The sequence below is a fragment of the Mesoplodon densirostris genome, chromosome 18 (assembly GCF_025265405.1).
Source record: "Mesoplodon densirostris isolate mMesDen1 chromosome 18, mMesDen1 primary haplotype, whole genome shotgun sequence".
In the NCBI taxonomy this organism is placed as follows: domain Eukaryota; kingdom Metazoa; phylum Chordata; class Mammalia; order Artiodactyla; family Ziphiidae; genus Mesoplodon; species Mesoplodon densirostris.
In genome coordinates this window covers 29,780,814-29,852,902 of record NC_082678.1, presented here as the reverse complement: position 1 = coordinate 29,852,902, position 72,089 = coordinate 29,780,814, and positions in this window count along the sequence as shown.

The window sequence follows — 72,089 nt, the reverse complement described above, 5'->3', positions numbered from 1 at the left end:
ATGTGGCATCTTCCTGAACCGGGGCATGAACCCGTGTCCCCTGCATTGGCAGGCAGACTCTGAACCACTGCGCCACCAGTGACGCCCAGCCTGTGTCTTTTTGATTCTCATCCCCTCAGGCGATAGGCCCAGCAGCGGGTATGCTTGATTGAATGGTAGCTCAGTATTTACCTTTCCAAGGCACCTCATTTTTGTTTTCATTACTGGCTCTTACAATGTCCCACGTTGAACCAAGAGTAGGCATTTCTCCAAAACCCCTTCAGCCTTTATTGTTTGCAGAATTTTTGCTGCTGGGCATTCTGACTGGTGTGAGCTGATAGGTTTTTGTCATTTGGATTTGCATATCTTTAATTATTCCTAATGTTCAGCCTTTTCCCATGCCTTTTTAAATTTCTTGTACAGAAAAACAGAAAAAAACAGAGAGTGCAATTAACCTCTTGAAATAGTCTTCTTGGATGGTTGCCCTCTTTTGAATTTTTTGGTCAATTTTCGACCCCAGGATTGTTTTTGAGGGCAGGTGTCATTCACAGGCCTGCAATGAGTGTGAATATTTAGTGACCATTAGCACTGGGTTTAAAGCTGCTGTTGTTGGAAATGGCCACAAGGTGGCGGTATTTCTCCATTCCCACATCTAGTTACTAGGGCAGCAGAGCCTTTCTGGGACCAATGGAATACAGAAGAAGGCATCATTGAAGTCTAATACAGAAAACCATGTCCTGGTGAATGGTAGAATGGCCAGCAGGGTGTAGGAATTAGGGACTACTGGATGTATATCCTCAGTGACTTCACTGACTGTCCTGATATCCTTTACCACGTCCCCAGCAGCCCACGGGGCTGACGTGGTCAGGGCAATGCCAGGTTATGGAGCTCACCTGCGCAACTACCCAGCAGCCCATGGGGCTCTCGTGGTCAGGCCCCTCCCAGGATATGGGGCTCACCTGGGCAGGTCCCCAGCAGACCACAGGGCTCTCATGGTCAGGCTACTCCCAGGTTATGGAGCTCACCTGTGCAACTACCCAGCAGCCCATGGGGCTCTCGTGATCAGGCCCCTCCCAGGATACGTAGCTCCCGTGGGCAGGTAGGACAGCAGGGCCGGGAACACAGGAATCGTGCACGTAGCCCTCATTTCAGAGCACCCCAGATGGCCTGTCTCTCAGAGCTGACACAGAGCACGTCAGAGCAGGACTTGAACTAACAAACAGCATCTCCGACAGGTCTGTGACCCTGGGCGTCCCTCTGTGCGGCCTCCCTCTGCCTGGTCTTCCAGAGACTTCCACTGCAGACGGGGACCAGGCCTCTGTCTCCACCCATCACCCCTCCTCTCCCTGACTCCTGGGTTCCTCTCATTAAGAGAGTGTCTTCTTGAAGTTGTCTCCCACTCATGGGCCCGATAAAATGATTAGAAAACAAGCCAGAGCTGCAGCCCCTTGTCTATCCTGACTCTTAGGAGCCCACACCTGTTCCTTGGACCTGGCCAGTTCAGCGAGGTCCGTTTTCTGCAGTGTGAGCCCCTGAGGTTTGAGGATTGGCTGAGCTGGGCAGCCTGACCCTGCCGGCCAGCCCTGCCCAGGTGTGCCTGTGTTGAGGTCAATATAAATACCACTCCAGGCAGCAAGAGGCACTGCAGGTATGCCTGACGCCATATTCTCTGCCCCGTCAGCAGTCTCGGGGCTGTGCTGGTGGGAGGGTGGGAGGGGCCACGGCTTTGTGGGTGGTCCGGTGTGAGTGGGGCTCTGCTGGAGATTCTGCAGGAGTTGCCAGGCTGCCACCTGCTAAAGAAGAGGATGTGTCACCCATACCTTCGGCTGGAATTTCTCCCCGGGCAGAGGTGAGGAAGGAAAAAAGCAGTGGGGGCCGGGACAGGAGGGGTATCTCAGGCAGGGAAATGGAAAGCTTCCAGAAGAGCGCCCGGGCTCAGGAGCATCCTGGCTGGCCTGCAGGCACCAAGTCGGCCTGCGTGCTGTCGCTGGTGTGGCTCCACGGCCCTTCCTCTAGGCTTTCAAGTCCTTGTACATATTCAGGTGTTTTACCTGGGAAGGGTGGGAACAGTTCAGCAGCAGCTGACCTGGGGCTCCCCTCACGTTTACGCTCAGACGCCTCGGCACGGTCCCCCAGGTTTGCAATGAGGTCGCTTCTTGCCGGGGGCCTGCTGGCTGCATGGGAGATGATTCCCCACCTCTGACCAACTTCAGAATTGTTTACCACTGGAGCAAGTGCCCTGATAGCGTTTTCCTCTGTATAACTGGTGGCTTCTGTTTTTTTTTTTTTTCTTTTTTGGTTCAAGGTAGATTTTATTTCTCTTTTATGTATTTATAGATATAAGCATGGAAATAATTAATTCCTATAAATACATCTGTGTGAAGGGAAGAACATTTTTCTGTTTTATTTTTCAATTTTATTTATTTTTGGAAATTTTGAAATTTTATTTATTTTTTTATACAGCAGGTTATTATTAGTTATCTATTTTATACATATACATGTATACAGGTCAATCCCAATCTCCCAACTCACCCCTCCACCACCACCCCATGGATTCCCCCCCTTGGTGTCCATAAGTTTGTTCTCTACCTCTGTGTCTCTATTTCTGCCCTGCAAACCGGTTCATCTGTATCATTTTTCTAGGTTCCACATATATGCATTAATAAACAATATTTGTTTTTCTCTTTCTGACTTACTTCACTCTGTAGGACAGTCTCTAGATCCATCGACGTCTCTACAAATGACCCAGTTTCATTCCTTTGTATGGCTGAGTAATATTCCATTTTATATATGTGCCACATCTTTATCCTTTCGTCTGTCTGTGGGCATTTAGGTTGCTTCCATTACGTGGTTATTGTAAATAGTGCTGCAGTGAACATTGTGGTGAATGTGTCTTTTGGATTTATGGTTTTCTCTGGGTATATGCCCAGAAGTGGGATTGCTGGATCATATGGTAATTCTATTTTTAGATTTTTAAGGAACCTCCATACTGTTCTCCATAGTGACTGTATCAATTTACATTCCCACCAATGGTGGAAGAGGGTACCTTTTGTCCACACCCTCCCCAGCATTTGTTGTTTGTAGATCTTCTGATGATGCCCATTCTAACAGGTGTGAGGTGATACCTCATGGTAGTTTTGATTTGCATTTCTCTAATAATTAGTGATGTCGAGCAGCTTTTCATGTGCGTCTTGTCCATCTCTGCATCTTCTTTGAAGAAATGTCTATTTAGATCTTCTACCCATTTTTCTATTGGGTTGTTTGTTTCTTTAATATTAAGCTGCATGAGCTCTTTATATATATTGGAGATTAAACCTTTGTCCATTGATTTCTTTGCAAATATTTTCTCCCATTCTGAGGGTTGTCTTTTTCCATTCCCGTATTTTAGCAAAAAAAAAATAAAGAAAGAAAAGGAAGCAGAACAGAGATGTGCGTAAAATATGCCTCTTGAAACTGTTGTTTTGAAATATGGACGTCTTTTAAAATTTTGGGTCGATATACGAACCCAGGATTTGTTTTCAGGGCAGGTGTCATTTACAGGCCTGCAATTATCTTGAATATCAACTGACCATTAGCGCTGGGCTTACAGCTGCTGTTGTGTGAAACGGCCACAAGGTGGCAGCAGTTCTCCTTTACCAAATCTGGTTACTAGGGCCACAGAGCCTCAGTGGAAGTCGTGTTCTAGGTTGTAATTTCGAATGGAATGTGCCAGGAAAAAGCCCCTTAAGTTTGTCTCACGACTTCTTGTTCGTTTTTTAAATTTAATTTTTATTTTTTATCACAGCAAGTTTGATTACAATGTTTGGCTTGTTGTAGGTGTGCAAGATGTGGTTCTTTTGCACATATACATATGTCTGTTCTTCCTGGGACCCTTTTCCCATGTACGTTATGACAGAATGTTGAGTAGTCTTCTCTTGGTATTCCGTAGGTGTTTGGTGATTCTATATTTCACCTGTGTTTGTATATGTCTGTTAACCCCAATATCCTAATATATCCAATCCTCACACCTTTCCAGTGGTGAACCATAAGTTTGTTTAATGAATCTGTGATTGCCCTTCTCTGTGGAAATATCTTCACTGGTATCAATTTTTAGGTAACACCTATAAGTGATATCATATGATATGTGTCTTTCTCTTTCTGACTTACTACAAGTCACGTGATTACCTCTAGACTCATCTACGGTGCTGCAAATGGCATTGTGTCCTTTTTTTCCTGGGCTAATATTCTGTCTGTACATGTACCAGTTCGTCTTTGTCCAGTCATCTGTTGAGGGACTTTTTGGTTGCTTCCATGTCATGGCTACTGCAATGCTGCGGCAATGCACATTTGCCTGCCTGTGTCTTTCCAATTCTGTCTTCTTAGGGTCTAGGCCCAGGAGTGGGCCTGCTGTATCATATGGTAGCAAAATGTTTACCTTCTAGAAGACCCTCCATTCTGTTCTCATTACTGGCTCTTACCAGGTTACGTCCCACTTAAAGTTGAGGTTATGGTCTTCTCCACGACACCTTCAGCGTTTATTGTTTGTAGTATTTTTGTTGATGTTTATTCTGACTAGTGTGAGCTGACACCACTTTGTGGTTGGATTTTCATGCGTCTCATAATCCCTTGAAATGGAGCTTTCTCACATGTCCTTATGTTCCTCAAACTGTGAGTACAGCTTACCTCTTCAAATTGTTTTCATGAAGTATGTGTGACATTTAGAAATATTTTGGCCATTACCTCCCTCAAGACATTTTGAGGTCAGGTTTCATTTACAGCCCTCCAGTACTGGTGCATATGAAGTGACCCTTAGCACAGGTTTTAAAGCTGCTGTTGCAGGTAACGGCCCGAGGGTGGCAGCATTTCTGCTTTTCACAATCTGGTAACTAGGGAAACAGACCATCCCGGCAGTGGTGTTCTTCGGTTATATATTAGAGTGGAATGTGCCCCCAAAAGCTGATGTCTCCTTACTTATGTTTGCTTTATGTATTGAATTTATAGTTTTCTGATTGGAGTCATATTCCACTGTGTACATGGACCACTTCTTCTTTGTGCATTCCTCTGTTGATGGACATTTTCGTAGCTTCCAAGTATTGGCTATGTTAAATATTGCTGTAGTGCAGGATTACCAGCCTGTGTCTTTTCTTTTTGGCTGTACGTGGGCCTCTCATTGCCGTGGACCCTCCCATTGCACAGCACAGGCTCCGGACATGCAGGCCCAGCAGCCATAGCTCACGGGACCGGCCGCTCCACGGCATGTGGCATCTTCCTGAACCGGGGCATGAACCCGTGTCCCCTGCATTGGCAGGCGGACTCTGAACCACTGCGCCACCAGTGACGCCCAGCCAGTGTCTTTTTGATTCTCATCCCCTCAGGCTATAGGCCCAGCAGCGGGTATGCTTGATTGAATGGTAGCTCAGTATTTACCTTTCCAAGGCACCTCATTTTTGTTTTCATTACTGGCTCTTACAATGTCCCACGTTGAACCAAGAGTAGGCATTTCTCCAAAACCCCTTCAGCCTTTATTGTTTGCAGAATTTTTGCTGCTGGGCATTCTGACTGGTGTGAGCTGATAGGTTTTTCTCATTTGGATTTGCATATCTTTAATTATTCCTAATGTTCAGCCTTTTCCCATGCCTTTTTAAATTTCTTGTACAGAAAAACAGAAAAAAACAGAGAGTGCAATTAACCTCTTGAAATAGTCTTCTTGGATGGTTGCCCTCTTTTGAATTTTTTGGTCAATTTTCGACCCCAGGATTGTTTTTGAGGGCAGGTGTCATTCACAGGCCTGCAATGAGTGTTAATATTTAGTGACCATTAGCACTGGGTTTAAAGCTGCTGTTGTTGGAAATGGCCACAAGGAGGCGGTATTTCTCCATTCCCACATCTAGTTACTAGGGCAGCAGAGCCTTTCTGGGACCAATGGAATACAGAAGAAGGCATCATTGAAGTCTAATACAGAAAACCATGTCCTGGTGAATGGTAGAATGGCCAGCAGGGTGTAGGAATTAGGGACTACTGGATGTATATCCTCAGTGACTTCACTGACTGTCCTGATATCCTTTACCATGTCCCCAGCAGCCCACGGGGCTGACGTGGTCAGGGCAATGCCAGGTTATGGAGCTCACCTGCGCAACTACCCAGCAGCCCATGGGGCTCTCGTGGTCAGGCCCCTCCCAGGATATGGGGCTCACCTGGGCAGGTCCCCAGCAGACCACAGGGCTCTCATGGTCAGGCTACTCCCAGGTTATGGAGCTCACCTGTGCAACTACCCAGCAGCCCATGGGGCTCTCATGATCAGGCCCCTCCCAGGATACGTAGCTCCCGTGGGCAGGTAGGACAGCAGGGCCGGGAACACAGGAATCGTGCACGTAGCCCTCATTTCAGAGCACCCCAGATGGCCTGTCTCTCAGAGCTGACACAGAGCACGTCAGAGCAGGACTTGAACTAACAAACAGCATCTCCGACAGGTCTGTGACCCTGGGCGTCACTCTGTGCGGCCTCCCTCTGCCTGGTCTTCCAGAGACTTCCACTGCAGACGGGGACCAGGCCTCTGTCTCCACCCATCACCCCTCCTCTCCCTGACTCCTGGGTTCCTCTCATTAAGAGAGTGTCTTCTTGAAGTTGTCTCCCACTCATGGGCCCGATAAAATGATTAGAAAACAAGCCAGAGCTGCAGCCCCTTGTCTATCCTGACTCTTAGGAGCCCACACCTGTTCCTTGGACCTGGCCAGTTCAGCGAGGTCCGTTTTCTGCAGTGTGAGCCCCTGAGGTTTGAGGATTGGCTGAGCTGGGCAGCCTGACCCTGCCGGCCAGCCCTGCCCAGGTGTGCCTGTGTTGAGGTCAATATAAACACCACTCCAGGCAGCAAGAGGCACTGCAGGTATGCCTGACGCCATATTCTCTGCCCCGTCAGCAGTCTCGGGGCTGTGCTGGTGGGAGGGTGGGAGGGGCCACGGCTTTGTGGGTGGTCCGGTGTGAGTGGGGCTCTGCTGGAGATTCTGCAGGAGTTGCCAGGCTGCCACCTGCTAAAGAAGAGGATGTGTCACCCATACCTTCGGCTGGAATTTCTCCCTGGGCAGAGGTGAGGAAGGAAAAAAGCAGTGGGGGCCGGGACAGGAGGGGTATCTCAGGCAGGAAAATGGAAAGCTTCCAGAAGAGCGCCCAGGCTCAGGAGCATCCTGGCTGGCCTGCAGGCACCAAGTCGGCCTGCGTGCTGTCGCTGGTGTGGCTCCACGGCCCTTCCTCTAGGCTTTCAAGTCCTTGTACATATTCAGGTGTTTTACCTGGGAAGGGTGGGAACAGTTCAGCAGCAGCTGACCTGGGGCTCCCCTCACGTTTACGCTCAGACGCCTCGGCACGGTCCCCCAGGTTTGCAATGAGGTCGCTTCTTGCGGGGGGCCTGCTGGCTGCATGGGAGATGATTCCCCACCTCTGACCAACTTCAGAATTATTTACCACTGGAGCAAGTGCCCTGATAGCGTTTTCCTCTGTATAACTGGTGGCTTCTGTTTTTTTTTTTTTCTTTTTTGGTTCAAGGTAGATTTTATTTCTCTTTTATGTATTTATAGATATAAGCATGGAAATAATTCATTCCTATAAATACATCTGTGTGAAGGGAAGAACATTTTTCTGTTTTATTTTTCAATTTTATTTATTTTTGGAAATTTTGAAATGTTATTTATTTTTTTATACAGCAGGTTATTATTAGTTATCTATTTTATACATATACATGTATACAGGTCAATCCCAATCTCCCAACTCACCCCACCACCACCACCCCATGGATTCCCCCCCTTGGTGTCCATACGTTTGTTCTCTACCTCTGTGTCTCTATTTCTGCCCTGCAAACCGGTTCATCTGTATCATTTTTCTAGGTTCCACATATATGCATTAATAAACAATATTTGTTTTTCTCTTTCTGACTTACTTCACTCTGTAGGACAGTCTCTAGATCCATCGACGTCTCTACAAATGACCCAGTTTCATTCCTTTGTATGGCTGAGTAATATTCCATTTTATCTATGTGCCACATCTTTATCCTTTCGTCTGTCTGTGGGCATTTAGGTTGCTTCCATTACGTGGTTATTGTAAATAGTGCTGCAGTGAACATTGTGGTGAATGTGTCTTTTGGATTTATGGTTTTCTCTGGGTATATGCCCAGAAGTGGGATTGCTGGATCATATGGTAATTCTATTTTTAGATTTTTAAGGAACCTCCATACTGTTCTCCATAGTGACTGTATCAATTTACATTCCCACCAATGGTGGAAGAGGGTACCTTTTGTCCACACCCTCCCCAGCATTTGTTGTTTGTAGATCTTCTGATGATGCTCATTCTAACAGGTGTGAGGTGATACCTCATGGTAGTTTTGATTTGCATTTCTCTAATAATTAGTGATGTCGAGAAGCTTTTCATGTGCGTCTTGTCCATCTCTGCATCTTCTTTGAAGAAATGTCTATTTAGATCTTCTACCCATTTTTCTATTGGGTTGTTTGTTTCTTTAATATTAAGCTGCATGAGCTCTTTATATATATTGGAGATTAAACCTTTGTCCATTGATTTCTTTGCAAATATTTTCTCCCATTCTGAGGGTTGCCTTTTTCCATTCCCGTATTTTAGCAAAAAAAAATAAAGAAAGAAAAGGAAGCAGAACAGAGATGTGCGTAAAATATGCCTCTTGAAACTGTTGTTTTGAAATATGGACGTCTTTTAAAATTTTGGGTCGATATGCGAACCCAGGATTTGTTTTCAGGGCAGGTGTCATTTACAGGCCTGCAATTATCTTGAATATCAACTGACCATTAGCGCTGGGCTTACAGCTGCTGTTGTGTGAAACGGCCACAAGGTGGCAGCAGTTCTCCTTTACCAAATCTGGTTACTAGGGCCACAGAGCCTCAGTGGAAGTCGTGTTCTAGGTTGTAATTTCGAATGGAATGTGCCAGGAAAAAGCCCCTTAAGTTTGTCTCACGACTTCTTGTTCGTTTTTTAAATTTAATTTTTATTTTTTATCACAGCAAGTTTGATTACAATGTTTGGCTTGTTGTAGGTGTGCAAGATGTGGTTCTTTTGCACATATACATATGTCTGTTCTTCCTGGGACCCTTTTCCCATGTACGTTATGACAGAATGTTGAGTAGTCTTCTCTTGGTATTCCGTAGGTGTTTGGTGATTCTATATTTCACCTGTGTTTGTATATGTCTGTTAACCCCAATATCCTAATATATCCAATCCTCACACCTTTCCAGTGGTGAACCATAAGTTTGTTTAATGAATCTGTGATTGCCCTTCTCTGTGGAAATATCTTCACTGGTATCAATTTTTAGGTAACACCTATAAGTGATATCATATGATATGTGTCTTTCTCTTTCTGACTTACTACAAGTCACGTGATTAGCTCTAGACTCATCTACGGTGCTGCAAATGGCATTGTGTCCTTTTTTTCCTGGGCTAATATTCTGTCTGTACATGTACCAGTTCGTCTTTGTCCAGTCATCTGTTGAGGGACTTTTTGGTTGCTTCCATGTCATGGCTACTGCAATGCTGCGGCAATGCACATTTGCCTGCCTGTGTCTTTCCAATTCTGTCTTCTTAGGGTCTAGGCCCAGGAGTGGGCCTGCTGTATCATATGGTAGCAAAATGTTTACCTTCTAGAAGACCCTCCATTCTGTTCTCATTACTGGCTCTTACCAGGTTACGTCCCACTTAAAGTTGAGGTTATGGTCTTCTCCACGACACCTTCAGCGTTTATTGTTTGTAGTATTTTTGCTGATGTTTATTCTGACTAGTGTGAGCTGACACCACTTTGTGGTTGGATTTTCATGCGTCTCATAATCCCTTGAAATGGAGCTTTCTCACATGTCCTTATGTTCCTCAAACTGTGAGTACAGCTTACCTCTTCAAATTGTTTTCATGAAGTATGTGTGACATTTAGAAATATTTTGGCCATTACCTCCCTCAAGACATTTTGAGGTCAGGTTTCATTTACAGCCCTCCAGTACTGGTGCATATGAAGTGACCCTTAGCACAGGTTTTAAAGCTGCTGTTGCAGGTAACGGCCCGAGGGTGGCAGCATTTCTGCTTTTCCCAATCTGGTAACTAGGGAAACAGACCATCCCGGCAGTGGTGTTCTTCGGTTATATATTAGAGTGGAATGTGCCCCCAAAAGCTGATGTCTCCTTACTTATGTTTGCTTTATGTATTGAATTTATAGTTTTCTGATTGGAGTCATATTCCACTGTGTACATGGACCACTTCTTCTTTGTGCATTCCTCTGTTGATGGACATTTTCGTAGCTTCCAATATTGGCTATGTTAAATATTGCTGTAGTGCAGGATTACCAGCCTGTGTCTTTTCTTTTTGGCTGTACATGGGCCTCTCATTGCCGTGGACCCTCCCATTGCACAGCACAGGCTCCGGACATGCAGGCCCAGCAGCCATAGCTCATGGGACCGGCCGCTCCACGGCATGTGGCATCTTCCTGAACCGGGGCATGAACCCGTGTCCCCTGCATTGGCAGGCGGACTCTGAACCACTGCGCCACCAGTGACGCCCAGCCAGTGTCTTTTTGATTCTCATCCCCTCAGGCGATAGGCCCAGCAGCGGGTATGCTTGATTGAATGGTAGCTCAGTATTTACCTTTCCAAGGCACCTCATTTTTGTTTTCATTACTGGCTCTTACAATGTCCCACGTTGAACCAAGGGTAGGCATTTCTCCAAAACCCCTTCAGCCTTTATTGTTTGCAGAATTTTTGCTGCTGGGCATTCTGACTGGTGTGAGCTGATAGGTTTTTGTCATTTGGATTTGCATATCTTTAATTATTCCTAATGTTCAGCCTTTTCCCATGCCTTTTTAAATTTCTTGTACAGAAAAACAGAAAAAAACAGAGAGTGCAATTAACCTCTTGAAATAGTCTTCTTGGATGGTTGCCCTCTTTTGAATTTTTTGGTCAATTTTCGACCCCAGGATTGTTTTTGAGGGCAGGTGTCATTCACAGGCCTGCAATGAGTGTGAATATTTAGTGACCATTAGCACTGGGTTTAAAGCTGCTGTTGTTGGAAATGGACACAAGGTGGCGATATTTCTCCATTCCCACATCTAGTTACTGGGCAGCAGAGCCTTTCTGGGACCAATGGAATACAGAAGAAGGCATCATTGAAGTCTAATACAGAAAACCATGTCCTGGTGGATGGTAGAATGGCCAGCAGGGTGTAGGAATTAGGGACTACTGGATGTATATCCTTGGTGACTTCACTGACTGTCCTGATATCCTTTACCACGTCCCCAGCAGCCCACGGGGCTGACGTGGTCAGGGCAATGCCAGGTTATGGAGCTCACCTGCGCAACTACCCAGCAGCCCATGGGGCTCTCGTGGTCAGGCCCCTCCCAGGATATGGGGCTCACCTGGGCAGGTCCCCAGCAGACCACAGGGCTCTCATGGTCAGGCTACTCCCAGGTTATGCAGCTCACCTGTGCAACTACCCAGCAGCCCATGGGGCTCTCATGATCAGGCCCCTCCCAGGATACGTAGCTCCCGTGGGCAGGTAGGACAGCAGGGCCGGGAACACAGGAATCGTGCACGTAGCCCTCATTTCAGAGCACCCCAGATGGCCTGTCTCTCAGAGCTGACACAGAGCACGTCAGAGCAGGACTTGAACTAACAAACAGCATCTCCGACAGGTCTGTGACCCTGGGCGTCCCTCTGTGCGGCCTCCCTCTGCCTGGTCTTCCAGAGACTTCCACTGCAGACGGGGACCAGGCCTCTGTGTCCACCCATCACCCCTCCTCTCCCTGACTCCTGGGTTCCTCTCATTAAGAGAGTGTCTTCTTGAAGTTGTCTCCCACTCATGGGCCCGATAAAATGATTAGAAAACAAGCCAGAGCTGCAGCCCCTTGTCTATCCTGACTCTTAGGAGCCCACACCTGTTCCTTGGACCTGGCCGGTTCAGCGAGGTCCATTTTCTGCAGTGTGAGCCCCTGAGGTTTGAGGATTGGCTGAGCTGGGCAGCCTGACCCTGCCGGCCAGCCCTGCCCAGGTGTGCCTGTGTTGAGGTCAATATAAACACCACTCCAGGCAGCAAGAGGCACTGCAGGTATGCCTGACGCCATATTCTCTGCCCCGTCAGCAGTCTCGGGGCTGTGCTGGTGGGAGGGTGGGAGGGGCCACGGCTTTGTGGGTGGTCCGGTGTGAGTGGGGCTCTGCTGGAGATTCTGCAGGAGTTGCCAGGCTGCCACCTGCTAAAGAAGAGGATGTGTCACCCATACCTTCGGCTGGAATTTCTCCCCGGGCAGAGGTGAGGAAGGAAAAAAGCAGTGGGGGCCGGGACAGGAGGGGTATCTCAGGCAGGGAAATGGAAAGCTTCCAGAAGAGCGCCCGGGCTCAGGAGCATCCTGGCTGGCCTGCAGGCACCAAGTCGGCCTGCGTGCTGTCGCTGGTGTGGCTCCACGGCCCTCCCTCTAGGCTTTCAAGTCCTTGTACATATTCAGGTGTTTTACCTGGGAAGGGTGGGAACAGTTCAGCAGCAGCTGACCTGGGGCTCCCCTCACGTTTACGCTCAGACGCCTCGGCACGGTCCCCCAGGTTTGCGGGGGGCCTGCTGGCTGCATGGGAGATGATTCCCCACCTCTGACCAACTTCAGAATTGTTTACCACTGGAGCAAGTGCCCTGATAGCGTTTTCCTCTGTATAACTGGTGGGTTCTGTTTTTTTTTTCTTTTTTGCTTCAAGGTAGATTTATTTCTCTTTTATGTATTTATAGATATAAGCATGGAAATAATTCATTCCTATAAATACATCTGTGTGAAGGGAAGAACATTTTTCTGTTTTATTTTTCAATTTTATTTATTTTTGGAAATTTTGAAATTTTATTTTATTTATTTTTTTATACAGCAGGTTATTATTAGTTATCTATTTTATACATATACATGTATACAGGTCAATCCCAATCTCCGAACTCACCCCACCACCACCACCCCATGGATTCCCCCCGTTGGTGTCCATACGTTTTTTCTCTACCTCTGTGTCTCTATTTCTGCCCTGCAAACCGGTTCATCTGTATCATTTTTCTAGGTTCCACATATATGCATTAATAAACAATATTTGTTTTTCTCTTTCTGACTTACTTCACTCTGTAGGACAGTCTCTAGATCCATCGACGTCTCTACAAATGACCCAGTTTCATTCCTTTGTATGGCTGAGTAATATTCCATTTTATATATGTGCCACATCTTTATCCTTTCGTCTGTCTGTGGGCATTTAGGTTGCTTCCATTACGTGGTTATTGTAAATAGTGCTGCAGTGAACATTGTGGTGAATGTGTCTTTTGGATTTATGGTTTTCTCTGGGTATATGCCCAGAAGTGGGATTGCTGGATCATATGGTAATTCTATTTTTAGATTTTTAAGGAACCTCCATACTGTTCTCCATAGTGACTGTATCAATTTACATTCCCACCAATGGTGGAAGAGGGTTCCTTTTGTCCACACCCTCCCCAGCATTTGTTGTTTGTAGATCTTCTGATGATGCCCATTCTAACAGGTGTGAGGTGATACCTCATTGTAGTTTTGATTTGCATTTCTCTAATAATTAGTGATGTCGAGAAGCTTTTCATGCGCGTCTTGTCCATCTCTGCATCTTCTTTGAAGAAATGTCTATTGAGATCTTCTACCCATTTTTCTATTGGGTTGCTTGTTTCTTTAATATTAAGCTGCATGAGCTCTTTATATATATTGGAGATTAAACCTTTGTCCATTGATTTCTTTGCAAATTTTTCCTCCCATTCTGAGGGTTGCCTTTTTCCATTCCCGTGTTTTAGCAAAAAAAAATAAAGAAAGAAAAGGAAGCAGAACAGAGATGTGCGTAAAATATGCCTCTTGAAACTGTTGTTTTGAAATATGGACGTCTTTTAAAATTTTGGGTCGATATACGAACCCAGGATTTGTTTTCAGGGCAGGTGTCATTTACAGGCCTGCAATTATCTTGAATATCAACTGACCATTAGCGCTGGGCTTACAGCTGCTGTTGTGTGAAACGGCCACAAGGTGGCAGCAGTTCTCCTTTACCAAATCTGGTTACTAGGGCCACAGAGCCTCAGTGGAAGTCGTGTTCTAGGTTGTAATTTCGAATGGAATGTGCCAGGAAAAAGCCCCTTAAGTTTGTCTCACGACTTCTTGTTCGTTTTTTCAATTTAATTTTTATTTTTTATCACAGCAAGTTTGATTACAATGTTTGGCTTGTTGTAGGTGTGCAAGATGTGGTTCTTTTGCACATATACATATGTCTGTTCTTCCTGGGACCCTTTTCCCATGTACGTTATGACAGAATGTTGAGTAGTCTTCTCTTGGTATTCCGTAGGTGTTTGGTGATTCTATATTTCACCTGTGTTTGTATATGTCTGTTAACCCCAATATCCTAATATATCCAATCCTCACACCTTTCCAGTGGTGAACCATAAGTTTGTTTAATGAATCTGTGATTGCCCTTCTCTGTGGAAATATCTTCACTGGTATCAATTTTTAGGTAACACCTATAAGTGATATCATATGATATGTGTCTTTCTCTTTCTGACTTACTACAAGTCACGTGATTAGCTCTAGACTCATCTACGGTGCTGCAAATGGCATTGTGTCCTTTTTTTCCTGGGCTAATATTCTGTCTGTACATGTACCAGTTCGTCTTTGTCCAGTCATCTGTTGAGGGACTTTTTGGTTGCTTCCATGTCATGGCTACTGCAATGCTGCGGCAATGCACATTTGCCTGCCTGTGTCTTTCCAATTCTGTCTTCTTAGGGTCTAGGCCCAGGAGTGGGCCTGCTGTATCATATGGTAGCAAAATGTTTACCTTCTAGAAGACCCTCCATTCTGTTCTCATTACTGGCTCTTACCAGGTTACGTCCCACTTAAAGTTGAGGTTATGGTCTTCTCCACGACACCTTCAGCGTTTATTGTTTGTAGTATTTTTGCTGATGTTTATTCTGACTAGTGTGAGCTGACACCACTTTGTGGTTGGATTTTCATGCGTCTCATAATCCCTTGAAATGGAGCTTTCTCACATGTCCTTATGTTCCTCAAACTGTGAGTACAGCTTACCTCTTCAAATTGTTTTCATGAAGTATGTGTGACATTTAGAAATATTTTGGCCATTACCTCCCTCAAGACATTTTGAGGTCAGGTTTCATTTACAGCCCTCCAGTACTGGTGCATATGAAGTGACCCTTAGCACAGGTTTTAAAGCTGCTGTTGCAGGTAACGGCCAGAGGGCGGCAGCATTTCTGCTTTTCCCAATCTGGTAACTAGGGAAACAGACCATCCCGGCATTGGTGTTCCTCGGTTATATATTAGAGTGGAATGTGCCCCCAAAAGCTGATGTCTCCTTACTTATGTTTGCTTTATGTATTGAATTTATAGTTTTCTGATTGGAGTCATATTCCACTGTGTACATGGACCACTTCTTCTTTGTGCATTCCTCTGTTGATGGACATTTTCGTAGCTTCCAAGTATTGGCTATGTTAAATATTGCTGTAGTGCAGGATTACCAGCCTGTGTCTTTTCTTTTTGGCTGTACGTGGGCCTCTCATTGCCGTGGACCCTCCCATTGCACAGCACAGGCTCCGGACATGCAGGCCCAGCAGCCATAGCTCATGGGACCGGCCGCTCCACGGCATGTGGCATCTTCCTGAACCAGGGCATGAACCCGTGTCCCCTGCATTGGCAGGCGGACTCTGAACCACTGCGCCACCAGTGACGCCCAGCCTGTGTCTTTTTGATTCTCATCCCCTCAGGCGATAGGCCCAGCAGTGGGTATGCTTGATTGAATGGTAGCTCAGTATTTACCTTTCCAAGGCACCTCATTTTTGTTTTCATTACTGGCTCTTACAATGTCCCACGTTGAACCAAGGGTAGGCATTTCTCCAAAACCCCTTCAGCCTTTATTGTTTGCAGAATTTTTGCTGCTGGGCATTCTGACTGGTGTGAGCTGATAGGTTTTTGTCATTTGGATTTGCATATCTTTAATTATTCCTAATGTTCAGCCTTTTCCCATGCCTTTTTAAATTTCTTGTACAGAGAAACAGAAAAAAACAGAGAGTGCAATTAACCTCTTGAAATAGTCTTCTTGGATGGTTGCCCTCTTTTGAATTTTTTGGTCAATTTTCGACCCCAGGATTGTTTTTGAGGGCAGGTGTCATTCACAGGCCTGCAATGAGTGTGAATATTTAGTGACCATTAGCACTGGGTTTAAAGCTGCTGTTGTTGGAAATGGACACAAGGTGGCGGTATTTCTCCATTCCCACATCTAGTTACTGGGCAGCAGAGCCTTTCTGGGACCAATGGAATACAGAAGAAGGCATCATTGAAGTCTAATACAGAAAACCATGTCCTGGTGGATGGTAGAATGGCCAGCAGGGTGTAGGAATTAGGGACTACTGGATGTATATCCTCGGTGACTTCACTGACTGTCCTGATATCCTTTACCACGTCCCCAGCAGCCCACGGGGCTGACGTGGTCAGGGCAATGCCAGGTTATGGAGCTCACCTGCGCAACTACCCAGCAGCCCATGGGGCTCTCGTGGTCAGGCCCCTCCCAGGATATGGGGCTCACCTGGGCAGGTCCCCAGCAGACCACAGGGCTCTCATGGTCAGGCTACTCCCAGGTTATGGAGCTCACCTGTGCAACTACCCAGCAGCCCATGGGGCTCTCGTGATCAGGCCCCTCCCAGGATACTTAGCTCCCGTGGGCAGGTAGGACAGCAGGGCCGGGAACACAGGAATCGTGCACATAGCCCTCATTTCAGAGCACCCCAGATGGCCTGTCTCTCAGAGCTGACACAGAGCACGTCAGAGCAGGACTTGAACTAACAAACAGCATCTCCGACAGGTCTGTGACCCTGGGCGTCACTCTGTGCGGCCTCCCTCTGCCTGGTCTTCCAGAGACTTCCACTGCAGACGGGGACCAGGCCTCTGTCTCCACCCATCACCCCTCCTCTCCCTGACTCCTGGGTTCCTCTCATTAAGAGAGTGTCTTCTTGAAGTTGTCTCCCACTCATGGGCCCGATAAAATGATTAGAAAACAAGCCAGAGCTGCAGCCCCTTGTCTATCCTGACTCTTAGGAGCCCACACCTGTTCCTTGGACCTGGCCGGTTCAGCGAGGTCCGTTTTCTGCAGTGTGAGCCCCTGAAGTTTGAGGATTGGCTGAGCTGGGCAGCCTGACCCTGCCGGCCAGCCCTGCCCAGGTGTGCCTGTGTTGAGGTCAATATAAACACCACTCCAGGCAGCAAGAGGCACTGCAGGTATGCCTGACGCCATATTCTCTGCCCCGTCAGCAGTCTCGGGGCTGTGCTGGTGGGAGGGTGGGAGGGGCCACGGCTTTGTGGGTGGTCCGGTGTGAGTGGGGCTCTGCTGGAGATTCTGCAGGAGTTGCCAGGCTGCCACCTGCTAAAGAAGAGGATGTGTCACCCATACCTTCGGCTGGAATTTCTCCCCGGGCAGAGGTGAGGAAGGAAAAAAGCAGTGGGGGCCGGGACAGGAGGGGTATCTCAGGCAGGGAAATGGAAAGCTTCCAGAAGAGCGCCCGGGCTCAGGAGCATCCTGGCTGGCCTGCAGGCACCAAGTCGGCCTGCGTGCTGTCGCTGGTGTGGCTCCACGGCCCTCCCTCTAGGCTTTCAAGTCCTTGTACATATTCAGGTGTTTTACCTGGGAAGGGTGGGAACAGTTCAGCAGCAGCTGACCTGGGGCTCCCCTCACGTTTACGCTCAGACGCCTCGGCACGGTCCCCCAGGTTTGCGGGGGGCCTGCTGGCTGCATGGGAGATGATTCCCCACCTCTGACCAACTTCAGAATTGTTTACCACTGGAGCAAGTGCCCTGATAGCGTTTTCCTCTGTATAACTGGTGGGTTCTGTTTTTTTTTTCTTTTTTGCTTCAAGGTAGATTTATTTCTCTTTTATGTATTTATAGATATAAGCATGGAAATAATTCATTCCTATAAATACATCTGTGTGAAGGGAAGAACATTTTTCTGTTTTATTTTTCAATTTTATTTATTTTTGGAAATTTTGAAATTTTATTTTATTTATTTTTTTATACAGCAGGTTATTATTAGTTATCTATTTTATACATATACATGTATACAGGTCAATCCCAATCTCCGAACTCACCCCACCACCACCACCCCATGGATTCCCCCCGTTGGTGTCCATACGTTTTTTCTCTACCTCTGTGTCTCTATTTCTGCCCTGCAAACCGGTTCATCTGTATCATTTTTCTAGGTTCCACATATATGCATTAATAAACAATATTTGTTTTTCTCTTTCTGACTTACTTCACTCTGTAGGACAGTCTCTAGATCCATCGACGTCTCTACAAATGACCCAGTTTCATTCCTTTGTATGGCTGAGTAATATTCCATTTTATCTATGTGCCACATCTTTATCCTTTCGTCTGTCTGTGGGCATTTAGGTTGCTTCCATTACGTGGTTATTGTAAATAGTGCTGCAGTGAACATTGTGGTGAATGTGTCTTTTGGATTTATGGTTTTCTCTGGGTATATGCCCAGAAGTGGGATTGCTGGATCATATGGTAATTCTATTTTTAGATTTTTAAGGAACCTCCATACTGTTCTCCATAGTGACTGTATCAATTTACATTCCCACCAATGGTGGAAGAGGGTTCCTTTTGTCCACACCCTCCCCAGCATTTGTTGTTTGTAGATCTTCTGATGATGCCCATTCTAACAGGTGTGAGGTGATACCTCATTGTAGTTTTGATTTGCATTTCTCTAATAATTAGTGATGTCGAGAAGCTTTTCATGTGCGTCTTGTCCATCTCTGCATCTTCTTTGAAGAAATGTCTATTGAGATCTTCTACCCATTTTTCTATTGGGTTGCTTGTTTCTTTAATATTAAGCTGCATGAGCTCTTTATATATATTGGAGATTAAACCTTTGTCCATTGATTTCTTTGCAAATTTTTCCTCCCATTCTGAGGGTTGCCTTTTTCCATTCCCGTGTTTTAGCAAAAAAAAATAAAGAAAGAAAAGGAAGCAGAACAGAGATGTGCGTAAAATATGCCTCTTGAAACTGTTGTTTTGAAATATGGACGTCTTTTAAAATTTTGGGTCGATATACGAACCCAGGATTTGTTTTCAGGGCAGGTGTCATTTACAGGCCTGCAATTATCTTGAATATCAACTGACCATTAGCGCTGGGCTTACAGCTGCTCTTGTGTGAAACGGCCACAAGGTGGCAGCAGTTCTCCTTTACCAAATCTGGTTACTAGGGCCACAGAGCCTCAGTGGAAGTCGTGTTCTAGGTTGTAATTTCGAATGGAATGTGCCAGGAAAAAGCCCCTTAAGTTTGTCTCACGACTTCTTGTTCGTTTTTTCAATTTAATTTTTATTTTTTATCACAGCAAGTTTGATTACAATGTTTGGCTTGTTGTAGGTGTGCAAGATGTGGTTCTTTTGCACATATACATATGTCTGTTCTTCCTGGGACCCTTTTCCCATGTACGTTATGACAGAATGTTGAGTAGTCTTCTCTTGGTATTCCGTAGGTGTTTGGTGATTCTATATTTCACCTGTGTTTGTATATGTCTGTTAACCCCAATATCCTAATATATCCAATCCTCACACCTTTCCAGTGGTGAACCATAAGTTTGTTTAATGAATCTGTGATTGCCCTTCTCTGTGGAAATATCTTCACTGGTATCAATTTTTAGGTAACACCTATAAGTGATATCATATGATATGTGTCTTTCTCTTTCTGACTTACTACAAGTCACGTGATTAGCTCTAGACTCATCTACGGTGCTGCAAATGGCATTGTGTCCTTTTTTTCCTGGGCTAATATTCTGTCTGTACATGTACCAGTTCGTCTTTGTCCAGTCATCTGTTGAGGGACTTTTTGGTTGCTTCCATGTCATGGCTACTGCAATGCTGCGGCAATGCACATTTGCCTGCCTGTGTCTTTCCAATTCTGTCTTCTTAGGGTCTAGGCCCAGGAGTGGGCCTGCTGTATCATATGGTAGCAAAATGTTTACCTTCTAGAAGACCCTCCATTCTGTTCTCATTACTGGCTCTTACCAGGTTACGTCCCACTTAAAGTTGAGGTTATGGTCTTCTCCACGACACCTTCAGCGTTTATTGTTTGTAGTATTTTTGCTGATGTTTATTCTGACTAGTGTGAGCTGACACCACTTTGTGGTTGGATTTTCATGCGTCTCATAATCCCTTGAAATGGAGCTTTCTCACATGTCCTTATGTTCCTCAAACTGTGAGTACAGCTTACCTCTTCAAATTGTTTTCATGAAGTATGTGTGACATTTAGAAATATTTTGGCCATTACCTCCCTCAAGACATTTTGAGGTCAGGTTTCATTTACAGCCCTCCAGTACTGGTGCATATGAAGTGACCCTTAGCACAGGTTTTAAAGCTGCTGTTGCAGGTAACGGCCAGAGGGCGGCAGCATTTCTGCTTTTCCCAATCTGGTAACTAGGGAAACAGACCATCCCGGCATTGGTGTTCCTCGGTTATATATTAGAGTGGAATGTGCCCCCAAAAGCTGATGTCTCCTTACTTATGTTTGCTTTATGTATTGAATTTATAGTTTTCTGATTGGAGTCATATTCCACTGTGTACATGGACCACTTCTTCTTTGTGCATTCCTCTGTTGATGGACATTTTCGTAGCTTCCAAGTATTGGCTATGTTAAATATTGCTGTAGTGCAGGATTACCAGCCTGTGTCTTTTCTTTTTGGCTGTACGTGGGCCTCTCATTGCCGTGGACCCTCCCATTGCACAGCACAGGCTCCGGACATGCAGGCCCAGCAGCCATAGCTCATGGGACCGGCCGCTCCACGGCATGTGGCATCTTCCTGAACCAGGGCATGAACCCGTGTCCCCTGCATTGGCAGGCGGACTCTGAACCACTGCGCCACCAGTGACGCCCAGCCTGTGTCTTTTTGATTCTCATCCCCTCAGGCGATAGGCCCAGCAGTGGGTATGCTTGATTGAATGGTAGCTCAGTATTTACCTTTCCAAGGCACCTCATTTTTGTTTTCATTACTGGCTCTTACAATGTCCCACGTTGAACCAAGGGTAGGCATTTCTCCAAAACCCCTTCAGCCTTTATTGTTTGCAGAATTTTTGCTGCTGGGCATTCTGACTGGTGTGAGCTGATAGGTTTTTGTCATTTGGATTTGCATATCTTTAATTATTCCTAATGTTCAGCCTTTTCCCATGCCTTTTTAAATTTCTTGTACAGAGAAACAGAAAAAAACAGAGAGTGCAATTAACCTCTTGAAATAGTCTTCTTGGATGGTTGCCCTCTTTTGAATTTTTTGGTCAATTTTCGACCCCAGGATTGTTTTTGAGGGCAGGTGTCATTCACAGGCCTGCAATGAGTGTGAATATTTAGTGACCATTAGCACTGGGTTTAAAGCTGCTGTTGTTGGAAATGGACACAAGGTGGCGGTATTTCTCCATTCCCACATCTAGTTACTGGGCAGCAGAGCCTTTCTGGGACCAATGGAATACAGAAGAAGGCATCATTGAAGTCTAATACAGAAAACCATGTCCTGGTGGATGGTAGAATGGCCAGCAGGGTGTAGGAATTAGGGACTACTGGATGTATATCCTCGGTGACTTCACTGACTGTCCTGATATCCTTTACCACGTCCCCAGCAGCCCACGGGGCTGACGTGGTCAGGGCAATGCCAGGTTATGGAGCTCACCTGCGCAACTACCCAGCAGCCCATGGGGCTCTCGTGGTCAGGCCCCTCCCAGGATATGGGGCTCACCTGGGCAGGTCCCCAGCAGACCACAGGGCTCTCATGGTCAGGCTACTCCCAGGTTATGGAGCTCACCTGTGCAACTACCCAGCAGCCCATGGGGCTCTCGTGATCAGGCCCCTCCCAGGATACTTAGCTCCCGTGGGCAGGTAGGACAGCAGGGCCGGGAACACAGGAATCGTGCACGTAGCCCTCATTTCAGAGCACCCCAGATGGCCTGTCTCTCAGAGCTGACACAGAGCACGTCAGAGCAGGACTTGAACTAACAAACAGCATCTCCGACAGGTCTGTGACCCTGGGCGTCACTCTGTGCGGCCTCCCTCTGCCTGGTCTTCCAGAGACTTCCACTGCAGACGGGGACCAGGCCTCTGTCTCCACCCATCACCCCTCCTCTCCCTGACTCCTGGGTTCCTCTCATTAAGAGAGTGTCTTCTTGAAGTTGTCTCCCACTCATGGGCCCGATAAAATGATTAGAAAACAAGCCAGAGCTGCAGCCCCTTGTCTATCCTGACTCTTAGGAGCCCACACCTGTTCCTTGGACCTGGCCGGTTCAGCGAGGTCCGTTTTCTGCAGTGTGAGCCCCTAAAGTTTGAAGATTGGCTGAGCTGGGCAGCCTGACCCTGCCGGCCAGCCCTGCCCAGGTGTGCCTGTGTTGAGGTCAATATAAACACCACTCCAGGCAGCAAGAGGCACTGCAGGTATGCCTGACGCCATATTCTCTGCCCCGTCAGCAGTCTCGGGGCTGTGCTGGTGGGAGGGTGGGAGGGGCCACGGCTTTGTGGGTGGTCCGGTGTGAGTGGGGCTCTGCTGGAGATTCTGCAGGAGTTGCCAGGCTGCCACCTGCTAAAGAAGAGGATGTGTCACCCATACCTTCGGCTGGAATTTCTCCCCGGGCAGAGGTGAGGAAGGAAAAAAGCAGTGGGGGCCGGGACAGGAGGGGTATCTCAGGCAGGGAAATGGAAAGCTTCCAGAAGAGCGCCCGGGCTCAGGAGCATCCTGGCTGGCCTGCAGGCACCAAGTCGGCCTGCGTGCTGTCGCTGGTGTGGCTCCACGGCCCTTCCTCTAGGCTTTCAAGTCCTTGTACATATTCAGGTGTTTTACCTGGGAAGGGTGGGAACAGTTCAGCAGCAGCTGACCTGGGGCTCCCCTCACGTTTACGCTCAGACGCCTCGGCACGGTCCCCCAGGTTTGCAATGAGGTCGCTTCTTGCGGGGGGCCTGCTGGCTGCATGGGAGATGATTCCCCACCTCTGACCAACTTCAGAATTGTTTACCACTGGAGCAAGTGCCCTGATAGCGTTTTCCTCTGTATAACTGGTGGCTTCTGTTTTTTTTTTTCTTTTTCTTTTTTGGTTCAAGGTAGATTTTATTTCTCTTTTATGTATTTATAGATATAAGCATGGAAATAATTCATTCCTATAAATACATCTGTGTGAAGGGAAGAACATTTTTCTGTTTTATTTTTCAATTTTATTTATTTTTGGAAATTTTGAAATTTTATTTATTTTTTTATACAGCAGGTTATTATTAGTTATCTATTTTATACATATACATGTATACAGGTCAATCCCAATCTCCCAACTCACCCCACCACCACCACCCCATGGATTCCCCCCCTTGGTGTCCATACGTTTGTTCTCTACCTCTGTGTCTCTATTTCTGCCCTGCAAACCGGTTCATCTGTATCATTTTTCTAGGTTCCACATATATGCATTAATAAACAATATTTGTTTTTCTCTTTCTGACTTACTTCACTCTGTAGGACAGTCTCTAGATCCATCGACGTCTCTACAAATGACCCAGTTTCATTCCTTTTTATGGCTGAGTAATATTCCATTTTATCTATGTGCCACATCTTTATCCTTTCGTCTGTCTGTGGGCATTTAGGTTGCTTCCATTACGTGGTTATTGTAAATAGTGCTGCAGTGAACATTGTGGTGAATGTGTCTTTTGGATTTATGGTTTTCTCTGGGTATATGCCCAGAAGTGGGATTGCTGGATCATATGGTAATTCTATTTTTAGATTTTTAAGGAACCTCCATACTGTTCTCCATAGTGACTGTATCAATTTACATTCCCACCAATGGTGGAAGAGGGTACCTTTTGTCCACACCCTCCCCAGCATTTGTTGTTTGTAGATCTTCTGATGATGCCCATTCTAACAGGTGTGAGGTGATACCTCATGGTAGTTTTGATTTGCATTTCTCTAATAATTAGTGATGTCGAGAAGCTTTTCATGTGCGTCTTGTCCATCTCTGCATCTTCTTTGAAGAAATGTCTATTTAGATCTTCTACCCATTTTTCTATTGGGTTGTTTGTTTCTTTAATATTAAGCTGCATGAGCTCTTTATATATATTGGAGATTAAACCTTTGTCCATTGATTTCTTTGCAAATATTTTCTCCCATTCTGAGGGTTGCCTTTTTCCATTCCCGTATTTTAGCAAAAAAAAATAAAGAAAGAAAAGGAAGCAGAACAGAGATGTGCGTAAAATATGCCTCTTGAAACTGTTGTTTTGAAATATGGACGTCTTTTAAAATTTTGGGTCGATATGCGAACCCAGGATTTGTTTTCAGGGCAGGTGTCATTTACAGGCCAGCAATTATCTTGAATATCAACTGACCATTAGCGCTGGGCTTACAGCTGCTGTTGTGTGAAACGGCCACAAGGTGGCAGCAGTTCTCCTTTACCAAATCTGGTTACTAGGGCCACAGAGCCTCAGTGGAAGTCGTGTTCTAGGTTGTAATTTCGAATGGAATGTGCCAGGAAAAAGCCCCTTAAGTTTGTCTCACGACTTCTTGTTCGTTTTTTAAATTTAATTTTTATTTTTTATCACAGCAAGTTTGATTACAATGTTTGGCTTGTTGTAGGTGTGCAAGATGTGGTTCTTTTGCACATATACATATGTCTGTTCTTCCTGGGACCCTTTTCCCATGTACGTTATGACAGAATGTTGAGTAGTCTTCTCTTGGTATTCCGTAGGTGTTTGGTGATTCTATATTTCACCTGTGTTTGTATATGTCTGTTAACCCCAATATCCTAATATATCCAATCCTCACACCTTTCCAGTGGTGAACCATAAGTTTGTTTAATGAATCTGTGATTGCCCTTCTCTGTGGAAATATCTTCACTGGTATCAATTTTTAGGTAACACCTATAAGTGATATCATATGATATGTGTCTTTCTCTTTCTGACTTACTACAAGTCACGTGATTACCTCTAGACTCATCTACGGTGCTGCAAATGGCATTGTGTCCTTTTTTTCCTGGGCTAATATTCTGTCTGTACATGTACCAGTTCGTCTTTGTCCAGTCATCTGTTGAGGGACTTTTTGGTTGCTTCCATGTCATGGCTACTGCAATGCTGCGGCAATGCACATTTGCCTGCCTGTGTCTTTCCAATTCTGTCTTCTTAGGGTCTAGGCCCAGGAGTGGGCCTGCTGTATCATATGGTAGCAAAATGTTTACCTTCTAGAAGACCCTCCATTCTGTTCTCATTACTGGCTCTTACCAGGTTACGTCCCACTTAAAGTTGAGGTTATGGTCTTCTCCACGACACCTTCAGCGTTTATTGTTTGTAGTATTTTTGCTGATGTTTATTCTGACTAGTGTGAGCTGACACCACTTTGTGGTTGGATTTTCATGCGTCTCATAATCCCTTGAAATGGAGCTTTCTCACATGTCCTTATGTTCCTCAAACTGTGAGTACAGCTTACCTCTTCAAATTGTTTTCATGAAGTATGTGTGACATTTAGAAATATTTTGGCCATTACCTCCCTCAAGACATTTTGAGGTCAGGTTTCATTTACAGCCCTCCAGTACTGGTGCATATGAAGTGACCCTTAGCACAGGTTTTAAAGCTGCTGTTGCAGGTAACGGCCCGAGGGTGGCAGCATTTCTGCTTTTCCCAATCTGGTAACTAGGGAAACAGACCATCCCGGCAGTGGTGTTCTTCGGTTATATATTAGAGTGGAATGTGCCCCCAAAAGCTGATGTCTCCTTACTTATGTTTGCTTTATGTATTGAATTTATAGTTTTCTGATTGGAGTCATATTCCACTGTGTACATGGACCACTTCTTCTTTGTGCATTCCTCTGTTGATGGACATTTTCGTAGCTTCCAATATTGGCTATGTTAAATATTGCTGTAGTGCAGGATTACCAGCCTGTGTCTTTTCTTTTTGGCTGTACATGGGCCTCTCATTGCCGTGGACCCTCCCATTGCACAGCACAGGCTCCGGACATGCAGGCCCAGCAGCCATAGCTCACGGGACCGGCCGCTCCACGGCATGTGGCATCTTCCTGAACCGGGGCATGAACCCGTGTCCCCTGCATTGGCAGGCGGACTCTGAACCACTGCGCCACCAGTGACGCCCAGCCAGTGTCTTTTTGATTCTCATCCCCTCAGGCGATAGGCCCAGCAGCGGGTATGCTTGATTGAATGGTAGCTCAGTATTTACCTTTCCAAGGCACCTCATTTTTGTTTTCATTACTGGCTCTTACAATGTCCCACGTTGAACCAAGAGTAGGCATTTCTCCAAAACCCCTTCAGCCTTTATTGTTTGCAGAATTTTTGCTGCTGGGCATTCTGACTGGTGTGAGCTGATAGGTTTTTGTCATTTGGATTTGCATATCTTTAATTATTCCTAATGTTCAGCCTTTTCCCATGCCTTTTTAAATTTCTTGTACAGAGAAACAGAAAAAAACAGAGAGTGCAATTAACCTCTTGAAATAGTCTTCTTGGATGGTTGCCCTCTTTTGAATTTTTTGGTCAATTTTCGACCCCAGGATTGTTTTTGAGGGCAGGTGTCATTCACAGGCCTGCAATGAGTGTGAATATTTAGTGACCATTAGCACTGGGTTTAAAGCTGCTGTTGTTGGAAATGGCCACAAGGAGGCGGTATTTCTCCATTCCCACATCTAGTTACTAGGGCAGCAGAGCCTTTCTGGGACGAATGGAATACAGAAGAAGGCATCATTGAAGTCTAATACAGAAAACCATGTCCTGGTGAATGGTAGAATGGCCAGCAGGGTGTAGGAATTAGGGACTACTGGATGTATATCCTCGGTGACTTCACTGACTGTCCTGATATCCTTTACCACGTCCCCAGCAGCCCACGGGGCTGACGTGGTCAGGGCAATGCCAGTTTATGGAGCTCACCTGCGCAACTACCCAGCAGCCCATGGGGCTCTCGTAGTCAGGCCCCTCCCAGGATATGGGGCTCACCTGGGCAGGTCCCCAGCAGACCACAGGGCTCTCATGGTCAGGCTACTCCCAGGTTATGGAGCTCACCTGTGCAACTACCCAGCAGCCCATGGGGCTCTCATGATCAGGCCCCTCCCAGGATACGTAGCTCCCGTGGGCAGGTAGGACAGCAGGGCCGGGAACACAGGAATCGTGCACGTAGCCCTCATTTCAGAGCACCCCAGATGGCCTGTCTCTCAGAGCTGACACAGAGCACGTCAGAGCAGGACTTGAACTAACAAACAGCATCTCCGACAGGTCTGTGACCCTGGGCGTCCCTCTGTGCGGCCTCCCTCTGCCTGGTCTTCCAGAGACTTCCACTGCAGACGGGGACCAGGCCTCTGTCTCCACCCATCACCCCTCCTCTCCCTGACTCCTGGGTTCCTCTCATTAAGAGAGTGTCTTCTTGAAGTTGTCTCCCACTCATGGGCCCGATAAAATGATTAGAAAACAAGCCAGAGCTGCAGCCCCTTGTCTATCCTGACTCTTAGGAGCCCACACCTGTTCCTTGGACCTGGCCAGTTCAGCGAGGTCCGTTTTCTGCAGTGTGAGCCCCTGAGGTTTGAGGATTGGCTGAGCTGGGCAGCCTGACCCTGCCGGCCAGCCCTGCCCAGGTGTGCCTGTGTTGAGGTCAATATAAACACCACTCCAGGCAGCAAGAGGCACTGCAGGTATGCCTGACGCCATATTCTCTGCCCCGTCAGCAGTCTCGGGGCTGTGCTGGTGGGAGGGTGGGAGGGGCCACGGCTTTGTGGGTGGTCCGGTGTGAGTGGGGCTCTGCTGGAGATTCTGCAGGAGTTGCCAGGCTGCCACCTGCTAAAGAAGAGGATGTGTCACCCATACCTTCGGCTGGAATTTCTCCCCGGGCAGAGGTGAGGAAGGAAAAAAGCAGTGGGGGCCGGGACAGGAGGGGTATCTCAGGCAGGGAAATGGAAAGCTTCCAGAAGAGCGCCCGGGCTCAGGAGCATCCTGGCTGGCCTGCAGGCACCAAGTCGGCCTGCGTGCTGTCGCTGGTGTGGCTCCACGGCCCTTCCTCTAGGCTTTCAAGTCCTTGTACATATTCAGGTGTTTTACCTGGGAAGGGTGGGAACAGTTCAGCAGCAGCTGACCTGGGGCTCCCCTCACGTTTACGCTCAGACGCCTCGGCACGGTCCCCCAGGTTTGCAATGAGGTCGCTTCTTGCGGGGGGCCTGCTGGCTGCATGGGAGATGATTCCCCACCTCTGACCAACTTCAGAATTGTTTACCACTGGAGCAAGTGCCCTGATAGCGTTTTCCTCTGTATAACTGGTGGCTTCTGTTTTTTTTTTTTTTCTTTTTTGGTTCAAGGTAGATTTTATTTCTCTTTTATGTATTTATAGATATAAGCATGGAAATAATTCATTCCTATAAATACATCTGTGTGAAGGGAAGAACATTTTTCTGTTTTATTTTTCAATTTTATTTATTTTTGGAAATTTTGAAATTTTATTTATTTTTTTATACAGCAGGTTATTATTAGTTATCTATTTTATACATATACATGTATACAGGTCAATCCCAATCTCCCAACTCACCCCACCACCACCACCCCATGGATTCCCCCCCTTGGTGTCCATACGTTTGTTCTCTACCTCTGTGTCTCTATTTCTGCCCTGCAAACCGGTTCATCTGTATCATTTTTCTAGGTTCCACATATATGCATTAATAAACAATATTTGTTTTTCTCTTTCTGACTTACTTCACTCTGTAGGACAGTCTCTAGATCCATCGACGTCTCTACAAATGACCCAGTTTCATTCCTTTTTATGGCTGAGTAATATTCCATTTTATCTATGTGCCACATCTTTATCCTTTCGTCTGTCTGTGGGCATTTAGGTTGCTTCCATTACGTGGTTATTGTAAATAGTGCTGCAGTGAACATTGTGGTGAATGTGTCTTTTGGATTTATGGTTTTCTCTGGGTATATGCCCAGAAGTGGGATTGCTGGATCATATGGTAATTCTATTTTTAGATTTTTAAGGAACCTCCATACTGTTCTCCATAGTGACTGTATCAATTTACATTCCCACCAATGGTGGAAGAGGGTACCTTTTGTCCACACCCTCCCCAGCATTTGTTGTTTGTAGATCTTCTGATGATGCCCATTCTAACAGGTGTGAGGTGATACCTCATGGTAGTTTTGATTTGCATTTCTCTAATAATTAGTGATGTCGAGAAGCTTTTCATGTGCGTCTTGTCCATCTCTGCATCTTCTTTGAAGAAATGTCTATTTAGATCTTCTACCCATTTTTCTATTGGGTTGTTTGTTTCTTTAATATTAAGCTGCATGAGCTCTTTATATATATTGGAGATTAAACCTTTGTCCATTGATTTCTTTGCAAATATTTTCTCCCATTCTGAGGGTTGCCTTTTTCCATTCCCGTATTTTAGCAAAAAAAAATAAAGAAAGAAAAGGAAGCAGAACAGAGATGTGCGTAAAATATGCCTCTTGAAACTGTTGTTTTGAAATATGGACGTCTTTTAAAATTTTGGGTCGATATGCGAACCCAGGATTTGTTTTCAGGGCAGGTGTCATTTACAGGCCTGCAATTATCTTGAATATCAACTGACCATTAGCGCTGGGCTTACAGCTGCTGTTGTGTGAAACGGCCACAAGGTGGCAGCAGTTCTCCTTTACCAAATCTGGTTACTAGGGCCACAGAGCCTCAGTGGAAGTCGTGTTCTAGGTTGTAATTTCGAATGGAATGTGCCAGGAAAAAGCCCCTTAAGTTTGTCTCACGACTTCTTGTTCGTTTTTTAAATTTAATTTTTATTTTTTATCACAGCAAGTTTGATTACAATGTTTGGCTTGTTGTAGGTGTGCAAGATGTGGTTCTTTTGCACATATACATATGTCTGTTCTTCCTGGGACCCTTTTCACATGTACGTTATGACAGAATGTTGAGTAGTCTTCTCTTGGTATTCCGTAGGTGTTTGGTGATTCTATATTTCACCTGTGTTTGTATATGTCTGTTAACCCCAATATCCTAATATATCCAATCCTCACACCTTTCCAGTGGTGAACCATAAGTTTGTTTAATGAATCTGTGATTGCCCTTCTCTGTGGAAATATCTTCACTGGTATCAATTTTTAGGTAACACCTATAAGTGATATCATATGATATGTGTCTTTCTCTTTCTGACTTACTACAAGTCACGTGATTAGCTCTAGACTCATCTACGGTGCTGCAAATGGCATTGTGTCCTTTTTTTCCTGGGCTAATATTCTGTCTGTACATGTACCAGTTCGTCTTTGTCCAGTCATCTGTTGAGGGACTTTTTGGTTGCTTCCATGTCATGGCTACTGCAATGCTGCGGCAATGCACATTTGCCTGCCTGTGTCTTTCCAATTCTGTCTTCTTAGGGTCTAGGCCCAGGAGTGGGCCTGCTGTATCATATGGTAGCAAAATGTTTACCTTCTAGAAGACCCTCCATTCTGTTCTCATTACTGGCTCTTACCAGGTTACGTCCCACTTAAAGTTGAGGTTATGGTCTTCTCCACGACACCTTCAGCGTTTATTGTTTGTAGTATTTTTGCTGATGTTTATTCTGACTAGTGTGAGCTGACACCACTTTGTGGTTGGATTTTCATGCGTCTCATAATCCCTTGAAATGGAGCTTTCTCACATGTCCTTATGTTCCTCAAACTGTGAGTACAGCTTACCTCTTCAAATTGTTTTCATGAAGTATGTGTGACATTTAGAAATATTTTGGCCATTACCTCCCTCAAGACATTTTGAGGTCAGGTTTCATTTACAGCCCTCCAGTACTGGTGCATATGAAGTGACCCTTAGCACAGGTTTTAAAGCTGCTGTTGCAGGTAACGGCCAGAGGGCGGCAGCATTTCTGCTTTTCCCAATCTGGTAACTAGGGAAACAGACCATCCCGGCATTGGTGTTCCTCGGTTATATATTAGAGTGGAATGTGCCCCCAAAAGCTGATGTCTCCTTACTTATGTTTGCTTTATGTATTGAATTTATAGTTTTCTGATTGGAGTCATATTCCACTGTGTACATGGACCACTTCTTCTTTGTGCATTCCTCTGTTGATGGACATTTTCGTAGCTTCCAAGTATTGGCTATGTTAAATATTGCTGTAGTGCAGGATTACCAGTCTGTGTCTTTTCTTTTTGGCTGTACGTGGGCCTCTCATTGCCGTGGACCCTCCCATTGCACAGCACAGGCTCCGGACATGCAGGCCCAGCAGCCATAGCTCACGGGACCAGCCGCTCCACGGCATGTGGCATCTTCCTGAACCAGGGCATGAACCCGTGTCCCCTGCATTGGCAGGCGGACTCTGAACCACTGCGCCACCAGTGACGCCCAGCCTGTGTCTTTTTGATTCTCATCCCCTCAGGCGATAGGCCCAGCAGTGGGTATGCTTGATTAAATGGTAGCTCAGTATTTACCTTTCCAAGGCACCTCATTTTTGTTTTCATTACTGGCTCTTACAATGTCCCACATTGAACCAAGGGTAGGCATTTCACCAAAACCCCTTCAGCCTTTATTGTTTGCAGAATTTTTGCTGCTGGGCATTCTGACTGGTGTGAGCTGATAGGTTTTTGTCATTTGGATTTGCATATCTTTAATTATTCCTAATGTTCAGCCTTTTCCCATGCCTTTTTAAATTTCTTGTACAGAGAAACAGAAAAAAACAGAGAGTGCAATTAACCTCTTGAAATAGTCTTCTTGGATGGTTGCCCTCTTTTGAATTTTTTGGTCAATTTTCGACCCCAGGATTGTTTTTGAGGGCAGGTGTCATTCACAGGCCTGCAATGAGTGTGAATATTTAGTGACCATTAGCACTGGGTTTAAAGCTGCTGTTGTTGGAAATGGACACAAGGTGGCGGTATTTCTCCATTCCCACATCTAGTTACTGGGCAGCAGAGCCTTTCTGGGACCAATGGAATACAGAAGAAGGCATCATTGAAGTCTAATACAGAAAACCATGTCCTGGTGGATGGTAGAATGGCCAGCAGGGTGTAGGAATTAGGGACTACTGGATGTATATCCTCGGTGACTTCACTGACTGTCCTGATATCCTTTACCACGTCCCCAGCAGCCCACGGGGCTGACGTGGTCAGGGCAATGCCAGGTTATGGAGCTCACCTGCGCAACTACCCAGCAGCCCATGGGGCTCTCGTGGTCAGGCCCCTCCCAGGATATGGGGCTCACCTGGGCAGGTCCCCAGCAGACCACAGGGCTCTCATGGTCAGGCTACTCCCAGGTTATGGAGCTCACCTGTGCAACTACCCAGCAGCCCATGGGGCTCTCGTGATCAGGCCCCTCCCAGGATACGTAGCTCCCGTGGGCAGGTAGGACAGCAGGGCCGGGAACACAGGAATCGTGCACGTAGCCCTCATTTCAGAGCACCCCAGATGGCCTGTCTCTCAGAGCTGACACAGAGCACGTCAGAGCAGGACTTGAACTAACAAACAGCATCTCCGACAGGTCTGTGACCCTGGGCGTCACTCTGTGCGGTCTCCCTCTGCCTGGTCTTCCAGAGACTTCCACTGCAGACGGGGACCAGGCCTCTGTCTCCACCCATCACCCCTCCTCTCCCTGACTCCTGGGTTCCTCTCATTAAGAGAGTGTCTTCTTGAAGTTGTCTCCCACTCATGGGCCCGATAAAATGATTAGAAAACAAGCCAGAGCTGCAGCCCCTTGTCTATCCTGACTCTTAGGAGCCCACACCTGTTCCTTGGACCTGGCCCGTTCAGCGAGGTCCGTTTTCTGCAGTGTGAGCCCCTGAGGTTTGAGGATTGGCTGAGCTGGGCAGCCTGACCCTGCCGGCCAGCCCTGCCCAGGTGTGCCTGTGTTGAGGTCAATATAAACACCACTCCAGGCAGCAAGAGGCACTGCAGGTATGCCTGACGCCATATTCTCTGCCCCGTCAGCAGTCTCGGGGCTGTGCTGGTGGGAGGGTGGGAGGGGCCACGGCTTTGTGGGTGGTCCGGTGTGAGTGGGGCTCTGCTGGAGATTCTGCAGGAGTTGCCAGGCTGCCACCTGCTAAAGAAGAGGATGTGTCACCCATACCTTCGGCTGGAATTTCTCCCCGGGCAGAGGTGAGGAAGGAAAAAAGCAGTGGGGGCCGGGACAGGAGGGGTATCTCAGGCAGGGAAATGGAAAGCTTCCAGAAGAGCACCCGGGCTCAGGAGCATCCTGGCTGGCCTGCAGGCACCAAGTCGGCCTGCGTGCTGTCGCTGGTGTGGCTCCACGGCCCTTCCTCTAGGCTTTCAAGTCCTTGTACATATTCAGGTGTTTTACCTGGGAAGGGTGGGAACAGTTCAGCAGCAGCTGACCTGGGGCTCCACTCACGTTTACGCTCAGACGCCTCGGCACGGTCCCCCAGGTTTGCAATGAGGTCGCTTCTTGCGGGGGGCCTGCTGGCTGCATGGGAGATGATTCCCCACCTCTGACCAACTTCAGAATTGTTTACCACTGGAGCAAGTGCCCTGATAGCGTTTTCCTCTGTATAACTGGTGGCTTCTGTTTTTTTTTTTCTTTTTTGGTTTAAGGTAGATTTATTTCTCTTTTATGTATTTATAGATATAAGCATGGAAATAATTCATTCCTATAAATACATCTGTGTGAAGGGAAGAACATTTTTCTGTTTTATTTTTCAATTTTATTTATTTTTGGAAATTTTGAAATTTTATTTTATTTATTTTTTTATACAGCAGGTTATTATTAGTTATCTATTTTATACATATACATGTATACAGGTCAATCCCAATCTCCCAACTCACCCCACCACCACCACCCCATGGATTCCCCCCCTTGGTGTCCATACGTTTGTTCTCTACCTCTGTGTCTCTATTTCTGCCCTGCAAACCGGTTCATCTGTATCATTTTTCTAGGTTCCACATATATGCATTAATAAACAATATTTGTTTTTCTCTTTCTGACTTACTTCACTCTGTAGGACAGTCTCTAGATCCATCGACGTCTCTACAAATGACCCAGTTTCATTCCTTTGTATGGCTGAGTAATATTCCATTTTATATATGTACCACATCTTAATCCTTTCTTCTGTCTGTGGGCATTTAGGTTGCTTCCATTACGTGGTTATTGTAAATAGTGCTGCAGTGAACATTGTGGTGAATGTGTCTTTTGGATTTATGGTTTTCTCTGGGTATATGCCCAGAAGTGGGATTGCTGGATCATATGGTAATTCTATTTTTAGATTTTTAAGGAACCTCCATACTGTTCTCCATAGTGACTGTATCAATTTACATTCCCACCAATGGTGGAAGAGGGTTCCTTTTGTCCACACCCTCCCCAGCATTTGTTGTTTGTAGATCTTCTGATGATGCCCATTCTAACAGGTGTGAGGTGATACCTCATTGTAGTTTTGATTTGCATTTCTCTAATAATTAGTGATGTCGAGCAGCTTTTCATGTGCGTCTTGTCCATCTCTGCATCTTCTTTGAAGAAATGTCTATTTAGATCTTCTACCCATTTTTCTATTGGGTTGTTTGTTTCTTTAATATTAAGCTGCATGAGCTCTTTATATATATTGGAGATTAAACCTTTGTCCATTGATTTCTTTGCAAATATTTTCTCCCATTCTGAGGGTTGCCTTTTTCCATTCCCGTATTTTAGCAAAAAAAAATAAAGAAAGAAAAGGAAGCAGAACAGAGATGTGCGTAAAATATGCCTCTTGAAACTGTTGTTTTGAAATATGGACGTCTTTTAAAATTTTGGGTCGATATACGAACCCAGGATTTGTTTTCAGGGCAGGTGTCATTTACAGGCCTGCAATTATCTTGAATATCAACTGACCATTAGCGCTGGGCTTACAGCTGCTGTTGTGTGAAACGGCCACAAGGTGGCAGCAGTTCTCCTTTACCAAATCTGGTTACTAGGGCCACAGAGCCTCAGTGGAAGTCGTGTTCTAGGTTGTAATTTCGAATGGAATGTGCCAGGAAAAAGCCCCTTAAGTTTGTCTCACGACTTCTTGTTCGTTTTTTAAATTTAATTTTTATTTTTTATCACAGCAAGTTTGATTACAATGTTTGGCTTGTTGTAGGTGTGCAAGATGTGGTTCTTTTGCACATATACATATGTCTGTTCTTCCTGGGACCCTTTTCCCATGTACGTTATGACAGAATGTTGAGTAGTCTTCTCTTGGTATTCCGTAGGTGTTTGGTGATTCTATATTTCACCTGTGTTTGTATATGTCTGTTAACCCCAATATCCTAATATATCCAATCCTCACACCTTTCCAGTGGTGAACCATAAGTTTGTTTAATGAATCTGTGATTGCCCTTCTCTGTGGAAATATCTTCACTCGTATCAATTTTTAGGTAACACCTATAAGTGATATCATATGATATGTGTCTTTCTCTTTCTGACTTACTACAAGTCACGTGATTACCTCTAGACTCATCTACGGTGCTGCAAATGGCATTGTGTCCTTTTTTTCCTGGGCTAATATTCTGTCTGTACATGTACCAGTTCGTCTTTGTCCAGTCATCTGTTGAGGGACTTTTTGGTTGCTTCCATGTCATGGCTACTGCAATGCTGCGGCAATGCACATTTGCCTGCCTGTGTCTTTCCAATTCTGTCTTCTTAGGGTCTAGGCCCAGGAGTGGGCCTGCTGTATCATATGGTAGCAAAATGTTTACCTTCTGGAAGACCCTCCATTCTGTTCTCATTACTGGCTCTTACCAGGTTACGTCCCACTTAAAGTTGAGGTTATGGTCTTCTCCACGACACCTTCAGCGTTTATTGTTTGTAGTATTTTTGCTGATGTTTATTCTGACTAGTGTGAGCTGACACCACTTTGTGGTTGGATTTTCATGCGTCTCATAATCCCTTGAAATGGAGCTTTCTCACATGTCCTTATGTTCCTCAAACTGTGAGTACAGCTTACCTCTTCAAATTGTTTTCATGAAGTATGTGTGACATTTAGAAATATTTTGGCCATTACCTCCCTCAAGACATTTTGAGGTCAGGTTTCATTTACAGCCCTCCAGTACTGGTGCATATGAAGTGACCCTTAGCACAGGTTTTAAAGCTGCTGTTGCAGGTAACGGCCAGAGGGCGGCAGCATTTCTGCTTTTCCCAATCTGGTAACTAGGGAAACAGACCATCCCGGCATTGGTGTTCCTCGGTTATATATTAGAGTGGAATGTGCCCCCAAAAGCTGATGTCTCCTTACTTATGTTTGCTTTATGTATTGAATTTATAGTTTTCTGATTGGAGTCATATTCCACTGTGTACATGGACCACTTCTTCTTTGTGCATTCCTCTGTTGATGGACATTTTCGTAGCTTCCAAGTATTGGCTATGTTAAATATTGCTGTAGTGCAGGATTACCAGCCTGTGTCTTTTCTTTTTGGCTGTACGTGGGCCTCTCATTGCCGTGGACCCTCCCATTGCACAGCACAGGCTCCGGACATGCAGGCCCAGCAGCCATAGCTCACGGGACCAGCCGCTCCACGGCATGTGGCATCTTCCTGAACCAGGGCATGAACCCGTGTCCCCTGCATTGGCAGGCGGACTCTGAACCACTGCGCCACCAGTGACGCCCAGCCTGTGTCTTTTTGATTCTCATCCCCTCAGGCGATAGGCCCAGCAGTGGGTATGCTTGATTAAATGGTAGCTCAGTATTTACCTTTCCAAGGCACCTCATTTTTGTTTTCATTACTGGCTCTTACAATGTCCCACATTGAACCAAGGGTAGGCATTTCACCAAAACCCCTTCAGCCTTTATTGTTTGCAGAATTTTTGCTGCTGGGCATTCTGACTGGTGTGAGCTGATAGGTTTTTGTCATTTGGATTTGCATATCTTTAATTATTCCTAATGTTCAGCCTTTTCCCATGCCTTTTTAAATTTCTTGTACAGAGAAACAGAAAAAAACAGAGAGTGCAATTAACCTCTTGAAATAGTCTTCTTGGATGGTTGCCCTCTTTTGAATTTTTTGGTCAATTTTCGACCCCAGGATTGTTTTTGAGGGCAGGTGTCATTCACAGGCCTGCAATGAGTGTGAATATTTAGTGACCATTAGCACTGGGTTTAAAGCTGCTGTTGTTGGAAATGGACACAAGGTGGCGGTATTTCTCCATTCCCACATCTAGTTACTGGGCAGCAGAGCCTTTCTGGGACCAATGGAATACAGAAGAAGGCATCATTGAAGTCTAATACAGAAAACCATGTCCTGGTGGATGGTAGAATGGCCAGCAGGGTGTAGGAATTAGGGACTACTGGATGTATATCCTCGGTGACTTCACTGACTGTCCTGATATCCTTTACCACGTCCCCAGCAGCCCACGGGGCTGACGTGGTCAGGGCAATGCCAGGTTATGGAGCTCACCTGCGCAACTACCCAGCAGCCCATGGGGCTCTCGTGGTCAGGCCCCTCCCAGGATATGGGGCTCACCTGGGCAGGTCCCCAGCAGACCACAGGGCTCTCATGGTCAGGCTACTCCCAGGTTATGGAGCTCACCTGTGCAACTACCCAGCAGCCCATGGGGCTCTCGTGATCAGGCCCCTCCCAGGATACGTAGCTCCCGTGGGCAGGTAGGACAGCAGGGCCGGGAACACAGGAATCGTGCACGTAGCCCTCATTTCAGAGCACCCCAGATGGCCTGTCTCTCAGAGCTGACACAGAGCACGTCAGAGCAGGACTTGAACTAACAAACAGCATCTCCGACAGGTCTGTGACCCTGGGCGTCACTCTGTGCGGTCTCCCTCTGCCTGGTCTTCCAGAGACTTCCACTGCAGACGGGGACCAGGCCTCTGTCTCCACCCATCACCCCTCCTCTCCCTGACTCCTGGGTTCCTCTCATTAAGAGAGTGTCTTCTTGAAGTTGTCTCCCACTCATGGGCCCGATAAAATGATTAGAAAACAAGCCAGAGCTGCAGCCCCTTGTCTATCCTGACTCTTAGGAGCCCACACCTGTTCCTTGGACCTGGCCCGTTCAGCGAGGTCCGTTTTCTGCAGTGTGAGCCCCTGAGGTTTGAGGATTGGCTGAGCTGGGCAGCCTGACCCTGCCGGCCAGCCCTGCCCAGGTGTGCCTGTGTTGAGGTCAATATAAACACCACTCCAGGCAGCAAGAGGCACTGCAGGTATGCCTGACGCCATATTCTCTGCCCCGTCAGCAGTCTCGGGGCTGTGCTGGTGGGAGGGTGGGAGGGGCCACGGCTTTGTGGGTGGTCCGGTGTGAGTGGGGCTCTGCTGGAGATTCTGCAGGAGTTGCCAGGCTGCCACCTGCTAAAGAAGAGGATGTGTCACCCATACCTTCGGCTGGAATTTCTCCCCGGGCAGAGGTGAGGAAGGAAAAAAGCAGTGGGGGCCGGGACAGGAGGGGTATCTCAGGCAGGGAAATGGAAAGCTTCCAGAAGAGCACCCGGGCTCAGGAGCATCCTGGCTGGCCTGCAGGCACCAAGTCGGCCTGCGTGCTGTCGCTGGTGTGGCTCCACGGCCCTTCCTCTAGGCTTTCAAGTCCTTGTACATATTCAGGTGTTTTACCTGGGAAGGGTGGGAACAGTTCAGCAGCAGCTGACCTGGGGCTCCACTCACGTTTACGCTCAGACGCCTCGGCACGGTCCCCCAGGTTTGCAATGAGGTCGCTTCTTGCGGGGGGCCTGCTGGCTGCATGGGAGATGATTCCCCACCTCTGACCAACTTCAGAATTGTTTACCACTGGAGCAAGTGCCCTGATAGCGTTTTCCTCTGTATAACTGGTGGCTTCTGTTTTTTTTTTTCTTTTTTGGTTTAAGGTAGATTTATTTCTCTTTTATGTATTTATAGATATAAGCATGGAAATAATTCATTCCTATAAATACATCTGTGTGAAGGGAAGAACATTTTTCTGTTTTATTTTTCAATTTTATTTATTTTTGGAAATTTTGAAATTTTATTTTATTTATTTTTTTATACAGCAGGTTATTATTAGTTATCTATTTTATACATATACATGTATACAGGTCAATCCCAATCTCCCAACTCACCCCACCACCACCACCCCATGGATTCCCCCCCTTGGTGTCCATACGTTTGTTCTCTACCTCTGTGTCTCTATTTCTGCCCTGCAAACCGGTTCATCTGTATCATTTTTCTAGGTTCCACATATATGCATTAATAAACAATATTTGTTTTTCTCTTTCTGACTTACTTCACTCTGTAGGACAGTCTCTAGATCCATCGACGTCTCTACAAATGACCCAGTTTCATTCCTTTGTATGGCTGAGTAATATTCCATTTTATATATGTACCACATCTTAATCCTTTCTTCTGTCTGTGGGCATTTAGGTTGCTTCCATTACGTGGTTATTGTAAATAGTGCTGCAGTGAACATTGTGGTGAATGTGTCTTTTGGATTTATGGTTTTCTCTGGGTATATGCCCAGAAGTGGGATTGCTGGATCATATGGTAATTCTATTTTTAGATTTTTAAGGAACCTCCATACTGTTCTCCATAGTGACTGTATCAATTTACATTCCCACCAATGGTGGAAGAGGGTTCCTTTTGTCCACACCCTCCCCAGCATTTGTTGTTTGTAGATCTTCTGATGATGCCCATTCTAACAGGTGTGAGGTGATACCTCATTGTAGTTTTGATTTGCATTTCTCTAATAATTAGTGATGTCGAGCAGCTTTTCATGTGCGTCTTGTCCATCTCTGCATCTTCTTTGAAGAAATGTCTATTTAGATCTTCTACCCATTTTTCTATTGGGTTGTTTGTTTCTTTAATATTAAGCTGCATGAGCTCTTTATATATATTGGAGATTAAACCTTTGTCCATTGATTTCTTTGCAAATATTTTCTCCCATTCTGAGGGTTGCCTTTTTCCATTCCCGTATTTTAGCAAAAAAAAATAAAGAAAGAAAAGGAAGCAGAACAGAGATGTGCGTAAAATATGCCTCTTGAAACTGTTGTTTTGAAATATGGACGTCTTTTAAAATTTTGGGTCGATATACGAACCCAGGATTTGTTTTCAGGGCAGGTGTCATTTACAGGCCTGCAATTATCTTGAATATCAACTGACCATTAGCGCTGGGCTTACAGCTGCTGTTGTGTGAAACGGCCACAAGGTGGCAGCAGTTCTCCTTTACCAAATCTGGTTACTAGGGCCACAGAGCCTCAGTGGAAGTCGTGTTCTAGGTTGTAATTTCGAATGGAATGTGCCAGGAAAAAGCCCCTTAAGTTTGTCTCACGACTTCTTGTTCGTTTTTTAAATTTAATTTTTATTTTTTATCACAGCAAGTTTGATTACAATGTTTGGCTTGTTGTAGGTGTGCAAGATGTGGTTCTTTTGCACATATACATATGTCTGTTCTTCCTGGGACCCTTTTCCCATGTACGTTATGACAGAATGTTGAGTAGTCTTCTCTTGGTATTCCGTAGGTGTTTGGTGATTCTATATTTCACCTGTGTTTGTATATGTCTGTTAACCCCAATATCCTAATATATCCAATCCTCACACCTTTCCAGTGGTGAACCATAAGTTTGTTTAATGAATCTGTGATTGCCCTTCTCTGTGGAAATATCTTCACTCGTATCAATTTTTAGGTAACACCTATAAGTGATATCATATGATATGTGTCTTTCTCTTTCTGACTTACTACAAGTCACGTGATTACCTCTAGACTCATCTACGGTGCTGCAAATGGCATTGTGTCCTTTTTTTCCTGGGCTAATATTCTGTCTGTACATGTACCAGTTCGTCTTTGTCCAGTCATCTGTTGAGGGACTTTTTGGTTGCTTCCATGTCATGGCTACTGCAATGCTGCGGCAATGCACATTTGCCTGCCTGTGTCTTTCCAATTCTGTCTTCTTAGGGTCTAGGCCCAGGAGTGGGCCTGCTGTATCATATGGTAGCAAAATGTTTACCTTCTGGAAGACCCTCCATTCTGTTCTCATTACTGGCTCTTACCAGGTTACGTCCCACTTAAAGTTGAGGTTATGGTCTTCTCCACGACACCTTCAGCGTTTATTGTTTGTAGTATTTTTGCTGATGTTTATTCTGACTAGTGTGAGCTGACACCACTTTGTGGTTGGATTTTCATGCGTCTCATAATCCCTTGAAATGGAGCTTTCTCACATGTCCTTATGTTCCTCAAACTGTGAGTACAGCTTACCTCTTCAAATTGTTTTCATGAAGTATGTGTGACATTTAGAAATATTTTGGCCATTACCTCCCTCAAGACATTTTGAGGTCAGGTTTCATTTACAGCCCTCCAGTACTGGTGCATATGAAGTGACCCTTAGCACAGGTTTTAAAGCTGCTGTTGCAGGTAACGGCCAGAGGGCGGCAGCATTTCTGCTTTTCCCAATCTGGTAACTAGGGAAACAGACCATCCCGGCATTGGTGTTCCTCGGTTATATATTAGAGTGGAATGTGCCCCCAAAAGCTGATGTCTCCTTACTTATGTTTGCTTTATGTATTGAATTTATAGTTTTCTGATTGGAGTCATATTCCACTGTGTACATGGACCACTTCTTCTTTGTGCATTCCTCTGTTGATGGACATTTTCGTAGCTTCCAAGTATTGGCTATGTTAAATATTGCTGTAGTGCAGGATTACCAGCCTGTGTCTTTTCTTTTTGGCTGTACGTGGGCCTCTCATTGCCGTGGACCCTCCCATTGCACAGCACAGGCTCCGGACATGCAGGCCCAGCAGCCATAGCTCATGGGACCGGCCGCTCCACGGCATGTGGCATCTTCCTGAACCAGGGCATGAACCCGTGTCCCCTGCATTGGCAGGCGGACTCTGAACCACTGCGCCACCAGTGACGCCCAGCCTGTGTCTTTTTGATTCTCATCCCCTCAGGCGATAGGCCCAGCAGTGGGTATGCTTGATTGAATGGTAGCTCAGTATTTACCTTTCCAAGGCACCTCATTTTTGTTTTCATTACTGGCTCTTACAATGTCCCACGTTGAACCAAGGGTAGGCATTTCTCCAAAACCCCTTCAGCCTTTATTGTTTGCAGAATTTTTGCTGCTGGGCATTCTGACTGGTGTGAGCTGATAGGTTTTTGTCATTTGGATTTGCATATCTTTAATTATTCCTAATGTTCAGCCTTTTCCCATGCCTTTTTAAATTTCTTGTACAGAAAAACAGAAAAAAACAGAGAGTGCAATTAACCTCTTGAAATAGTCTTCTTGGATGGTTGCCCTCTTTTGAATTTTTTGGTCAATTTTCGACCCCAGGATTGTTTTTGAGGGCAGGTGTCATTCACAGGCCTGCAATGAGTGTGAATATTTAGTGACCATTAGCACTGGGTTTAAAGCTGCTGTTGTTGGAATTGGACACAAGGTGGCGGTATTTCTCCATTCCCACATCTAGTTACTGGGCAGCAGAGCCTTTCTGGGACCAATGGAATACAGAAGAAGGCATCATTGAAGTCTAATACAGAAAACCATGTCCTGGTGGATGGTAGAATGGCCAGCAGGGTGTAGGAATTAGGGACTACTGGATGTATATCCTCGGTGACTTCACTGACTGTCCTGATATCCTTTACCACGTCCCCAGCAGCCCACAGGGCTGACGTGGTCAGGGCAATGCCAGGTTATGGAGCTCACCTGCGCAACTACCCAGCAGCCCATGGGGCTCTCGTGGTCAGGCCCCTCCCAGGATATGGGGCTCACCTGGGCAGGTCCCCAGCAGACCACAGGGCTCTCATGGTCAGGCTACTCCCAGGTTATGGAGCTCACCTGTGCAACTACCCAGCAGCCCATGGGGCTCTCGTGATCAGGCCCCTCCCAGGATACTTAGCTCCCGTGGGCAGGTAGGACAGCAGGGCCGGGAACACAGGAATCGTGCACGTAGCCCTCATTTCAGAGCACCCCAGATGGCCTGTCTCTCAGAGCTGACACAGAGCACGTCAGAGCAGGACTTGAACTAACAAACAGCATCTCCGACAGGTCTGTGACCCTGGGCGTCACTCTGTGCGGTCTCCCTCTGCCTGGTCTTCCAGAGACTTCCACTGCAGACGGGGACCAGGCCTCTGTCTCCACCCATCACCCCTCCTCTCCCTGACTCCTGGGTTCCTCTCATTAAGAGAGTGTCTTCTTGAAGTTGTCTCCCACTCATGGGCCCGATAAAATGATTAGAAAACAAGCCAGAGCTGCAGCCCCTTGTCTATCCTGACTCTTAGGAGCCCACACCTGTTCCTTGGACCTGGCCGGTTCAGCGAGGTCCGTTTTCTGCAGTGTGAGCCCCTGAGGTTTGAGGATTGGCTGAGCTGGACAGCCTGACCTTGCCGGCCAGCCCTGCCCAGGTGTGCCTGTGTTGAGGTCAATATAAACACCACTCCAGGCAGCAAGAGGCACTGCAGGTATGCCTGACGCCATATTCTCTGCCCCGTCAGCAGTCTCGGGGCTGTGCTGGTGGGAGGGTGGGAGGGGCCACGGCTTTGTGGGTGGTCCGGTGTGAGTGGGGCTCTGCTGGAGATTCTGCAGGAGTTGCCAGGCTGCCACCTGCTAAAGAAGAGGATGCGTCACCCATACCTTCGGCTGGAATTTCTCCCCGGGCAGAGGTGAGGAAGGAAAAAAGCAGTGGGGGCCGGGACAGGAGGGGTATCTCAGGCAGGGAAATGGAAAGCTTCCAGAAGAGCGCCCGGGCTCAGGAGCATCCTGGCTGGCCTGCAGGCACCAAGTCGGCCTGCGTGCTGTCGCTGGTGTGGCTCCACGGCCCTTCCTCTAGGCTTTCAAGTCCTTGTACATATTCAGGTGTTTTACCTGGGAAGGGTGGGAACAGTTCAGCAGCAGCTGACCTGGGGCTCCCCTCACGTTTACGCTCAGACGCCTCGGCACGGTCCCCCAGGTTTGCAATGAGGTCGCTTCTTGCGGGGGGCCTGCTGGCTGCATGGGAGATGATTCCCCACCTCTGACCAACTTCAGAATTGTTTACCACTGGAGCAAGTGCCCTGATAGCGTTTTCCTCTGTATAACTGGAGGGTTCTGTTTTTTTTTTTTTTCTTTTTTGCTTCAAGGTAGATTTATTTCTCTTTTATGTATTTATAGATATAAGCATGGAAATAATTCATTCCTATAAATACATCTGTGTGAAGGGAAGAACATTTTTCTGTTTTATTTTTCAATTTTATTTATTTTTGGAAATTTTGAAATTTTATTTTATTTATTTTTTTATACAGCAGGTTATTATTAGTTATCTATTTTATACATATACATGTATACAGGTCAATCCCAATCTCCCAACTCACCCCACCACCAACACCCCATGGATTCCCCCCCTTGGTGTCCATACGTTTGTTCTCTACCTCTGTGTCTCTATTTCTGCCCTGCAAACCGGTTCATCTGTATCATTTTTCTAGGTTCCACATATATGCATTAATAAACAATATTTGTTTTTCTCTTTCTGACTTACTTCACTCTGTAGGACAGTCTCTAGATCCATCGACGTCTCTACAAATGACCCAGTTTCATTCCTTTGTATGGCTGAGTAATATTCCATTTTATATATGTGCCACATCTTTATCCTTTCGTCTGTCTGTGGGCATTTAGGTTGCTTCCATTACGTGGTTATTGTAAATAGTGCTGCAGTGAACATTGTGGTGAATGTGTCTTTTGGATTTATGGTTTTCTCTGGGTATATGCCCAGAAGTGGGATTGCTGGATCATATGGTAATTCTATTTTTAGATTTTTAAGGAACCTCCATACTGTTCTCCATAGTGACTGTATCAATTTACATTCCCACCAATGGTGGAAGAGGGTTCCTTTTGTCCACACCCTCCCCAGCATTTGTTGTTTGTAGATCTTCTGATGATGCCCATTCTAACAGGTGTGAGGTGATACCTCATTGTAGTTTTGATTTGCATTTCTCTAATAATTAGTGATGTCGAGCAGCTTTTCATGTGCGTCTTGTCCATCTCTGCATCTTCTTTGAAGAAATGTCTATTTAGATCTTCTACCCATTTTTCTATTGGGTTGTTTGTTTCTTTAATATTAAGCTGCATGAGCTCTTTATATATATTGGAGATTAAACCTTTGTCCATTGATTTCTTTGCAAATATTTTCTCCCATTCTGAGGGTTGCCTTTTTCCATTCCCGTGTTTTAGCAAAAAAAAATAAAGAAAGAAAAGGAAGCAGAACAGAGATGTGCGTAAAATATGCCTCTTGAAACTGTTGTTTTGAAATATGGACGTCTTTTAAAATTTTGGGTCGATATACGAACCCAGGATTTGTTTTCAGGGCAGGTGTCATTTACAGGCCTGCAATTATCTTGAATATCAACTGACCATTAGCGCTGGGCTTACAGCTGCTGTTGTGTGAAACGGCCACAAGGTGGCAGCAGTTCTCCTTTACCAAATCTGGTTACTAGGGCCACAGAGCCTCAGTGGAAGTCGTGTTCTAGGTTGTAATTTCGAATGGAATGTGCCAGGAAAAAGCCCCTTAAGTTTGTCTCACGACTTCTTGTTCGTTTTTTAAATTTAATTTTTATTTTTTATCACAGCAAGTTTGATTACAATGTTTGGCTTGTTGTAGGTGTGCAAGATGTGGTTCTTTTGCACATATACATATGTCTGTTCTTCCTGGGACCCTTTTCCCATGTACGTTATGACAGAATGTTGAGTAGTCTTCTCTTGGTATTCCGTAGGTGTTTGGTGATTCTATATTTCACCTGTGTTTGTATATGTCTGTTAACCCCAATATCCTAATATATCCAATCCTCACACCTTTCCAGTGGTGAACCATAAGTTTGTTTAATGAATCTGTGATTGCCCTTCTCTGTGGAAATATCTTCACTGGTATCAATTTTTAGGTAACACCTATAAGTGATATCATATGATATGTGTCTTTCTCTTTCTGACTTACTACAAGTCACGTGATTACCTCTAGACTCATCTATGGTGCTGCAAATGGCATTGTGTCCTTTTTTTCCTGGGCTAATATTCTGTCTGTACATGTACCAGTTCGTCTTTGTCCAGTCATCTGTTGAGGGACTTTTTGGTTGCTTCCATGTCATGGCTACTGCAATGCTGCGGCAATGCACATTTGCCTGCCTGTGTCTTTCCAATTCTGTCTTCTTAGGGTCTAGGACCAGGAGTGGGCCTGCTGTATCATATGGTAGCAAAATGTTTACCTTCTGGAAGACCCTCCATTCTGTTCTCATTACTGGCTCTTACCAGGTTACGTCCCACTTAAAGTTGAGGTTATGGTCTTCTCCACGACACCTTCAGCGTTTATTGTTTGTAGTATTTTTGCTGATGTTTATTCTGACTAGTGTGAGCTGACACCACTTTGTGGTTGGATTTTCATGCGTCTCATAATCCCTTGAAATGGAGCTTTCTCACATGTCCTTATGTTCCTCAAACTGTGAGTACAGCTTACCTCTTCAAATTGTTTTCATGAAGTATGTGTGACATTTAGAAATATTTTGGCCATTACCTCCCTCAAGACATTTTGAGGTCAGGTTTCATTTACAGCCCTCCAGTACTGGTGCATATGAAGTGACACTTAGCACAGGTTTTAAAGCTGCTGTTGCAGGTAACGGCCAGAGGGCGGCAGTATTTCTGCTTTTAACAATCTGGTAACTAGGGAAACAGACCATCCCGGCATTGGTGTTCCTCGGTTATATATTAGAGTGGAATGTGCCCCCAAAAGCTGATGTCTCCTTACTTATGTTTGCTTTATGTATTGAATTTATAGTTTTCTGATTGGAGTCATATTCCACTGTGTACATGGACCACTTCTTCTTTGTGCATTCCTCTGTTGATGGACATTTTCGTAGCTTCCAAGTATTGGCTATGTTAAATATTGCTGTAGTGCAGGATTACCAGCCTGTGTCTTTTCTTTTTGGCTGTACGTGGGCCTCTCATTGCCGTGGACCCTCCCATTGCACAGCACAGGCTCCGGACATGCAGGCCCAGCAGCCATAGCTCACGGGACCGGCCGCTCCACGGCATGTGGCATCTTCCTGAACCAGGGCATGAACCCGTGTCCCCTGCATTGGCAGGCGGACTCTGAACCACTGCGCCACCAGTGACGCCCAGCCTGTGTCTTTTTGATTCTCATCCCCTCAGGCGATAGGCCCAGCAGTGGGTATGCTTGATTGAATGGTAGCTCAGTATTTACCTTTCCAAGGCACCTCATTTTTGTTTTCATTACTGCCTCTTACAATGTCCCACATTGAACCAAGGGTAGGCATTTCACCAAAACCCCTTCAGCCTTTATTGTTTGCAGAATTTTTGCTGCTGGGCATTCTGACTGGTGTGAGCTGATAGGTTTTTGTCATTTGGATTTGCATATCTTTAATTATTCCTAATGTTCAGCCTTTTCCCATGCCTTTTTAAATTTCTTGTACAGAGAAACAGAAAAAAACAGAGAGTGCAATTAACCTCTTGAAATAGTCTTCTTGGATGGTTGCCCTCTTTTGAATTTTTTGGTCAATTTTCGACCCCAGGATTGTTTTTGAGGGCAGGTGTCATTCACAGGCCTGCAATGAGTGTGAATATTTAGTGACCATTAGCACTGGGTTTAAAGCTGCTGTTGTTGGAAATGGACACAAGGTGGCAGTATTTCTCCATTCCCACATCTAGTTACTGGGCAGCAGAGCCTTTCTGGGACCAATGGAATACAGAAGAAGGCATCATTGAAGTCTAATACAGAAAACCATGTCCTGGTGGATGGTAGAATGGCCAGCAGGGTGTAGGAATTAGGGACTACTGGATGTATATCCTCGGTGACTTCACTGACTGTCCTGATATCCTTTACCACGTCCCCAGCAGCCCACGGAGCTGACGTGGTCAGGGCAATGCCAGGTTATGGAGCTCACCTGCGCAACTACCCAGCAGCCCATGGGGCTCTCGTGGTCAGGCCCCTCCCAGGATATGGGGCTCACCAGGGCAGGTCCCCAGCAGACCACAGGGCTCTCATGGTCAGGCTACTCCCAGGTTATGGAGCTCACCTGTGCAACTACCCAGCAGCCCATGGGGCTCTCGTGATCAGGCCCCTCCCAGGATACGTAGCTCCCGTGGGCAGGTAGGACAGCAGGGCCGGGAACACAGGAATCGTGCACGTAGCCCTCATTTCAGAGCACCCCAGATGGCCTGTCTCTCAGAGCTGACACAGAGCACGTCAGAGCAGGAGTTGAACTAACAAACAGCATCTCTGACAGGTCTGTGACCCTGGGCGTCACTCTGTGCGGTCTCCCTCTGCCTGGTCTTCCAGAGACTTCCACTGCAGACGGGGACCAGGGCTCTGTCTCCACCCATCACCCCTCCTCTCCCTGACTCCTGGGTTCCTCTCATTAAGAGAGTGTCTTCTTGAAGTTGTCTCCCACTCATGGGCCCGATAAAATGATTAGAAAACAAGCCAGAGCTGCAGCCCCTTGTCTATCCTGACTCTTAGGAGCCCACACCTGTTCCTTGGACCTGGCCGGTTCAGCGAGGTCCGTTTTCTGCAGTGTGAGCCCCTGAGGTTTGAGGATTGGCTGAGCTGGGCAGCCTGACCCTGCCGGCCAGCCCTGCCCAGGTGTGCCTGTGTTGAGGTCAATATAAACACCACTCCAGGCAGCAAGAGGCACTGCAGGTATGCCTGACACCATATTCTCTGCCCCGTCAGCAGTCTCGGGGCTGTGCTGGTGGGAGGGTGGGAGGGGCCACGGCTTTGTGGGTGGTCCGGTGTGAGTGGGGCTCTGCTGGAGATTCTGCAGGAGTTGCCAGGCTGCCACCTGCTAAAGAAGAGGATGTGTCACCCATACCTTCGGCTGGAATTTCTCCCTGGGCAGAGGTGAGGAAGGAAAAAAGCAGTGGGGGCCGGGACAGGAGGGGTATCTCAGGCAGGGAAATGGAAAGCTTCCAGAAGAGCGCCCGGGCTCAGGAGCATCCTGGCTGGCCTGCAGGCACCAAGTCGGCCTGCGTGCTGTCGCTGGTGTGGCTCCACGGCCCTCCCTCTAGGCTTTCAAGTCCTTGTACATATTCAGGTGTTTTACCTGGGAAGGGTGGGAACAGTTCAGCAGCAGCTGACCTGGGGCTCCCCTCACGTTTACGCTCAGACGCCTCGGCACGGTCCCCCAGGTTTGCAATGAGGACGCTTCTTGCGGGGGGCCTGCTGGCTGCATGGGAGATGATTCCCCACCTCTGACCAACTTCAGAATTGTTTACCACTGGAGCAAGTGCCCTGATAGCGTTTTCCTCTGTATAACTGGTGGCTTCTGTATTTTTTTTTTCTTTTTTGGTTCAAGGTAGATTTATTTCTCTTTTATGTATTTATAGATATAAGCATGGAAATAATTCATTCCTATAAATACATCTGTGTGAAGGGAAGAACATTTTTCTGTTTTATTTTTCAATTTTATTTATTTTTGGAAATTTTGAAATTTTATTTTATTTATTTTTTTATACAGCAGGTTATTATTAGTTATCTATTTTATACATATACATGTATACAGGTCAATCCCAATCTCCCAACTCACCCCACCACCACCACCCCATGGATTCCCCCCCTTGGTGTCCATACGTTTGTTCTCTACCTCTGTGTCTCTATTTCTGCCCTGCAAACCGGTTCATCTGTATCATTTTTCTAGGTTCCACATATATGCATTAATAAACAATATTTGTTTTTCTCTTTCTGACTTACTTCACTCTGTAGGACAGTCTCTAGATCCATCGACGTCTCTACAAATGACCCAGTTTCATTCCTTTGTATGGCTGAGTAATATTCCATTTTATATATGTACCACATCTTTATCCTTTCGTCTGTCTGTGGGCATTTAGGTTGCTTCCATTACGTGGTTATTGTAAATAGTGCTGAAATGAACATTGTGGTGAATGTGTCTTTTGGATTTATGGTTTTCTCTGGGTATATGCCCAGAAGTGGGATTGCTGGATCATATGGTAATTCTATTTTTAGATTTTTAAGGAACCTCCATACTGTTCTCCATAGTGACTGTATCAATTTACATTCCCACCAATGGTGGAAGAGGGTTCCTTTTGTCCACACCCTCCCCAGCATTTGTTGTTTGTAGATCTTCTGATGATGCCCATTCTAACAGGTGTGAGGTGATACCTCATTGTAGTTTTGATTTGCATTTCTCTAATAATTAGTGATGTCGAGAAGCTTTTCATGTGCGTCTGGTCCATCTCTGCATCTTCTTTGAAGAAATGTCTATTTAGATCTTCTACCCATTTTTCTATTGGGTTGTTTGTTTCTTTAATATTAAGCTGCATGAGCTCTTTATATATATTGGAGATTAAACCTTTGTCCATTGATTTCTTTGCAAATATTTTCTCCCATTCTGAGGGTTGCCTTTTTCCATTCCCGTATTTTAGCAAAAAGAAATAAAGAAAGAAAAGGAAGCAGAACAGAGATGTGCGTAAAATATGCCTCTTGAAACTGTTGTTTTGAAATATGGACGTCTTTTAAAATTTTGGGTCGATATACGAACCCAGGATTTGTTTTCAGGGCAGGTGTCATTTACAGGCCTGCAATTATCTTGAATATCAACTGACCATTAGCGCTGGGCTTACAGCTGCTGTTGTGTGAAACGGCCACAAGGTGGCAGCAGTTCTCCTTTACCAAATCTGGTTACTAGGGCCACAGAGCCTCAGTGGAAGTCGTGTTCTAGGTTGTAATTTCGAATGGAATGTGCCAGGAAAAAGCCCCTTAAGTTTGTCTCACGACTTCTTGTTCGTTTTTTCAATTTAATTTTTATTTTTTATCACAGCAAGTTTGATTACAATGTTTGGCTTGTTGTAGGTGTGCAAGATGTGGTTCTTTTGCACATATACATATGTCTGTTCTTCCTGGGACCCTTTTCCCATGTACGTTATGACAGAATGTTGAGTAGTCTTCTCTTGGTATTCCGTAGGTGTTTGGTGATTCTATATTTCACCTGTGTTTGTATATGTCTGTTAACCCCAATATCCTAATATATCCAATCCTCACACCTTTCCAGTGGTGAACCATAAGTTTGTTTAATGAATCTGTGATTGCCCTTCTCTGTGGAAATATCTTCACTGGTATCAATTTTTAGGTAACACCTATAAGTGATATCATATGATATGTGTCTTTCTCTTTCTGACTTACTACAAGTCACGTGATTACCTCTAGACTCATCTACGGTGCTGCAAATGGCATTGTGTCCTTTTTTTCCTGGGCTAATATTCTGTCTGTACATGTACCAGTTCGTCTTTGTCCAGTCATCTGTTGAGGGACTTTTTGGTTGCTTCCATGTCATGGCTACTGCAATGCTGCGGCAATGCACATTTGCCTGCCTGTGTCTTTCCAATTCTGTCTTCTTAGGGTCTAGGCCCAGGAGTGGGCCTGCTGTATCATATGGTAGCAAAATGTTTACCTTCTAGAAGACCCTCCATTCTGTTCTCATTACTGGCTCTTACCAGGTTACGTCCCACTTAAAGTTGAGGTTATGGTCTTCTCCACGACACCTTCAGCGTTTATTGTTTGTAGTATTTTTGCTGATGTTTATTCTGACTAGTGTGAGCTGACACCACTTTGTGGTTGGATTTTCATGCGTCTCATAATCCCTTGAAATGGAGCTTTCTCACATGTCCTTATGTTCCTCAAACTGTGAGTACAGCTTACCTCTTCAAATTGTTTTCATGAAGTATGTGTGACATTTAGAAATATTTTGGCCATTACCTCCCTCAAGACATTTTGAGGTCAGGATTCATTTACAGCCCTCCAGTACTGGTGCATATGAAGTGACCCTTAGCACAGGTTTTAAAGCTGCTGTTGCAGGTAACGGCCCGAGGGTGGCAGCATTTCTGCTTTTCCCAATCTGGTAACTAGGGAAACAGACCATCCCGGCATTGGTGTTCCTCGGTTATATATTAGAGTGGAATGTGCCCCCAAAAGCTGATGTCTCCTTACTTATGTTTGCTTTATGTATTGAATTTATAGTTTTCTGATTGGAGTCATATTCCACTGTGTACATGGACCACTTCTTCTTTGTGCATTCCTCTGTTGATGGACATTTTCGTAGCTTCCAAGTATTGGCTATGTTAAATATTGCTGTAGTGCAGGATTACCAGCCTGTGTCTTTTCTTTTTGGCTGTACGTGGGCCTCTCATTGCCGTGGACCCTCCCATTGCAGAGCACAGGCTCCGGACATGCAGGCCCAGCAGCCATAGCTCACGGGACCGGCCGCTCCACGGCATGTGGCATCTTCCTGAACCAGGGCATGAACCCGTGTCCCCTGCATTGGCAGGCGGACTCTGAACCACTGCGCCACCAGTGACGCCCAGCCTGTGTCTTTTTGATTCTCATCCCCTCAGGCGATAGGCCCAGCAGTGGGTATGCTTGATTGAATGGTAGCTCAGTATTTACCTTTCCAAGGCACCTCATTTTTGTTTTCATTACTGGCTCTTACAATGTCCCACGTTGAACCAAGGGTAGGCATTTCTCCAAAACCCCTTCAGCCTTTATTGTTTGCAGAATTTTTGCTGCTGGGCATTCTGACTGGTGTGAGCTGATAGGTTTTTGTCATTTGGATTTGCATATCTTTAATTATTCCTAATGTTCAGCCTTTTCCCATGCCTTTTTAAATTTCTTGTACAGAAAAACAGAAAAAAACAGAGAGTGCAATTAACCTCTTGAAATAGTCTTCTTGGATGGTTGCCCTCTTTTGAATTTTTTGGTCAATTTTCGACCCCAGGATTGTTTTTGAGGGCAGGTGTCATTCACAGGCCTGCAATGAGTGTGAATATTTAGTGACCATTAGCACTGGGTTTAAAGCTGCTGTTGTTGGAAATGGCCACAAGGTGGCGGTATTTCTCCATTCCCACATCTAGTTACTAGGGCAGCAGAGCCTTTCTGGGACCAATGGAATACAGAAGAAGGCATCATTGAAGTCTAATACAGAAAACCATGTCCTGGTGAATGGTAGAATGGCCAGCAGGGTGTAGGAATTAGGGACTACTGGATGTATATCCTCAGTGACTTCACTGACTGTCCTGATATCCTTTACCACGTCCCCAGCAGCCCACGGGGCTGACGTGGTCAGGGCAATGCCAGGTTATGGAGCTCACCTGCGCAACTACCCAGCAGCCCATGGGGCTCTCGTGGTCAGGCCCCTCCCAGGATATGGGGCTCACCTGGGCAGGTCCCCAGCAGACCACAGGGCTCTCATGGTCAGGCTACTCCCAGGTTATGGAGCTCACCTGTGCAACTACCCAGCAGCCCATGGGGCTCTCATGATCAGGCCCCTCCCAGGATACGTAGCTCCCGTGGGCAGGTAGGACAGCAGGGCCGGGAACACAGGAATCGTGCACGTAGCCCTCATTTCAGAGCACCCCAGATGGCCTGTCTCTCAGAGCTGACACAGAGCACGTCAGAGCAGGACTTGAACTAACAAACAGCATCTCCGACAGGTCTGTGACCCTGGGCGTCACTCTGTGCGGCCTCCCTCTGCCTGGTCTTCCAGAGACTTCCACTGCAGACGGGGACCAGGCCTCTGTCTCCACCCATCACCCCTCCTCTCCCTGACTCCTGGGTTCCTCTCATTAAGAGAGTGTCTTCTTGAAGTTGTCTCCCACTCATGGGCCCGATAAAATGATTAGAAAACAAGCCAGAGCTGCAGCCCCTTGTCTATCCTGACTCTTAGGAGCCCACACCTGTTCCTTGGACCTGGCCGGTTCAGCGAGGTCCGTTTTCTGCAGTGTGAGCCCCTGAGGTTTGAGGATTGGCTGAGCTGGGCAGCCTGACCCTGCCGGCCAGCCCTGCCCAGGTGTGCCTGTGTTGAGGTCAATATAAACACCACTCCAGGCAGCAAGAGGCACTGCAGGTATGCCTGACGCCATATTCTCTGCCCCGTCAGCAGTCTCGGGGCTGTGCTGGTGGGAGGGTGGGAGGGGCCACGGCTTTGTGGGTGGTCCGGTGTGAGTGGGGCTCTGCTGGAGATTCTGCAGGAGTTGCCAGGCTGCCACCTGCTAAAGAAGAGGATGTGTCACCCATACCTTCGGCTGGAATTTCTCCCCGGGCAGAGGTGAGGAAGGAAAAAAGCAGTGGGGGCCGGGAGAGGAGGGGTATCTCAGGCAGGGAAATGGAAAGCTTCCAGAAGAGCGCCCGGGCTCAGGAGCATCCTGGCTGGCCTGCAGGCACCAAGTCGGCCTGCGTGCTGTCGCTGGTGTGGCTCCACGGCCCTTCCTCTAGGCTTTCAAGTCCTTGTACATATTCAGGTGTTTTACCTGGGAAGGGTGGGAACAGTTCAGCAGCAGCTGACCTGGGGCTCCCCTCACGTTTACGCTCAGACGCCTCGGCACGGTCCCCCAGGTTTGCAATGAGGTCGCGTCTTCCGGGGGCCTGCTGGCTGCATGGGAGATGATTCCCCACCTCTGACCAACTTCAGAATTGTTTACCACTGGAGCAAGTGCCCTGATAGCGTTTTCCTCTGTATAACTGGTGGCTTCTGTTTTTTTTTTTTTTCTTTTTTGGTTCAAGGTAGATTTTATTTCTCTTTTATGTATTTATAGATATAAGCATGGAAATAATTAATTCCTATAAATACATCTGTGTGAAGGGAAGAACATTTTTCTGTTTTATTTTTCAATTTTATTTATTTTTGGAAATTTTGAAATTTTATTTATTTTTTTATACAGCAGGTTATTATTAGTTATCTATTTTATACATATACATGTATACAGGTCAATCCCAATCTCCCAACTCACCCCACCACCACCACCCCATGGATTCCCCCCCTTGGTGTCCATACGTTTGTTCTCTACCTCTGTGTCTCTATTTCTGCCCTGCAAACCGGTTCATCTGTATCATTTTTCTAGGTTCCACATATATGCATTAATAAACAATATTTGTTTTTCTCTTTCTGACTTACTTCACTCTGTAGGACAGTCTCTAGATACATCGACGTCTCTACAAATGACCCAGTTTCATTCCTTTGTATGGCTGAGTAATATTCCATTTTATCTATGTGCCACATCTTTATCCTTTCGTCTGTCTGTGGGCATTTAGGTTGCTTCCATTACGTGGTTATTGTAAATAGTGCTGCAGTGAACATTGTGGTGAATGTGTCTTTTGGATTTATGGTTTTCTCTGGGTATATGCCCAGAAGTGGGATTGCTGGATCATATGGTAATTCTATTTTTAGATTTTTAAGGAACCTCCATACTGTTCTCCATAGTGACTGTATCAATTTACATTCCCACCAATGGTGGAAGAGGGTACCTTTTGTCCACACCCTCCCCAGCATTTGTTGTTTGTAGATCTTCTGATGATGCCCATTCTAACAGGTGTGAGGTGATACTTCATGGTAGTTTTGATTTGCATTTCTCTAATAATTAGTGATGTCGAGAAGCTTTTCATGTGCGTCTTGTCCATCTCTGCATCTTCTTTGAAGAAATGTCTATTGAGATCTTCTACCCATTTTTCTATTGGATTGTTTGTTTCTTTAATATTAAGCTGCATGAGCTCTTTATATATATTGGAGATTAAACCTTTGTCCATTGATTTCTTTGCAAATATTTTCTCCCATTCTGAGGGTTGCCTTTTTCCATTCCCGTATTTTAGCAAAAAAAAATAAAGAAAGAAAAGGAAGCAGAACAGAGATGTGCGTAAAATATGCCTCTTGAAACTGTTGTTTTGAAATATGGACGTCTTTTAAAATTTTGGGTCGATATACGAACCCAGGATTTGTTTTCAGGGCAGGTGTCATTTACAGGCCTGCAATTATCTTGAATATCAACTGACCATTAGCGCTGGGCTTACAGCTGCTGTTGTGTGAAACGGCCACAAGGTGGCAGCAGTTCTCCTTTACCAAATCTGGTTACTAGGGCCACAGAGCCTCAGTGGAAGTCGTGTTCTAGGTTGTAATTTCGAATGGAATGTGCCAGGAAAAAGCCCCTTAAGTTTGTCTCACGACTTCTTGTTCGTTTTTTAAATTTAATTTTTATTTTTTATCACAGCAAGTTTGATTACAATGTTTGGCTTGTTGTAGGTGTGCAAGATGTGGTTCTTTTGCACATATACATATGTCTGTTCTTCCTGGGACCCTTTTCCCATGTACGTTATGACAGAATGTTGAGTAGTCTTCTCTTGGTATTCCGTAGGTGTTTGGTGATTCTATATTTCACCTGTGTTTGTATATGTCTGTTAACCCCAATATCCTAATATATCCAATCCTCACACCTTTCCAGTGGTGAACCATAAGTTTGTTTAATGAATCTGTGATTGCCCTTCTCTGTGGAAATATCTTCACTGGTATCAATTTTTAGGTAACACCTATAAGTGATATCATATGATATGTGTCTTTCTCTTTCTGACTTACTACAAGTCACGTGATTACCTCTAGACTCATCTACGGTGCTGCAAATGGCATTGTGTCCTTTTTTTCCTGGGCTAATATTCTGTCTGTACATGTACCAGTTCGTCTTTGTCCAGTCATCTGTTGAGGGACTTTTTGGTTGCTTCCATGTCATGGCTACTGCAATGCTGCGGCAATGCACATTTGCCTGCCTGTGTCTTTCCAATTCTGTCTTCTTAGGGTCTAGGCCCAGGAGTGGGCCTGCTGTATCATATGGTAGCAAAATGTTTACCTTCTAGAAGACCCTCCATTCTGTTCTCATTACTGGCTCTTACCAGGTTACGTCCCACTTAAAGTTGAGGTTATGGTCTTCTCCACGACACCTTCAGCGTTTATTGTTTGTAGTATTTTTGCTGATGTTTATTCTGACTAGTGTGAGCTGACACCACTTTGTGGTTGGATTTTCATGCGTCTCATAATCCCTTGAAATGGAGCTTTCTCACATGTCCTTATGTTCCTCAAACTGTGAGTACAGCTTACCTCTTCAAATTGTTTTCATGAAGTATGTGTGACATTTAGAAATATTTTGGCCATTACCTCCCTCAAGACATTTTGAGGTCAGGTTTCATTTACAGCCCTCCAGTACTGGTGCATATGAAGTGACCCTTAGCACAGGTTTTAAAGCTGCTGTTGCAGGTAACGGCCCGAAGGTGGCAGCATTTCTGCTTTTCACAATCTGGTAACTAGGGAAACAGACCATCCCGGCAGTGGTGTTCTTCGGTTATATATTAGAGTGGAATGTGCCCCCAAAAGCTGATGTCTCCTTACTTATGTTTGCTTTATGTATTGAATTTATAGTTTTCTGATTGGAGTCATATTCCACTGTGTACATGGACCACTTCTTCTTTGTGCATTCCTCTGTTGATGGACATTTTCGTAGCTTCCAAGTATTGGCTATGTTAAATATTGCTGTAGTGCAGGATTACCAGCCTGTGTCTTTTCTTTTTGGCTGTACGTGGGCCTCTCATTGCCGTGGACCCTCCCATTGCACAGCACAGGCTCCGGACATGCAGGCCCAGCAGCCATAGCTCACGGGACCGGCCGCTCCACAGCATGTGGCATCTTCCTGAACCGGGGCATGAACCCGTGTCCCCTGCATTGGCAGGAGGACTCTGAACCACTGCGCCACCAGTGACGCCCCGCCAGTGTCTTTTTGATTCTCATCCCCTCAGGCGATAGGCCCAGCAGCGGGTATGCTTGATTGAATGGTAGCTCAGTATTTACCTTTCCAAGGCACCTCATTTTTGTTTTCATTACTGGCTCTTACAATGTCCCACGTTGAACCAAGGGTAGGCATTTCTCCAAAACCCCTTCAGCCTTTATTGTTTGCAGAATTTTTGCTGCTGGGCATTCTGACTGGTGTGAGCTGATAGGTTTTTGTCATTTGGATTTGCATATCTTTAATTATTCCTAATGTTCAGCCTTTTCCCATGCCTTTTTAAATTTCTTGTACAGAAAAACAGAAAAAAACAGAGAGTGCAATTAACCTCTTGAAATAGTCTTCTTGGATGGTTGCCCTCTTTTGAATTTTTTGGTCAATTTTCGACCCCAGGATTGTTTTTGAGGGCAGGTGTCATTCACAGGCCTGCAATGAGTGTGAATATTTAGTGACCATTAGCACTGGGTTTAAAGCTGCTGTTGTTGGAAATGGCCACAAGGTGGCGGTATTTCTCCATTCCCACATCTAGTTACTAGGGCAGCAGAGCCTTTCTGGGACCAATGGAATACAGAAGAAGGCATCATTGAAGTCTAATACAGAAAACCATGTCCTGGTGAATGGTAGGATGGCCAGCAGGGTGTAGGAATTAGGGACTACTGGATGTATATCCTCAGTGACTTCACTGACTGTCCTGATATCCTTTACCACGTCCCCAGCAGCCCACGGGGCTGACGTGGTCAGGGCAATGCCAGGTTATGGAGCTCACCTGCGCAACTACCCAGCAGCCCATGGGGCTCTCGTGGTCAGGCCCCTCCCAGGATATGGGGCTCACCTGGGCAGGTCCCCAGCAGACCACAGGGCTCTCATGGTCAGGCTACTCCCAGGTTATGGAGCTCACCTGTGCAACTACCCAGCAGCCCATGGGGCTCTCATGATCAGGCCCCTCCCAGGATACGTAGCTCCCGTGGGCAGGTAGGACAGCAGGGCCGGGAACACAGGAATCGTGCACGTAGCCCTCATTTCAGAGCACCCCAGATGGCCTGTCTCTCAGAGCTGACACAGAGCACGTCAGAGCAGGACTTGAACTAACAAACAGCATCTCCGACAGGTCTGTGACCCTGGGCGTCACTCTGTGCGGCCTCCCTCTGCCTGGTCTTCCAGAGACTTCCACTGCAGACGGGGACCAGGCCTCTGTCTCCACCCATCACCCCTCCTCTCCCTGACTCCTGGGTTCCTCTCATTAAGAGAGTGTCTTCTTGAAGTTGTCTCCCACTCATGGGCCCGATAAAATGATTAGAAAACAAGCCAGAGCTGCAGCCCCTTGTCTATCCTGACTCTTAGGAGCCCACACCTGTTCCTTGGACCTGGCCAGTTCAGCGAGGTCCGTTTTCTGCAGTGTGAGCCCCTGAGGTTTGAGGATTGGCTGAGCTGGGCAGCCTGACCCTGCCGGCCAGCCCTGCCCAGGTGTGCCTGTGTTGAGGTCAATATAAACACCACTCCAGGCAGCAAGAGGCACTGCAGGTATGCCTGACGCCATATTCTCTGCCCCGTCAGCAGTCTCGGGGCTGTGCTGGTGGGAGGGTGGGAGGGGCCACGGCTTTGTGGGTGGTCCGGTGTGAGTGGGGCTCTGCTGGAGATTCTGCAGGAGTTGCCAGGCTGCCACCTGCTAAAGAAGAGGATGTGTCACCCATACCTTCGGCTGGAATTTCTCCCCGGGCAGAGGTGAGGAAGGAAAAAAGCAGTGGGGGCCGGGACAGGAGGGGTATCTCAGGCAGGGAAATGGAAAGCTTCCAGAAGAGCGCCCGGGCTCAGGAGCATCCTGGCTGGCCTGCAGGCACCAAGTCGGCCTGCGTGCTGTCGCTGGTGTGGCTCCACGGCCCTTCCTCTAGGCTTTCAAGTCCTTGTACATATTCAGGTGTTTTACCTGGGAAGGGTGGGAACAGTTCAGCAGCAGCTGACCTGGGGCTCCCCTCACGTTTACGCTCAGACGCCTCGGCACGGTCCCCCAGGTTTGCAATGAGGTCGCTTCTTGCGGGGGGCCTGCTGGCTGCATGGGAGATGATTCCCCACCTCTGACCAACTTCAGAATTGTTTACCACTGGAGCAAGTGCCCTGATAGCGTTTTCCTCTGTATAACTGGTGGCTTCTGTTTTTTTTTTTTTTTCTTTTTTGGTTCAAGGTAGATTTTATTTCTCTTTTATGTATTTATAGATATAAGCATGGAAATAATTCATTCCTATAAATACATCTGTGTGAAGGGAAGAACATTTTTCTGTTTTATTTTTCAATTTTATTTATTTTTGGAAATTTTGAAATTTTATTTATTTTTTTATACAGCAGGTTATTATTAGTTATCTATTTTATACATATACATGTATACAGGTCAATCCCAATCTCCCAACTCACCCCACCACCACCACCCCATGGATTCCCCCCCTTGGTGTCCATACGTTTGTTCTCTACCTCTGTGTCTCTATTTCTGCCCTGCAAACCGGTTCATCTGTATCATTTTTCTAGGTTCCACATATATGCATTAATAAACAATATTTGTTTTTCTCTTTCTGACTTACTTCACTCTGTAGGACAGTCTCTAGATCCATCGACGTCTCTACAAATGACCCAGTTTCATTCCTTTGTATGGCTGAGTAATATTCCATTTTATATATGTACCACATCTTTATCCTTTCGTCTGTCTGTGGGCATTTAGGTTGCTTCCATTACATGGTTATTGTAAATAGTGCTGCAATAAACATTGTGGTGAATGTGTCTTTTGGATTTATGGTTTTCTCTGGGTATATGCCCAGAAGTGGGATTGCTGGATCATATGGTAATTCTATTTTTAGATTTTTAAGGAACCTCCATACTGTTCTCCATAGTGACTGTATCAATTTACATTCCCACCAATGGTGGAAGAGGGTTCCTTTTGTCCACACCCTCCCCAGCATTTGTTGTTTGTAGATCTTCTGATGATGCCCATTCTAACAGGTGTGAGGTGATACCTCATTGTAGTTTTGATTTGCATTTCTCTAATAATTAGTGATGTCGAGCAGCTTTTCATGTGCGTCTTGTCCATCTCTGCATCTTCTTTGAAGAAATGTCTATTTAGATCTTCTACCCATTTTTCTATTGGGTTGTTTGTTTCTTTAATATTAAGCTGCATGAGCTCTTTATATATATTGGAGATTAAACCTTTGTCCATTGATTTCTTTGCAAATATTTTCTCCCATTCTGAGGGTTGCCTTTTTCCATTCCCGTATTTTAGCAAAAAAAAAATAAAGAAAGAAAAGGAAGCAGAACAGAGATGTGCGTAAAATATGCCTCTTGAAACTGTTGTTTTGAAATATGGACGCCTTTTAAAATTTTGGGTCGATATACGAACCCAGGATTTGTTTTCAGGGCAGGTGTCATTTACAGGCCTGCAATTATCTTGAATATCAACTGACCATTAGCGCTGGGCTTACAGCTGCTGTTGTGTGAAACGGCCACAAGGTGGCAGCAGTTCTCCTTTACCAAATCTGGTTACTAGGGCCACAGAGCCTCAGTGGAAGTCGTGTTCTAGGTTGTAATTTCGAATGGAATGTGCCAGGAAAAAGCCCCTTAAGTTTGTCTCACGACTTCTTGTTCGTTTTTTCAATTTAATTTTTATTTTTTATCACAGCAAGTTTGATTACAATGTTTGGCTTGTTGTAGGTGTGCAAGATGTGGTTCTTTTGCACATATACATATGTCTGTTCTTCCTGGGACCCTTTTCCCATGTACGTTATGACAGAATGTTGAGTAGTCTTCTCTTGGTATTCCGTAGGTGTTTGGTGATTCTATATTTCACCTGTGTTTGTATATGTCTGTTAACCCCAATATCCTAATATATCCAATCCTCACACCTTTCCAGTGGTGAACCATAAGTTTGTTTAATGAATCTGTGATTGCCCTTCTCTGTGGAAATATCTTCACTGGTATCAATTTTTAGGTAACACCTATAAGTGATATCATATGATATGTGTCTTTCTCTTTCTGACTTACTACAAGTCACGTGATTACCTCTAGACTCATCTACGGTGCTGCAAATGGCATTGTGTCCTTTTTTTCCCGGGCTAATATTCTGTCTGTACATGTACCAGTTCGTCTTTGTCCAGTCATCTGTTGAGGGACTTTTTGGTTGCTTCCATGTCATGGCTACTGCAATGCTGCGGCAATGCACATTTGCCTGCCTGTGTCTTTCCAATTCTGTCTTCTTAGGGTCTAGGCCCAGGAGTGGGCCTGCTGTATCATATGGTAGCAAAAGGTTTACCTTCTAGAAGACCCTCCATTCTGTTCTCATTACTGGCTCTTACAAGGTTACGTCCCACTTAAAGTTGAGGTTATGGTCTTCTCCACGACACCTTCAGCGTTTATTGTTTGTAGTATTTTTGCTGATGTTTATTCTGACTAGTGTGAGCTGACACCACTTTGTGGTTGGATTTTCATGCGTCTCATAATCCCTTGAAATCGAGCTTTCTCACATGTCCTTATGTTCCTCAAACTGTGAGTACAGCTTACCTCTTCAAATTGTTTTCATGAAGTATGTGTGACATTTAGAAATATTTTGGCCATTACCTCCCTCAAGACATTTTGAGGTCAGGTTTCATTTACAGCCCTCCAGTACTGGTGCATATGAAGTGACCCTTAGCACAGGTTTTAAAGCTGCTGTTGCAGGTAACGGCCCGAGGGTGGCAGCATTTCTGCTTTTCCCAATCTGGTAACTAGGGAAACAGACCATCCCGGCAGTGGTGTTCCTCGGTTATATATTAGAGTGGAATGTGCCCCCAAAAGCTGATGTCTCCTTACTTATGTTTGCTTTATGTATTGAATTTATAGTTTTCTGATTGGAGTCATATTCCACTGTGTACATGGACCACTTCTTCTTTGTGCATTCCTCTGTTGATGGACATTTTCGTAGCTTCCAAGTATTGGCTATGTTAAATATTGCTGTAGTGCAGGATTACCAGCCTGTGTCTTTTCTTTTTGGCTGTACGTGGGCCTCTCATTGCCGTGGACGCTCCCATTGCACAGCACAGGCTCCGGACATGCAGGCCCAGCAGCCATAGCTCACGGGACCGGCCGCTCCACGGCATGTGGCATCTTCCTGAACCAGGGCATGAACCCGTGTCCCCTGCATTGGCAGGCGGACTCTGAACCACTGCGCCACCAGTGACGCCCAGCCTGTGTCTTTTTGATTCTCATCCCCTCAGGCGATAGGCCCAGCAGTGGGTATGCTTGATTGAATGGTAGCTCAGTATTTACCTTTCCAAGGCACCTCATTTTTGTTTTCATTACTGGCTCTTACAATGTCCCACGTTGAACCAAGTGTAGGCATTTCTCCAAAACCCCTTCAGCCTTTATTGTTTGCAGAATTTTTGCTGCTGGGCATTCTGACTGGTGTGAGCTGATAGGTTTTTGTCATTTGGATTTGCATATCTTTAATTATTCCTAATGTTCAGCCTTTTCCCATGCATTTTTAAATTTCTTGTACAGAGAAACAGAAAAAAACAGAGAGTGCAATTAACCTCTTGAAATAGTCTTCTTGGATGGTTGCCCTCTTTTGAATTTTTGGTCAATTTTCGACCCCAGGATTGTTTTTGAGGGCAGGTGTCATTCACAGGCCTGCAATGAGTGTGAATCTTTAGTGACCTTTAGCACTGGGTTTAAAGATGCTGTTGTTGGAAATGGACACAAGGTGGCGGTATTTCTCCATTCCCACATCTAGTTACTGGGCAGCAGAGCCTTTCTGGGACCAATGGAATACAGAAGAAGGCATCATTGAAGTCTAATACAGAAAACCATGTCCTGGTGGATGGTAGAATGGCCAGCAGGGTGTAGGAATTAGGGACTACTGGATGTATATCCTCGGTGACTTCACTGACTGTCCTGATATCCTTTACCACGTCCCCAGCAGCCCACGGGGCTGACGTGGTCAGGGCAATGCCAGGTTATGGAGCTCACCTGCGCAACTACCCAGCAGCCCATGGGGCTCTCGTGGTCAGGCCCCTCCCAGGATATGGGGCTCACCTGGGCAGGTCCCCAGCAGACCACAGGGCTCTCATGGTCAGGCTACTCCCAGGTTATGGAGCTCACCTGTGCAACTACCCAGCAGCCCATGGGGCTCTCGTGATCAGGCCCCTACGAGGATATGTAGCTCCCGGGGGCAGGTAGGACAGCAGGGCCGGGAACACAGGAATCGTGCACGTAGCCCTCATTTCAGAGCACCCCAGATGGCCTGTCTCTCAGAGCTGACACAGAGCACGTCAGAGCAGGACTTGAACTAACAAACAGCATCTCCGACAGGTCTGTGACCCTGGGCGTCACTCTGTGCGGCCTCCCTCTGCCTGGTCTTCCAGAGACTTCCACTGCAGACGGGGACCAGGCCTCTGTCTCCACCCATCACCCCTCCTCTCCCTGACTCCTGGGTTCCTCTCATTAACAGAGTGTCTTCTTGAAGTTGTCTCCCACTCATGGGCCCGATAAAATGATTAGAAAACAAGCCAGAGCTGCAGCCCCTTGTCTATCCTGACTCTTAGGAGCCCACACCTGTTCCTTGGACCTGGCCGGTTCAGCGAGGTCCATTTTCTGCAGTGTGAGCCCCTGAGGTTTGAGGATTGGCTGAGCTGGGCAGCCTGACCCTGCCGGCCAGCCCTGCCCAGGTGTGCCTGTGTTGAGGTCAATATAAACACCACTCCAGGCAGCAAGAGGCACTGCAGGTATGCCTGACGCCATATTCTCTGCCCCGTCAGCAGCCTCGGGGCTGTGCTGGTGGGAGGGTGGGAGGGGCCACGGCTTTGTGGGTGGTCCGGTGTGAGTGGGGCTCTGCTGGAGATTCTGCAGGAGTTGCCAGGCTGCCACCTGCTAAAGAAGAGGATGTGTCACCCATACCTTCGGCTGGAATTTCTCCCCGGGCAGAGGTGAGGAAGGAAAAAAGCAGTGGGGGCCGGGACAGGAGGGGTATCTCAGGCAGGGAAATGGAAAGCTTCCAGAAGAGCGCCCGGGCTCAGGAGCATCCTGGCTGGCCTGTAGGCACCAAGTCGGCCTGCGTGCTGTCGCTGGTGTGGCTCCACGGCCCTCCCTCTAGGCTTTCAAGTCCTTGTACATATTCAGGTGTTTTACCTGGGAAGGGTGGGAACAGTTCAGCAGCAGCTGACCTGGGGCTCCCCTCACGTTTACGCTCAGACGCCTCGGCACGGTCCCCCAGGTTTGCAATGAGGACGCTTCTTGCGGGGGGCCTGCTGGCTGCATGGGAGATGATTCCCCACCTCTGACCAACTTCAGAATTGTTTACCACTGGAGCAAGTGCCCTGATAGCGTTTTCCTCTGTATAACTGGTGGCTTCTGTTTTTTTTTTTTTCTTTTTTGGTTCAAGGTAGATTTATTTCTCTTTTATATATTTATAGATATAAGCATGGAAATAATTCATTCCTATAAATACATCTGTGTGAAGGGAAGAACATTTTTCTGTTTTATTTTTCAATTTTATTTATTTTTGGAAATTTTGAAATTTTATTTTATTTATTTTTTTATACAGCAGGTTATTATTAGTTATCTATTTTATACATATACATGTATACAGGTCAATCCCAATCTCCCAACTCACCCCACCACCACCACCCCATGGATTCCCCCCCTTGGTGTCCATACGTTTGTTCTCTACCTCTGTGTCTTTATTTCTGCCCTGCAACCCGGTTCATCTGTATCATTTTTCTAGGTTCCACATATATGCATTAATAAACAATATTTGTTTTTCTCTTTCTGACTTACTACACTCTGTAGGACAGTCTCTAGATCCATCGACGTCTCTACAAATGACCCAGTTTCAACCTTTGTATGGCTGAGTAATATTCCATTTTATATATGTGCCACATCTTTATCCTTTCGTCTGTCTGTGGGCATTTAGGTTGCTTCCATTACGTGGTTATTGTAAATAGTGCTGCAGTGAACATTGTGGTGAATGTGTCTTTTGGATTTATGGTTTTCTCTGGGTATATGCCCAGAAGTGGGATTGCTGGATCATATGGTAATTCTATTTTTAGATTTTTAAGGAACCTCCATACTGTTCTCCATAGTGACTGTATCAATTTACATTCCCACCAATGGTGGAAGAGGGTACCTTTTGTCCACACCCTCCCCAGCATTTGTTGTTTGTAGATCTTCTGATGATGCCCATTCTAACAGGTGTGAGGTGATACCTCATTGTAGTTTTGATTTGCATTTCTCTAATAATTAGTGATGTCGAGAAGCTTTTCATGTGCGTCTTGTCCATCTCTGCATCTTCTTTGAAGAAATGTCTATTTAGATCTTCTACCCATTTTTCTATTGGGTTGTTTGTTTCTTTAATATTAAGCTGCATGAGCTCTTTATATATATTGGAGATTAAACCTTTGTCCATTGATTTCTTTGCAAATATTTTCTCCCATTCTGAGGGTTGCCTTTTTCCATTCCCGTATTTTAGCAAAAAAAAATAAAGAAAGAAAAGGAAGCAGAACAGAGATGTGCGTAAAATATGCCTCTTGAAACTGTTGTTTTGAAATATGGACGTCTTTTAAAATTTTGGGTCGATATACGAACCCAGGATTTGTTTTCAGGGCAGGTGTCATTTATAGGCCTGCAATTATCTTGAATATCAACTGACCATTAGCGCTGGGCTTACAGCTGCTCTTGTGTGAAACGGCCACAAGGTGGCAGCAGTTCTCCTTTACCAAATCTGGTTACTAGGGCCACAGAGCCTCAGTGGAAGTCGTGTTCTAGGTTGTAATTTCGAATGGAATGTGCCAGGAAAAAGCCCCTTAAGTTTGTCTCACGACTTCTTGTTCGTTTTTTCAATTTAATTTTTATTTTTTATCACAGCAAGTTTGATTACAATGTTTGGCTTGTTGTAGGTGTGCAAGATGTGGTTCTTTTGCACATATACATATGTCTGTTCTTCCTGGGACCCTTTTCCCATGTACGTTATGACAGAATGTTGAGTAGTCTTCTCTTGGTATTCCGTAGGTGTTTGGTGATTCTATATTTCACCTGTGTTTGTATATGTCTGTTAACCCCAATATCCTAATATATCCAATCCTCACACCTTTCCAGTGGTGAACCATAAGTTTGTTTAATGAATCTGTGATTGCCCTTCTCTGTGGAAATATCTTCACTGGTATCAATTTTTAGGTAACACCTATAAGTGATATCATATGATATGTGTCTTTCTCTTTCTGACTTACTACAAGTCACGTGATTACCTCTAGACTCATCTACGGTGCTGCAAATGGCATTGTGTCCTTTTTTTCCTGGGCTAATATTCTGTCTGTACATGTACCAGTTCGTCTTTGTCCAGTCATCTGTTGAGGGACTTTTTGGTTGCTTCCATGTCATGGCTACTGCAATGTTGCGGCAATGCACATTTGCCTGCCTGTGTCTTTCCAATTCTGTCTTCTTAGGGTCTAGGCCCAGGAGTGGGCCTGCTGTATCATATGGTAGCAAAATGTTTACCTTCTGGAAGACCCTCCATTCTGTTCTCATTACTGGCTCTTACCAGGTTACGTCCCACTTAAAGTTGAGGTTATGGTCTTCTCCACGACACCTTCAGCGTTTATTGTTTGTAGTATTTTTGCTGATGTTTATTCTGACTAGTGTGAGCTGACACCACTTTGTGGTTGGATTTTCATGCGTCTCATAATCCCTTGAAATTGAGCTTTCTCACATGTCCTTATGTTCCTCAAACTGTGAGTACAGCTTACCTCTTCAAATTGTTTTCATGAAGTATGTGTGACATTTAGAAATATTTTGGCCATTACCTCCCTCAAGACATTTTGAGGTCAGGTTTCATTTACAGCCCTCCAGTACTGGTGCATATGAAGTGACCCTTAGCACAGGTTTTAAAGCTGCTGTTGCAGGTAACGGCCAGAGGGTGGCAGCATTTCTGCTTTTCCCAATCTGGTAACTAGGGAAACAGACCATCCCGGCAGTGGTGTTCTTCGGTTATATATTAGAGTGGAATGTGTCCCCAAAAGCTGATGTCTCCTTACTTATGTTTGCTTTATGTATTGAATTTATAGTTTTCTGATTGGAGTCATATTCCACTGTGTACATGGACCACTTCTTCTTTGTGCATTCCCCTGTTGATGGACATTTTCGTAGCTTCCAAGTATTGGCTATGTTAAATATTGCTGTAGTGCAGGATTACCAGCCTGTGTCTTTTCTTTTTGGCTGTACGTGGGCCTCTCATTGCCGTGGACCCTCCCATTGCACAGCACAGGCTCCGGACATGCAGGCCCAGCAGCCATAGCTCACGGGACCGGCCGCTCCACGGCATGTGGCATCTTCCTGAACCGGGGCATGAACCCGTGTCCCCTGCATTGGCAGGCGGACTCTGAACCACTGCGCCACCAGTGACGCCCAGCCAGTGTCTTTTTGATTCTCATCCCCTCAGGCGATAGGCCCAGCAGCGGGTATGCTTGATTGAATGGTAGCTCAGTATTTACCTTTCCAAGGCACCTCATTTTTGTTTTCATTACTGGCTCTTACAATGTCCCACGTTGAACCAAGGGTAGGCATTTCTCCAAAACCCCTTCAGCCTTTATTGTTTGCAGAATTTTTGCTGCTGGGCATTCTGACTGGTGTGAGCTGATAGGTTTTTGTCATTTGGATTTGCATATCTTTAATTATTCCTAATGTTCAGCCTTTTCCCATGCCTTTTTAAATTTCTTGTACAGAAAAACAGAAAAAAACAGAGAGTGCAATTAACCTCTTGAAATAGTCTTCTTGGATGGTTGCCCTCTTTTGAATTTTTTGGTCAATTTTCGACCCCAGGATTGTTTTTGAGGGCAGGTGTCATTCACAGGCCTGCAATGAGTGTGAATATTTAGTGACCATTAGCACTGGGTTTAAAGCTGCTGTTGTTGGAAATGGCCACAAGGTGGCGGTATTTCTCCATTCCCACATCTAGTTACTAGGGCAGCAGAGCCTTTCTGGGACCAATGGAATACAGAAGAAGGCATCATTGAAGTCTAATACAGAAAACCATGTCCTGGTGAATGGTAGAATGGCCAGCAGGGTGTAGGAATTAGGGACTACTGGATGTATATCCTCAGTGACTTCACTGACTGTCCTGATATCCTTTACCACGTCCCCAGCAGCCCACGGGGCTGACGTGGTCAGGGCAATGCCAGGTTATGGAGCTCACCTGCGCAACTACCCAGCAGCCCATGGGGCTCTCGTGGTCAGGCCCCTCCCAGGATATGGGGCTCACCTGGGCAGGTCCCCAGCAGACCACAGGGCTCTCATGGTCAGGCTACTCCCAGGTTATGGAGCTCACCTGTGCAACTACCCAGCAGCCCATGGGGCTCTCATGATCAGGCCCCTCCCAGGATACGTAGCTCCCGTGGGCAGGTAGGACAGCAGGGCCGGGAACACAGGAATCGTGCACGTAGCCCTCATTTCAGAGCACCCCAGATGGCCTGTCTCTCAGAGCTGACACAGAGCACGTCAGAGCAGGACTTGAACTAACAAACAGCATCTCCGACAGGTCTGTGACCCTGGGCGTCACTCTGTGCGGCCTCCCTCTGCCTGGTCTTCCAGAGACTTCCACTGCAGACGGGGACCAGGCCTCTGTCTCCACCCATCACCCCTCCTCTCCCTGACTCCTGGGTTCCTCTCATTAAGAGAGTGTCTTCTTGAAGTTGTCTCCCACTCATGGGCCCGATAAAATGATTAGAAAACAAGCCAGAGCTGCAGCCCCTTGTCTATCCTGACTCTTAGGAGCCCACACCTGTTCCTTGGACCTGGCCGGTTCAGCGAGGTCCGTTTTCTGCAGTGTGAGCCCCTGAGGTTTGAGGATTGGCTGAGCTGGGCAGCCTGACCCTGCCGGCCAGCCCTGCCCAGGTGTGCCTGTGTTGAGGTCAATATAAACACCACTCCAGGCAGCAAGAGGCACTGCAGGTATGCCTGACGCCATATTCTCTGCCCCGTCAGCAGTCTCGGGGCTGTGCTGGTGGGAGGGTGGGAGGGGCCACGGCTTTGTGGGTGGTCCGGTGTGAGTGGGGCTCTGCTGGAGATTCTGCAGGAGTTGCCAGGCTGCCACCTGCTAAAGAAGAGGATGTGTCACCCTTACCTTCGGCTGGAATTTCTCCCCGGGCAGAGGTGAGGAAGGAAAAAAGCAGTGGGGGCCGGGACAGGAGGGGTATCTCAGGCAGGGAAATGGAAAGCTTCCAGAAGAGCGCCCGGGCTCAGGAGCATCCTGGCTGGCCTGCAGGCACCAAGTCGGCCTGCGTGCTGTCGCTGGTGTGGCTCCACGGCCCTTCCTCTAGGCTTTCAAGTCCTTGTACATATTCAGGTGTTTTACCTGGGAAGGGTGGGAACAGTTCAGCAGCAGCTGACCTGGGGCTCCCCTCACGTTTACGCTCAGACGCCTCGGCACGGTCCCCCAGGTTTGCAATGAGGTCGCTTCTTGCGGGGGGCCTGCTGGCTGCATGGGAGATGATTCCCCACCTCTGACCAACTTCAGAATTGTTTACCACTGGAGCAAGTGCCCTGATAGCGTTTTCCTCTGTATAACTGGTGGCTTCTGTTTTTTTTTTTTTTTTCTTTTTTGGTTCAAGGTAGATTTTATTTCTCTTTTATGTATTTATAGATATAAGCATGGAAATAATTCATTCCTATAAATACATCTGTGTGAAGGGAAGAACATTTTTCTGTTTTATTTTTCAATTTTATTTATTTTTGGAAATTTTGAAATTTTATTTATTTTTTTATACAGCAGGTTATTATTAGTTATCTATTTTATACATATACATGTATACAGGTCAATCCCAATCTCCCAACTCACCCCACCACCACCACCCCATGGATTCCCCACCTTGGTGTCCATACGTTTGTTCTCTACCTCTGTGTCTCTATTTCTGCCCTGCAAACCGGTTCATCTGTATCATTTTTCTAGGTTCCACATATATGCATTAATAAACAATATTTGTTTTTCTCTTTCTGACTTACTTCACTCTGTAGGACAGTCTCTAGATCCATCGACGTCTCTACAAATGACCCAGTTTCATTCCTTTGTATGGCTGAGTAATATTCCATTTTATATATGTGCCACATCTTTATCCTTTCGTCTGTCTGTGGGCATTTAGGTTGCTTCCATTACGTGGTTATTGTAAATAGTGCTGCAGTGAACATTGTGGTGAATGTGTCTTTTGGATTTATGGTTTTCTCTGGGTATATGCCCAGAAGTGGGATTGCTGGATCATATGGTAATTCTATTTTTAGATTTTTAAGGAACCTCCATACTGTTCTCCATAGTGACTGTATCAATTTACATTCCCACCAATGGTGGAAGAGGGTACCTTTTGTCCACACCCTCCCCAGCATTTGTTGTTTGTAGATCTTCTGATGATGCCCATTCTAACAGGTGTGAGGTGATACCTCATGGTAGTTTTGATTTGCATTTCTCTAATAATTAGTGATGTCGAGAAGCTTTTCATGTGCGTCTTGTCCATCTCTGCATCTTCTTTGAAGAAATGTCTATTTAGATCTTCTACCCATTTTTCTATTGGGTTGTTTGTTTCTTTAATATTAAGCTGCATGAGCTCTTTATATATATTGGAGATTAAACCTTTGTCCATTGATTTCTTTGCAAATATTTTCTCCCATTCTGAGGGTTGCCTTTTTCCATTCCCGTATTTTAGCAAAAAAAAATAAAGAAAGAAAAGGAAGCAGAACAGAGATGTGCGTAAAATATGCCTCTGAAAACTGTTGTTTTGAAATATGGACGTCTTTTAAAATTTTGGGTTGATATACGAACCCAGGATTTGTTTTCAGGGCAGGTGTCATTTACAGGCCTGCAATTATCTTGAATATCAACTGACCATTAGCGCTGGGCTTACAGCTGCTGTTGTGTGAAACGGCCACAAGGTGGCAGCAGTTCTCCTTTACCAAATCTGGTTACTAGGGCCACAGAGCCTCAGTGGAAGTCGTATTCTAGGTTTTAATTTCGAATGGAATGTGCCAGGAAAAAGCCCCTTAAGTTTGTCTCACGACTTCTTGTTCGTTTTTTAAATTTAATTTTTATTTTTTATCACAGCAAGTTTGATTACAATGTTTGGCTTGTTGTAGGTGTGCAAGATGTGGTTCTTTTGCACATATACATATGTCTGTTCTTCCTGGGACCCTTTTCCCATGTACGTTATGACAGAATGTTGAGTAGTCTTCTCTTGGTATTCCGTAGGTGTTTGGTGATTCTATATTTCACCTGTGTTTGTATATGTCTGTTAACCCCAATATCCTAATATATCCAATCCTCACACCTTTCCAGTGGTGAACCATAAGTTTGTTTAATGAATCTGTGATTGCCCTTCTCTGTGGAAATATCTTCACTGGTATCAATTTTTAGGTAACACCTATAAGTGATATCATATGATATGTGTCTTTCTCTTTCTGACTTACTACAAGTCACGTGATTACCTCTAGACTCATCTACGGTGCTGCAAATGGCATTGTGTCCTTTTTTTCCTGGGCTAATATTCTGTCTGTACATGTACCAGTTCGTCTTTGTCCAGTCATCTGTTGAGGGACTTTTTGGTTGCTTCCATGTCATGGCTACTGCAATGCTGCGGCAATGCACATTTGCCTGCCTGTGTCTTTCCAATTCTGTCTTCTTAGGGTCTAGGCCC